The 51,013-nt window shown below is 35.0% G+C and overlaps 2 protein-coding genes across 4 annotated transcripts; both read left to right on the forward strand.

Moving 5' to 3' along the window:
• Window positions 1-244: 244 nt before the first annotated feature.
• Window positions 245-6,448, forward strand: Atac1 (Ada2a-containing complex component 1). Of its 3 annotated transcripts, none has more exons than XM_067132505.1 (10): window positions 245-357; window positions 1,990-2,178; window positions 2,430-2,546; window positions 2,727-2,843; window positions 3,134-3,246; window positions 3,533-3,609; window positions 3,950-4,065; window positions 4,496-4,642; window positions 5,100-5,228; window positions 5,749-6,448. In XM_067132505.1, the coding sequence occupies exons 2-10, from the start codon at window positions 2,002-2,004 to the stop codon at window positions 5,938-5,940; spliced, it is 1,185 nt and encodes a 394-aa protein (XP_066988606.1). In that variant the 5' UTR covers window positions 245-357; window positions 1,990-2,001; the 3' UTR covers window positions 5,941-6,448. The 3 variants fall into 3 exon arrangements, with proteins under 3 accessions (XP_066988606.1, XP_066988605.1, XP_066988607.1); XM_067132504.1 differs by lacking the exon at window positions 245-357 and adding an exon at window positions 760-997; XM_067132506.1 differs by lacking the exons at window positions 245-357; window positions 1,990-2,178 and adding an exon at window positions 760-997.
• A 2,085-nt stretch (window positions 6,449-8,533) lies between these two features.
• On the forward strand, window positions 8,534-14,170 carry Sirt4 (Sirtuin 4). The gene is made up of 6 exons (XM_067132507.1): window positions 8,534-8,902; window positions 9,557-9,930; window positions 10,905-11,109; window positions 11,907-12,049; window positions 12,890-13,071; window positions 13,963-14,170. The coding sequence occupies exons 2-6, from the start codon at window positions 9,673-9,675 to the stop codon at window positions 14,093-14,095; spliced, it is 921 nt and encodes a 306-aa protein (XP_066988608.1). The 5' UTR covers window positions 8,534-8,902; window positions 9,557-9,672; the 3' UTR covers window positions 14,096-14,170.
• Window positions 14,171-51,013: the final 36,843 nt, after the last annotated feature.

Genomic DNA, 51,013 nt, shown 5'->3' on the forward strand with positions numbered 1-51,013 from the left:
TTCTGGACATTGACCTTCGCCTCTTTGCAAGACCTTCTACAAAATAAAAGTTACTCTACAAGCTCTAAACACATTACATGTACCCTACGTGCTCTTAACCATACAAAAAGTAACATGACTTGGTAAGTGATGGTTTTTACCACAAAAATAAAAAGCACTTTTCCTATGCATACTAATCAGGTACTTTTATATACGGGTATTCATCGGCATGAAAAGGCCTTGGTTTAGACTATGTTATAGGGCAGACAATACCAAATATGCGAGAAATAATGTCACGGACTCACAGGCTAATCCACGCTGGATCCGCGTCCACCATGATGCATCTCTTCCATCTATTGCAATGAATTAAATTACCAAGTAAGTTGTAGCACATTTTCTTGGCTTTATAACAGTAAAAGCCCCATGACCATTACGAATGACCAACAGTGAACTACCTAGGCCTACCGGTGGCTTACTGGCATGTATAGACCTCGAGTAGTTTTAACTGATTGATTGATTATGAAATTTAGATCTTGAAGACCAAGCGCCGGATCGAGTAGTTTTAGGTTCCACTAACTCCATCCTGGCTAATAAACATTTTAAAATAAGCCTGACCTAAGCTACGAAAAATTAAATTAACATTTATTACTTACTCGGGCCACAAGTTAGGCTTAATTTAGTAAATAACGTCTGCAAATTCACTATACCAGCCATTTCTGACGAGTACTATTAGTAGTAATAGTAAATGAATGATTTTGTAACGGCTCCCTCGAACGGTCTCATTTTCTTTTACTTTTCCATATTCCTATTAACAAACTCGGTCTTATTTTCCATTTAAAAGTTAAATCATGACTATTAATTCACCTTTATCTTCTTGGCATGCATGTAGCATGAAATTAAATGTGTTCTTAATATTACTGAATGATGGACAATGAAGGAAAACTAACATATTCCTATTTAGATGCAGTGGGCCATCGATGTCAAACGTCAAAATTCGTAACAAACAGACGACAAACAGGTAGGCCTACGTAATGATAAACACCTCAGAGTCATGCTATGCATTAATTGTTTTACATCGAGAGTTAGATAGAAAACTTATGTTTTACTTACATAGCCTACAGTAGGCCTCTCATCTGGCCTACTGTCCCCTGTGGGACCCGATCATTTAGGCTAGGCTATACGCTACGCCATTGGCTATTCAGAGACAAATAAAGAATCATATGGCTTAGGCCTATCCCATATTGATTGTCAAATCCTCATTATCATATCTTTCGGAAAGTAAGGTTCAATTATCTAATGACAGACCTAATGTCTAAATAAGGGGAGGCTGATAGTCTATCATCTCATACTATAATTCCTAGCCAACTACATGAGCTATATTTTTCAGATTTTTTTTTTTATGTATATCTGATCATCATTTTGGTGCAAACCACGTGCTTCTGTTTCCATAGCCCCAATGTTGAACAATTATGAAAGGACCCCAGTGGGAAGCTGATTTTTAAGGTGGGAGGGGGGGAGGTGAATAAAAATAACAAATTAATTATGTCAACATAAGCCATAAAATATTAACTTTGAAAACATATGGCATGGGCAGTTACTGGGATGCATCCTATCCTAGCCTACCCTAACCTAACCTAACCAAGGGCATCAGGGTCCTTACGTGTCTGGGGCTGAATTTCTCTTAACCCACTTAGAGTGGTGTAAAACATACTGTACTAAAAAAAAAAGGATGTCTCCTAACCTTTACCTGCCCTATCCTAAGTGAGGGTGCTGGGTCCTTAACTGGCTGGAACCCTGTACTGGGTTAAATCTGTAATGAGATCCCACTTTCCTTTGTGTTGTGCATATAACAGAGCCATAAATAAAGCTTATGTTACCTACCCAATTTATTGGTATAGTACTTTGGACAAAAGTCATATAGCCTAAACATAACCAAAGAGAGCTTAAGAGAGCTTTATTGTTTGCAGCCACTGATAGTGTCATATGCTTAACCAGATTCTTATTCCCCAGGTTTTATTTATCATGTCAGAGCCAGTACCTGAAGAAACCGAGGTTAGCCCAGCTTTAGTCCATGATGCTGCAGAGGGATCGGAGTACTATTTTGAAAGTGACCCTTTGGCACTGAGAGAAAATCAAGATTATCAACTGCTTATTAATGCCCTAGTTAAATTACAAGCCCAAAGAGCCAAAGCAGTGAAGGTAATATAATTATTTGAAGCAGTCTAGATTATTAATTTTGATTAGTCTGCAACGTAGCACTTTACAGGAATTGATTTCCCATTCAGTCACAGGATTAAATGATGTTCTTTTGTGGTTCATAAAGTCATAGTTTATGAGTTACTCATGTAAATGTTAAAGGAAAATCAGATGCCACCAATTCCCATACATGTTTTGATGCATTGCATATAACTGTCATATTTCATTCTATCATTCCCCTTTTATCCTCTTAGGATGTGGAACGTCTTTTGGAAGCACGGGAGGAGGCAATGAAGGACCCTTTAAAATTTGTTACAGCTTTAGAGAATGGAGACAATCTCAATCTTCCAGGACCTCAAGAAATTATCCAAGTACTTCAGACCATTTCATTTAATGATGACTGTTTGCAGTTAATGATGCACTCTAATGTGTAATTCAGTGAAAATAAAATAAAGAGATCTGTTTATGGGATATATAGAATATTTATAATTTCTTGTTTACATTTAGTTCGGAGAAGTTTGGCCACTTTTGATTTTCTGTTATTTCTTCAGATACCTCATATCGACTGGGAAAAATACAATGTCCATTCCTTAACGCAAGGGATGAGGCCGAAAACACGCAAGAGAATCCACAAAGAAAGTCAGTCACCTCATCAAGAAGTTACACAGGTAAGGTATTTTAAGCTTTTAATTATTTATTAATGTTGTATCCTCTACCTTAGTTTAGCATATAGTTTTATTTTACATATTAAAATACTCAAGATGTCACATGATTAAAAGTAAATGTTGTGCTTCCACCTAAAAAAATGTGTGTGGTGAAAGTCAGACACAAAGAATGAATCAGAAGCACTCCTGTAGTAGGGAAATACCGGTAATCATTTTGTGGGCGCCCCGTGCCAGCACAAGGCTAACTTAATCTGATGGCTGGTACATGTAACATAACATCCCCATTTTCACAGGAAACAAAGGATGCTCCAGTTGTAGATGGAAAAATATTAGTTCGTGGGCGTGCTTATGATGAAAGTAAACCACAGACATTCAATCAGTCATGGAGTGATGATGAGCAGCGAAAGTTAGTATTCATATTTGAGGTTTTGTTTTTCAGTTTTTGTTTTACTGGTACAAATTCTCCATCTTCCATGGTCTCTTTTACATAGATGGGCAAAGAAAAATGAGGAAATTATGAGATAAAGTAATTTTTCAGTGTGATACAGAAATTTTTCAAATGTGTCAGAGCAAAATGTAAAAAGCTTGTTAGCCAAGGAGATAAAAGTTAAGATTAACGGCAAGCACATATGAATTAAAATTTCATGTAAATAAAAAAATAATGTTTAATATGGAATAATTTGTCTTTTTAGATTAGAGGAGCTGCTGATTAAATATCCAGATGAACCGATATTATACCAACGTTGGTCCAAGATTTCAAAGGAACTTGGTAAGTATTATATTTTAATGTTGAATAACTATTGTTAACTAAAACTGAATTGTCAGTTACAAGAAGTTTTTTTTACAGTACAGTTGGATTCTTTAAATGTTCAGTAAGTAAAAGCTATATATTGATGACCTTAGGATAACTATCAATCATAGCAATACACCTATAGAGTATCCTAAATAGTAATGATGAAAAAACATTTTTTATTTTTTCTGTAGTAATTATTATAACCTTACCTGCATTTATGTTTTCATTGCAGTAAGCTTTATCACAACTCTTTTTAAATGTCATACCTAGGTTTAAAAATATATCATGTCAGTATCCACAACCCATTTGTTACTAGGTACTAGGACGCCACTGCAGGTTCAGAGCAGAGTACAGAAATTTTTCATTGCACTCAAGATGCAAGGGTTACCTGTACCTGGTAGAAACCCAAGGAAAGCCGTTCTTAGAAGACCTGTAAGTGATGATATATTCATTCATTTTTTAATGATCTTGTACCTAATCCCTCAAACTATCAAACTGCTTCCAGGATGATGAAAAAGGGAAAAATATTGCCATGTTAGAAGACATCTTGTATTGTGATAATTAATTAAAGCAAATTTGGGTCTATTGTAATTCTAACTGGTCTATTTCTATGAAAGCTTTTAAAACTTTAAAAGCATTTGTTTGTTCATTATGAAACAATATTCTTAGTATTTAACTGATTTAATGTCAGTATTATTATTCACTGTAGTACAGTTGGTGAAACTAGCTAAGAAGACAATTACCTTGTACAGCAAGCTCTCACAGGAAAAGAAATGAGCATTAGTTACCTCTTAAAACAAAACTACCTTTTGGTTGTACAAATTTTCTTTTATAGCGCATCTAACATTTAATTTCCTTTCAGTATGGTACAAAAAGACGTGGAAGAATATCTTATTCACATGGTAGTGGGAAGGTATCATCATTTATGACAGCATTTGACATGTATGAGGAGAAGCCTGATGTGGGCACATCAGCAATGAACCAGCCGGAATCTGCCACAGAAGTATCTGTGAGTTTTATATTTTAATGCAATAATAAATTTTTGATGTTTAGTTTGGGCTATTCTGTATATAAAACATTTTCTGTAACCAATGAAATTGTTAGTTCTATTTAGGAGTATATTAACTATTGGACATTGTTTATAAGTTTGGCTTTTGCAGAAATCTACAGTAATCTATAATTTGACATTATAGTATTTACTATCAACAAATACAGTATATTTCATTGCATGAAAGGATCTGTTTCTCTCTGTTATATATGTGTACTTTGTATTGTACTTATCATTTTATTCAGATGCTTATAATTATGCACTTAAGGCATACATGGCCTTGTATTCATTTTGTTCTCTTCAGTTTATTTAAGCATATTATCCATATTGCTAGAGTTATAGGTTAAGTACAGCCATTCAGCATAAGAGTAAAATTGACATAATGTTCAAAATGTAACAATGACTTCTTTTCTTTTAGGATGAGGAAGATATAGCAGAAGAGTTAAGGAACAGTGAAGAATATCAAGAGCTTCTCAAACTAAAACAAGTTAAAGCCCTTAAGGAACAGGAGATGAACACAGGAATTATAACTCACATTGGTTTTTCTGTAAGTATACCTGTGTAATGATAAATCCATATGACTGAAAACATTTGTACTTAACTGGGTATAACTTAGTCTGTGTCTTAGTTTTTTAAAAGCTACTTTCTCTCCCAAGTGTCAAGTTTAGCTCCAGGCCCAATTCGTATCTTTATATTCTTCTTATATATTTTAACGGTCAGATATTTTTCATTCTAAATTTGAAATTGATAATGACACATAGCTGAGAGTGAACTAGAGACAAATTATAGTTGTGGCAACTTCATCCGTAAAGAAAATTTGTCATACTGTCAAGTCTGCTTAAAAACACTTGACCAGGGACAATTCAGTTTTCAGGAAGCAGTGATGCATACGTAAATTTTATGTAAACTCCTCTCTGTTTGTGAAATGCTATCACAATTGGTTTAACTTTTGTTTATAGAAAGTGAATGCTTCCTTACACCCTGGTACAGTAATTTATGTTACATACATACAGTATGAGGTCAGTATGCAGTAAACATGTCTGTAATTCTGTATCTTATTTTTTTAGTGCGACAGGTGTGGCACAGACCCTATTATTGGTACTCGATGGCACTGCTTGGAATGTCCAGCTTCAACAAGTCTAGATCTTTGTGAAAAATGTGTGAAAGGCAGTTTTTCTACAGAGACTCACCAAACTGCACATGTTTTACAGCCAGTTAAAGCTCTATGTATAAGAGACACTATGGCAGGGTCCATTTAAATTAAACTTTAGTGATTTGTACTGTTAAAATGTATGCAAAATAAAAGTTTCATGTGACGTAAATATACCGTCTAACAATCTTTTTCATTTCCAGCTTATCAAGGTTTTTTTTCTGAAATTTGTAGTGCACCATTTGATTACTTTATTAAAACTGGCATCTCATTAAAGTATGGTGTTGGTGCCAGAAATAAATAATTTGGATAATGAAGAAAAAATTCTTGATAGAAATTTTCCCAGAAGCATTCAGTTAGTCCACAAAGCTGGTCAACGATACCAGAAATACATAATTTGTAGTAGGAAGAAATATGCTTTCCAAGAAAATTTCCAGGAAACTTTCACCTAATGTTGTTCGCTGATGCCAGAAATGAATAATTTGGATTCTGAAGACAAAAATCTTGATAAAAGTTTTCCAAGAAACAGTCACTTAAACCATAAAGGTTTTCTGATGCTTCCATCAAATATATTGTAATATGAAACTGATATAAAATAAAATAATTCAAAACTAAAAGTGACTTTTTATATAAACACATCACTTTGCTATAACTCTAAATGTGTGCAATCACATTTTCTAGAGACCATCAAAAGTAGAAAAAGAGTTCCCACCTTGTATATACACCTGACCTCCCGAGTATACTCCAAGATAGTAAAATCATACCAAATGTCTGAACTACTCCCAAAAACAGCATGGTTGGGAGAAGGGGCTGTGAAAATTTTCACATAAAGAGATGGGTTTGTACACAATATTAGTATTAAAGAATTGTATTTATTTGATCTTGGCCTTGACTAGAATAGCATGAGTAGCTTTTTACATCAGTCCTACAATGTAAGGTACAATCTTAAGGACCAAAGTGACCATAGGCATTAAAAGCCTAGTGATCCAGAAGATTTTAGGACTAACAAAGGGTCATGAAAATGGACAGGGACCTTCTAGGGCTATGTTTTGTACCGTTCAAGACTCAATTTGACCTGAAAAGAAAGTAAACTCGCCTCATTTATACAGCATGGAAACAAATACCTTAGATTCCTCCACTAAAGATCATGATTAAAAGGTTATGAGGATGAAAAGGAAGACTGAGAGGAGCTCACAAAGAGAGAGAGAGAGAGAAAGAGATGCACAGAAAATTTGGCATCCAGCAATGATAGGACTAACAGAGAAGGGAGTCAAAGGACAGTGAGTTCTCTGAAATACTTTTACAATAGTAATAGGACGCACAACTAACATTAACGTTTGTAGCCATACAGACTTGAAAGGCAGTAAAGTGAATACCAATGACTGTTGACTTTACAATCCAGTGTCTGCGATTCAGTAGTGTCCTGATAAGCATTCAATATGGCTTTCCCAAGCCAATAAAATAATGGAGTTTTTAGATACTTCTGACTTATGCACTCTGGTGGCTAAAAACAACTGTATCCCTCCTTCTAAAGGTATAGTGTTCCGATGATAATTCTCACAGGCCTCAGAGAAGATCTTAATCCCTAGTTTTTCCGCAATGAGAGGATAACAGAAGAAGGAGCAAACCCGGTTTTGTCAATAAAACCAGATACTGGTGTCATTATAAAAATGAAAAGCACAGGTTATAATCCTAGTCAAGGCAGGTGCTCTTATCATATATAATTAATTACCTTTGGTTGAAAGTCGTTTATAAAGTTGTTATGGGAATCGGGAATAAATAAATAATTGTATATATATGTATATATATATATATATATATATATATATATATATATATATATATATATATATATATATATATATATATATATATATATATATATATATATATATATATATAGAGAGAGAGAGAGAGAGAGAGAGAGAGAGAGAGAGAGAGAGAGAGAGAGAGAGAGAGAGAGAGATGGCATCAATACTTCATAGGTGAATTGGGTGAATTGTGCCACATTAAAAGGTCCCGTACATGTGGTATACAGTTTTCATATCCACTTTTCATATTCTGTTTCACAGCACTGTTTTACATAACAGACAACTGCAATTTAAATAGCAATGATAAGCAGTAAATTAAAAAAAAAAATTTAACATAACTTACTGTATATGTGACATGTCTATTTAAAAGACTCGTGATTATGGAACCATCTACAGAACAATAAACCTGCCTAAGGCTTTTTAATGTCAGTATTAATCATTCACGAAAAATAATAACAGCATTTAGCCTTAACTAGCAGTTAGTATACAATGGAAAGCTCAGGGGAAGACCAAGTCAATTGCATTATGGAAGCAACATGCTCAACAGAAATTAAGACTGGCTGTCAGGGTGTCTTGATCAATTAAGCATAAAGTTCCATGAAAATGTGAAAAATGTATGAAGCTATAATTTGTCCTTAAGATAAATTACATACTCCTCGATTTGTGCCTCCTAACCAGTAATTCTGGTTGCTTGCTAATTTCTCGTTTTCATAAGTAAGATGGCGGAAACTTAGCTCACATTAACCCGTAAATGTTGTCTTTATTAAATCCATCTCTATGATTTACATGGACCCAAAGTCTGTTATGAACCAATAAACGCCTACCTTTCTTTACGTCCAATAGGATGGCACCTTTCAAAGCCTTTAGGCTCCTCTTCCAAAACAAAACTGCGTTCTTCTTCTTGATATTTATGTAACGACAGTGTTCTTCTTTTACGTAATCTCGAACCGAGTTTGACGGCATATCGATGACGACGTGAAAGTGCTGAAAGCTATTTGTTAAGAGTTACTAGCAATTGTTACCTACCGTAAATGTGCAGAAGCATTGCGTGAACAATATCATCCTGTAATTTACTTCAGCTTAAAAGCAGAGCAAAGACTTAGGGTATTTGAACCGGGATACATCGTAACCTAACCTAGGGAGCCCCTCAACATGACACTGTGTTTAGCAGAGTGTTTAGCAGAACGGCGAGTTTGAAACTATTCTGCAATATTACCTTAGAACGGGAGTGGAAGCTGTTTTTCGACAGTTAATATTGCGGTCAGTAAAAACTTGACAGAATTTTCACATGTACTCTAGTGCATATTATTTTGCCTAGTTGAAGGTGGTGTAAGGTTTAAAAAAATCATACAGTACATGGCAGCATATGGTTCAAAATGTGCATGTGCAATTGTTAAACTGGCTGCTGCCTCATTTCAAATGTAAATTAAATAAACCTCTTGAGTTCTCTTCCATTTAGGCTACTCCCTTGCCATTTTGCTGATTTATTTATGCTAGCGAGATGTTATGTGTTTATGGATGTAACATTTATATATTTCATAATTTAAGACATGAAAATTTATTCTAATGGGTAATCCCCCATTTCTCCTGGAGCACAATTTTTAAAGTAATTAGTATTTTTCCCAAGTACAGTACTGTATACAATATACAAATCAAAGCTTTTTATCGTAATCCCATCTCAACTGTCCCACTTAGTCCCTGATGCCAAAGAAAAAGTGCTGGCTTACGGTAAGTGGGTGGGCGATGTCCCCTACTAACCCACTTACTTCCATTTAACTACCTTATTAGCCTACCAAGTCTCTGGTTTCTATACCTATGAAAAATACAGAATACTCTAAAAATTTGATACATAAGTAATGCAGATGTATACAAATATCTCTGTCAATTAATATAAATAATGTTTTTGTTTTTCAGAGTAGCAGATATTGAGTTTATGAAGATACAATGGCTCTGTCTGGGTAGAACATAATTCAAGTGAGCTGCTAGCATTATTTATCTTCCTTGTAAATTACCAATACAATTCCTGAACAATGCAAAAAGTGACCACTAATTTGCTATCTGTCTATGAAAGACCAGTCCACAGACTACTATCACATTATGCTTTTGTACCAAAGTATGATCCTTGCAATACTTTGGAGGTGAATAAGTTGCAAGAATTTATTGATGATACAAAAAATCTATTTGTATTAACTGGTGCAGGTATATCAACTGAAAGTGGTATACCAGACTATCGTTCTGAAGGTGTTGGACTATATGCAACAAGCTCCAAAAGGCCTGTTCAGTTCAAGGTTAGTAATAATCAAGTTTATTATTAAAATACTTTGGAAATAGTATTGGTATCCTGAAGTGAAAATTCAAAAATTCAATTACTGTACAATGTAGACATTAAATGTTGGTTATTATGCTGTGTGTGGGGTACAACACTGAATGGTAGGAAAACCAAGACTTTATTGAGTAGCCATTCTGATAATATTCACCATTGCGTTATTTCCTATATTTAAGTAACTTTGTACTGGGTGACTCTAAGTATTACGTAGCACGGGGAGTACGTTGTCCGAGTTGCTTTTGACTCTAAGCTTTCTATTTTTACAGCAATTAAAAATAAGTTTATCATTTCTGTATTTTTAACAATGATGATTACTGTATTATTTAAATCATCATTAGAAGAGACAAACTGTATGGTAATCTTCCTTGAACTGCATCTCATTAGAGTTCGTTAGTTATCTCCTTTAGTGACTATACCTTTATGAATAAGTACTAACCTGCAACTTAGTTTTAATGGGCATTACCATTCAAGTTTAAGAGTTTCTGTAATACTGCTTTTAAAATGTAATGTACCATTATCTTCATTTCAGTGACATTTCTCAAATGCTGTATGCACTGGTTACTTTAAAATATTAGATGGTGAATATGACAGATTTACAGTGTTGGTTAGTCTTATCTGCATATCCCAAACCCTGTCCTAACCCTTGCCAAGTTATAGGCATCACATCAGTGGGACATTGATGTGTGAGTGATCCCCGCTTCTAAATATGTGTGCATAAAATTTGCTTGAGCATCCTACACATAATAAATGTTCATATTCAACCTAAGGTTACTGCCTAATGCAATGGTAAAGTTAGTTAATCCTAAGTTTTTGGGCCTTACGACTATATTTTTTATGACAAAAATATTTGAATGAGATTTTAAGATTTAGAAAGGGGTGTTAATTCCCACTAATAATAAAAATGTTATTGATGAAGGTAATGCTTAATTTTTTCAGGTATTTATGGGATCTGCATCTGCTCGGCAGAGTTACTGGGCTAGAAACTATGTTGGGTGGCCTCGATTTTCATCTTTCCATGCAAATATAGCACATACAACACTTGCTGAGTGGGAGAAAAGTGGGAAGATAAAATGTTTGGTAACACAAAATGTAGACAGATTGCATCACAAGGCTGGGAGCACCAAAGTTTATGAGTTGCATGGTAAGAAGTTAATGCTTCTTCTTTTTAGTAGGTCTTTTAATTACCTTTTAAATTAAATGCAGAACCACACACAAATAAGTTGTGCTATATGCAATATGCTTTTTGTAGTGAATTCTTTGTTTGTAAACTAATTCATATTTTACAAATCTTATCCTTAATGCTATATGCAATATGCTCTTTGTAGTGAATTCTTTTTTTGTAAACTAATTCATATTGTACAAATCTTATCCTTAATAATCACTTAACTGCAATAAATTTGTTTATATTATAAGTAATGGCTATTAGAAATCTTCAATACCTATGTGCATGCAGGGATCCATTTGACTGTGATTAAACACTCGGTACAGTTACTATCACTCAACTATTGCTTCTGTATTTCAAGAAATTGTTTGTCAATTTTACTTCTGTCCCTTTCATCTCTTGTATATTAATAAAGTATAAATTCAGCACAAAGAAATAGTGCAATAAAAGTTACCAAGGTGATACTGTACCCTGACTAGTTTCAGAGTTTGACCATACCTTCTTATATAAATCTCAATATATACGGTAGTATTTAATTGCCATTAATAAAACAGAAGATTATTGGTGAGCTTATTGGTGATGTTTGCATATACTGCAATGCTTCCATACTAAGTGCTCCTTTTCTAGGTGATGGAGGTGGTTGCACACCTTTTGATAGATTTTTTGATAATGTTTAGTTTTGAGATTTCTGGTCAAGTTTCACATGACTGATTATCTTTAAACATTTTGGACCATACAGCAGTAACATGACCCATTCTTTATTTCTTTGCAAACAGGGACAGCATTTAATGTTATTTGTATGTCCTGTTCCAAAATGATAACTCGCCACAGCTTCCAGAATCATATTAGAAAATTAAATCCTCATCTGTCCATTCATTCTGATGATATTCGACCCGACGGTGATGTTGAATTAGCAAAGGTAAGACTGACTGTTAATGTGTTATATTTTCTTTTGTTTTTCTAATTATAGTATTTCTAGAAGGGAATTTATAATTTTATTACTTTTATGCAGAGTAAATAGTTTTAGAGAGATTCAGATCTGTTCAGTTACTAAATGTTTACAATTTGACTGAGCTATTGTAAATGCAAGAGTCAGTGTGCTCAACTCAGCAATCACTAATACAGTATTGAGTTTGTGAAAACAAAAGCAGTTATTAGGTTCATTCTACATTTTAAAAAGGGCAACACTCCTCAGATTTTTAAGCATTGCATTTAATATGGTACCAAAAAATGTTCGTGAGACATAAATACATACTGTACTCCAAGTTTGGGGGCAGCACACACACAAACACACATAGCTCATAGGTTAAACTTGTATATTTGACCCTGACTGTATGCAGGGCACCATGAATTTCCTTGACCTTCTTTGGTGGGAAAAACTTAATCTTTTATGACAGAAAATTTGGTAGTGTAATTTCATCTACAATATAATTCAGAATTTGCTTTAAGTCAGCCTGAAAGCTACCCCTTAAAGCTAAATTTAATTTAAAATTTTAATGAAGAAGGGAACTGTTGTTACATAAGCAGTTACTTGACATTGCCAACAAGAAAGGCAAACTAGAAAAATTAATCTTCACTAAGCATTTTATAAATAATTTCTTGATTTGATTAGCCTGTGCTGCTTCAAAATAATGCAAATGGATTATAATCTGAAACTAAAAAGATATGTTTTGCAAGAAAAACTTTGCAGTGCAAATGAGTTTCTAGTTATTATGTTCACACAACTGCACTGTAGTTTAACTCATTCACTTTATTCCAGGAAGATGTTGAGAAGTTTACTGTACCATCCTGTGGCCAGTGTGGAGGGATTATGAAGCCGTACATTGTCTTTTTTGGTGATAACGTTCCCGCAGAACGTGTCAAAAATATTCGAGAGGAGTTGGCAACTTGTGATGGTCTCCTGGTACTAGGATCATCTCTCTATGTATATTCTGGTTATAGGTAATGTTTAAACATTTGCTTTTGACTTCCTGTTATATAAAGTATATTTTAAAAATAACTTACCCTTGATGTTTTGTTTGGGTTAGTACTATACAGTTATTTAAATCTCAAAGCACCCAGTTTCCTGTTAAATAATGGATGCTGATATTTATCTACGTTGATGGTACTACAAGCTCAAAGGAATCTTCACCTGTCTTTAAGACAATTCCATGAAAATAATGCCAAGTGTCTTCTAATTATAATTTATGATTGGAGAACTTTCCAGGGGAAAAGGTGCAAAAAATGTTAAAATTCGAACACTGTTAGTTTGGCTTTATGTAATAAAAAAAAATGAACAGCAAAATTTTGAGACACACTAGGTAAAGAGGAAGAGATTACACCAAATATTTGAGGATCCGACAAGTCATTTGGCAAGATAATAACACAAACAATTAGATAGGCATTATGAAAGCAGATGGTACTAGAAAGTCACATTGAGCTATTTCAAGAGTTAAGGCAGTGGTGGTTATAGCAAAAGAATTTGAGATAAATTGTTCTCATCATGGATCACCACTAAATCCTTTGCTGTTTATCATAGTACTGTAACAGTAACTGAGGAAGCTATAAAGGAGTGTAGAGAGGGAGGCATTCTGGATATGTTATAAGAATAAGTGAGGAAAATTTGACATTAACACATTAATGATAACTGTGATATCATTTCACTGAGTGTATGACGAAATTCTAGCTCTTTTAAGTAGTTATTTTATGCAGTGTGACGCAGTGTCATAGAAATAGCTACTTTGTAATAAAATTTTTTCTTTCCTGTTGATATTTGATGAAGCTAAGTTGAGAGTAGGTTAGAGCTTGAATAACAATTTTCAGAAATAGTAATGCATAATTTTTTCCCCACAGATTCATCCTACAGGCAGTCGAAGCTGGCATAAAATGCTGTGCTGTAAATATAGGCACCACTCGAGCAGACAAACATCTAGCTTTTCGGATAAGTGGTCGATGTGGTGAAATTCTGCCAAAAATAGTCGTTTAAGAAACTAATTTATACTTGAACAAATTCGTTATGTTCTTCGGTGATAAAATATTAATAAATGGGATGGTGCAATTATCAGCTGTGTTTTTATGATAGATAAAACTACATGACACCAATGTTCGAGATCCAAGTGGATGCATAGGTAAGGAGAAGGAAAATTATTGCAGGCAATCAATAGATACCATGCAGCATTTTCAGTGAAATTTGACCTCATGCATAGGCAACAGGGAATATAAAAAATATAAGAGACAGCATCGATTTGAAAGAAATTATATTTAAAAACCAATTGGAATCTAAGTGCAAATTTAAAGGTAGAAACTGTTAACATTATATTTTGAATACATGGGTAATACTGTTACTTATGACAATGCACCCCTTTGAATAAGGTTTTCTGCAAGAGATAAAAATGTAATTCAAGGCTAAGTGGATTATGAACGCTGAATTTAATGTTTGGAGTATATACTATTTCCATATTCAAGATTATTTTCTAAAATTCTTTACAAAATGCAAGTGAATTAACTGGAAGCCCCAAGGAACAGTTTGCCTAATTATATGCAACTTTTCTTTTTCTCCATTTTGTGGATCTTGCCATTAACTAAGCTTGCAACTGAATCATGAGCTATATAAGAAGTGCAATTACACTAAGTGCCTCAGCCACAAGAAATGATTCACAGACAACAAAGCATAATTAATATCTTTACCTGGCGAGAGAGAGAGAGAGAGAGAGAGAGAGAGAGAGAGAGAGAGAGAGAGAGAGAGAGAGAGAGAGAGAGACTCAATGTTTCTAGAGCCTGAGATAACAAGTCATATTTATAATTCAAATTTTTACAATTAGCCTAATATGTGTTTCCTATTTACCAAGTCTAATGCTTCTAGAGAGAGAGAGAGAGAGAGAGAGAGAGAGAGAGAGAGAGAGAGAGAGAGAGAGAGAGAGAGAGAGAGCTGGCTGTAATTTTATGGAGATGCCAGTTTACATAATTAGAGATATGCCTTTACGTGCTCTCTCTCTCTCTCTCTCTCTCTCTCTCTCTCTCTCTCTCTCTCTTGTAAGAAATGAAAAAACTTAAAGCAAAGAAAAACATTTCCAAACGTTCAAAAGACAAGAGGAAGTTTTGTACAAAGTAAAACACAAAGTTTGGTCGTATGTGTTCCAGCTAGAGAATCACTAACGGCTAAAATATTCCTCTTTCTCGCCTCTGTTAACAAAACCAATTAATTTTGGGAACTAAGAACCACAAGTAATTACACGAGAGACTTAAGAAGAAGGACTTTACGACCGCAGGCGATTTTTGCCTTTCCGCAGTAATGCCTTAGGGCTGAGTTTTATTTCTTTGGAATTTCAAGACTCCACCAACGAAACATCTTTCTATGTAAATTGGTTCATAAACATTCTAAGGAGATGTTTCCTAGGGGCAAAATAACCACAGGAAGGGTAATTAGCCCTTAAAAAGCCCATGCAATATTCGCGTTAAGAAAAAGTAGTGTTATTTGAGCCCTACCGTTGTCTTGTTTATAATGACTTATGTAATATATTACTTTATAAGCGAGTGTTCGGGTCACAACAAATATCAACAAGTCAGTTTACACATTTTTATACTTATTTGTCGCTCTATAACCGAACCAATATCATTTTTATTTAAATTAGAACAGAAAGACTAAAACCTGAAAAATGTAAGCAATTTCAAAAAATAATTATAAAGTCCATGACTTACTATAATTACTATAAATACCGCGCTTCCATAAATGACCGAGAAGTTATCGTACCTTAACTATTTAGTTGCCACATATGAATATATGAACATTTCCACTTTACAAGCCCAATAAATCTTCGTGATTGAATTATCCCACGGACGCTATTTTAATGAATTTCAGGGCAGTCACGGCTTAGTAATAAAAAAAATATATAAAAAAGGTACAAAATAAAAGAGTAGGCTTTCACATAAATCATCAAAAGCAGAATTACATGTACAAAGGTCGTTTGTTTTTTTTTTTCTGAAAGGCAATTTTTTTTTATAGCTGTCGTAATGAATACTCCCCAATTCATGGCCGTCAGAAGATAAATATATATGCATATAAATTCAAGAGAAAGTGCTGTGTGAAATTTCTCATAATAATAATAATAATAATAATAATAATAATAATAATAATAATAATAATAATAATAATAATAATAATATCTCGGATGACCTTTCAACAAACTTCAGTGAACAATGGCCGTCTGGATGCCGTTGAGTTAATATTCCGGTTTCTTAATCTCTCCAAACGGCCATTCTGTTTAATAATAATAATTACAACAGCAGCAACAACAACAACAACAACAACAACAACAACAATAATAATAATAATCACGAACTAGCTACATCGACAAATCAAAAAGTTACCGAATGTTTTGGAAGCATACGACGACACTGAACCCAAAAAGGACCTGACCTGACTTGAGGCTTAAGCAGAACTTGTACTGAAATATCATAAAGCGTTTGTTTCAGTTTTATTTCAGATGGAAATAAATAATTTGAGTGATCAAGAAAGAGGACAGGTAGTGGTTTCTGATCTGAAATGGATAAGATCGATGGTAAATAATATTAACACTTTAATGAAGAGATATACAATAACTGTGATGGTACACCACAAATCTACTATAAATACATGAAGCTGGTCAGTTTGTTTTTTTAAGTACTATTATATCATGCGATGCAAAAATGAATGTACTGGAATCCTTGCAAGCTATCGAAGGGAAACACATTATCGCTGATGTTATATGAAATATTGATTGATAGGCTCAAGAGATTGACATGACCGTCCATTATTTTACTTACTGAAGTGAAAAGAAATAATTGTAGATAAAGAGACAATTGGAAGAGAAGAACAATAGTCTGACAGTCCTGAAGAACATGAAGAATAGTAGTCTGATAGTCCTGAAGAACAGAAGAGCAACCACAACTATAGAATGTCGCTAAATTCCTCTCTTTGAACGTCGACAGGGAACCTAGACAGTTCTCCAGTGTCTCAAACTCAAGAACCAACATCTTCCATACATTCTCTAACGCCATCTTCTTTGACATCTGGACGGAAACCCAAAAGCGCTGGGTCTCTAAACAGGATCACTAACCTCTCAGAAACTTTGTACTGAGAATTTTCCTTCCAATTTCTCTTAATCATTTCATTGCTGATCGGCAGCTGGGGCTCTCATCAGCACAACGACCAGCAGCAGAAGACAGCTGGTCACTGGATTAAGGTGAGGTGTTCCCTAAAGGTCTATGTACGTGATTAATTAACAAAGCAGGGCCGGAAGTAAGACAGGGCTGGTAGGGGCTTCGGAGGCAGAATTTTCAGGGCACCTGCGCCTAAGAGGGCGGAAGGAATTTAAGACGGTTGTTGTCTAAATGTACAATTACGTAATTGTTTATGAACATTATCCTCTAAACTTACTCAGATGTTAACAGAGAGGTAGTGTAATTAAACACAAACTATGTATATATATATATACAGTATACATATATGTATATTATATATATGCATGTATGTACGTATACAGGCATACATACGTATACATATATATATATATATATATATATATATATATATATATATATATATATATATATATATATATATATATATATATATATATATATTATATATATATTATTCATATCAGTGTATTCTAACAAGGTATGAATCTGGAAAGAAAAAGGGACAATGATCTCTGCCAAATAACCGCTGAAATCGTGGAGAGAGAGAGAGAGAGAGAGAGAGAGAGAGAACGCTTTAAAGTACCACCTCCGATCAGTCACACAACTCCATCCAACCCTGTCATCAATTTTCCCCTCTTAATTCTCTTTCAATTTCCTCTCGTCGTTCTTTTCCTGTTCTTGCTCTCCCCTTTTATTCGCGTCCCTTTTCATCCCTCGCGAACTTGTCAAGTTTTTAACAAATTTCCCCCCTTCTCTTCTCTTTCTCTTCCCTCATCCGCTATTTGTTCTGTTTATCCACTTCTCTCCGCCTCCATGTCGATCTCTGGGTTGCCGAAGATCAAAAGGCAATTTCAAGCTAAAACCTACAACGTTTACATTTCTTCTTCTTCAGAATCAAGTTAAATACTTGAAAGCGTTTTTGTAGGTGTTTATCTACAGATGGGACATCTCAATGGGACATCTCAATGAAACGTGAGCTTATTTTTGGTCATCACTTGTTATTGTTGTCTGAGATTATTTACTAATAAAAGCAGTTCCACTTATAAGATCGAAGATACTTTATTTTTCTGTAAATGAAAACGATTGGGAAGGCAATTTGTCTGTCCGTCCGCACTTTTTCTGTCCGCCCTCAGATCTTAAAAACTACTGAGGCTAGAGGGCTGCAAATTGGTGTGTTACTCATCAACCCTCCAATCATCAAACATACCATTGCAGTTTCCTAGTTCCCAGTAGTTTTGATGATTTAAGGTTGTTAACCATGATTTGCGTCTGCATCGCAGGTGCTAATAACATAGGCCAACAACGATCGTGTCAAACTTTCATGCGCTACACTAGAGTCTTTGCCGTGACTGAGAGTTTCATACAGCATTGAGCATACGTACAGGAGTCTGGATGCGCCAAAGAGACTGGCATGTTTCACTTGTTTGTTATATGAATTAATGTGATGGAATCCCATCAAATTTCATTTGCAAGTATAAAATAAATTTCTATTAATAGATTGTCATCGTTATTACACACCCAGCAACTCCTAAAAAGCATTGAATTCATATTTAAAGTATAGCTAAATTAAATAAATAAAATTGTTATTTATTTGAGCAAGTTTTGGCAAAGTGGCAGTAAAAGCATGAACAGGAAGCAGGCATTACATTCATTCTCATAATGTTCCAGAGATCGCATCGTTGTTTCATTCATCTCAAATCCTGCTATGAAAAGGAGAAGAGGCATGCCATATATATAGCTATACCATCCTTAGTTCAATCCCTTCTGTGCCCCTATGGTTTTCAGATATCCTGGGCACGGTCAATCTTGACCCTTGACCTTCCCATTCCTGAACGCACTGCACTTTCGCCATGTCTGATGAAGTGCCAAAAAACTTGCTTTCCCTCAGAAAAATTAACTGTCATATGTTTTTATTAAGCAAAAAAAAAAAATCTTACCAGAAACATTTTCAGAATACATCAATTTGCATTAATAACAACAGATTTACTGATTTGCCTACACACATACACACAAAATATATACATTATATATATATATATATATATATATATATATATATATATATATATATATATATAATATATATATATATATATATATATATATATATATATATATATATATATATAAAGTGCATATGTGTGTGGGTGTACGAAATTTAGTATTTCCTGTACTTTTTATATGTCAAGCGACGTGTAGTGAAGGCAAACTTTCAAATTGTCGAGATGAATTCCAACGATTTCAAATGTATAAAATGAAAATTAATATAAAACATTAAGCTGCAGCATTTAACAGATAATAAGCCAAGTAACATAAAATTAATACTAATTTACCAATTAATTTATTTTTTTGCAAAATTTCTTTTTTTCTTTGGTAACTCGCTATGTTCACACCATACAAGCGCTGGCTCTATGTTGGACCATGATAAGTGTGTGTGTATGAGAGAGAGAGAGAGAGAGAGAGAGAGAGAGAGAGAGAGAGAGAGAGAGAGAGAGAGAAATCATTACTTTCTCGAAAACCGTTTTCTTTGTTGGAATCTTTGCCCCCGCGCCTAATGTTATCTGCTCATTTCAGCCTGGTCCATTTACCCCCGGGGTTTGTTCAAGACACTACCCCATATATAAAGACCACCCGGGACTCACCCCCTCTCCTAAGACCACCTCCTCACCCCAATCCCCTCCCCAGCCCCTTCCTGAAGTCATTTCAAATCGTGAATGGAGCAGGAATTCCAAAAGAGGATCCAACGCAGTAAGAAGATTACATCTAATGAAGTAATTTCCAACTCTTCTTCAGGGTTTAATGGGGCCTCCTGTTGTACAAATAATCCTTTAGCCTTCTTCTTCTGGCCTTTCATAACGGTCTACTTCTTCTTCTTCTTCTTCTTCTTCTTCTTCTTCTTCTTCTTCTTCTTCTTCTTCTTCTTCTTCTTCTTCTTCTTGAAATTTAGGTGTAGGAAGAGTGGTCTTCGGTTTACGCTCTTCATATTCTTTCTTTATTTCGTGGTGTCTCTATTTCCCGGTTAATTTTCATTCTTGCATGTATTTCATCTTTTCTTGTCCGTTAATCTTTTAAATTTAATTTTAATATTGCCTTTACCCCCTCGCTCCCCACACACACACACACGTTTAATATATTATATATATACAGTGACAAGCGTCTCCAAAAAGCGCGAAGAATTTGAGGAGTTAAGAGGCATTGTGGCTATTACAACTACAATATATATATATAGTATATACATATATATATATATATATATATATATATATATATATATATATATATATATATTTATATATACTTTTACCACCAATTCGTCTTTATATTATTCTTTATTTTTCTCAGCACATTGCACGCTTCCTTGCATTTTTAATTATTAAGCATTATCCAGCAAATACAAAAGAGGACTGTTTCAGTTCAAGCAAATACACCAGAATTTGCCTTGTACACATATTCAATGTCCTGGACCTAAAAACAATTATTCTGGGAGTTCTGGTAAGAATTAACTTCATCCTCATAGTTTCCACCATGCACTAATTTTACTTAGCCTTTGGAATGGAATATTGAGTTTAGGCCAAAGGCCAAGCGCTGGGACCTATGAGGTCATTCAGCGCTGGAAGGGAAATTGCGAGTAGAAAGGTTTGCAAGGTGTAACAGGAGGAAAACCTCGCAATTGCACTATGAAACAATTGTTAGGATAGGGTGGACAGCAAGACGGAAGAAACATAATATGAATGGAGGTACAGTAAAAGGAATGAAAGGGGTTGCAGCTAGGGGCCGAAGGGCCGCTGCGAAGAACCTTTGGGAATGCCTACAATGCACTCCATGAGGTGCACTGACGGCACTACCCCTGTACGGTGTTACTTAACTTCTGGTTAAGAGATTCAGCAACTACAGGTTTATACTCAAAAGATGGGATAGATACCAAAAGAGTAGCATCATTTGTATAGGTAACAAGCTGATTTCTAACAAACTAAATATCGATCACTTGAAAATAAAAGCTATGGATCTAGAACACTACCCTGGGGAACGACATAGATCAAATTCCTTTTAAAAATCAATTATAGTTACGGTATTAAGAAATGCTACGCCAAATCCGGTCCATCTAAGTATTAGAAGAAAAATCTCATGATGATTGATAGTCCAAAAATGAGTTGTCTGTGTATGTATATATATATATATATATATATATATATATATATATATATATATATATATATATATAGAGCTCTCTATACCATATATATACATACATATATATATATATATATATATATATATATATATATATATATATATATATATATATATATCTTTATATATCATCACAACTGTTTTCTGGGACAACCAGTCTTTACAGATTGGCTCACAAGGCCTGCCTCTCTCTCTCTACTCTCTCTCTCTCTCACCTGGAGGAGGAGGAGGGGTGGGTAGGAGGAAAAGGAGGTCTTCTAATTTGGCGTTATCGCTCGATTTCTTAATTAACGAGTGTCATTCAGGAAGACGGCCAAGATTGAATTCGATTAGCGGGGGCAATGGATGGCCTCATTAACGTCAAGCTCACTCTCACCTTTCGCGACTCTTGAATCGACGATACAGCTGTTCGGGGAGTTCTTACATGTGCCCCTGCAGGTGCCTATACACGTGCGTATACACGTGAGCTAATTGGCTGACAGGCGCGCAAAACACACCTACCGTTCAGGGCCTCAAATGAACACTTCTTTGCGTAATGGAGACTCGAACGGACATGCGCAACGATGGCTAATTTCGATAATGAATCAGTTTGAGAACATGAATCTAAACATCTCTCCTCTGTATCAAGTTTAACTTCGATTATGAGTAAATTTACAAAATTTAATCTCTCGTCATTAACAAGTTTCCATAGCAGAAACTGATTCAACTGAATAAAATGGAGTTTTTGCGGTTAGATTCCTGCAACAAAATTTCAGAAAGCCAATTCTTTATATTATTATTATTAGATGAAATCTATCCACATGGAATAAGCACACCAAAGGGGCCACTGACTTGAAATTCAAGCTTCCAAAGAATGTTGGTTTCAACCTCCCACCGCAGTCCCGACACTGCAGCAGTAACTGATCGTGATACAGAGCCAGTGATTTCTCATCGCCCTAGGGGAGGCGCGAACCCGCGACATCTGAGTGGCCTGCCACGACACTAACCACTATACCAGCGGATCAGCTAAACCTACAAAAATCACGAAGAGGGGAAAAAAGTAAGCTACGTAATTGTTGCTAACAATCCCTGAGTAAATATATCGCTTGGATAACGAGGCATTTCCAATGACAACCACATAAATGCACCATGAAAAAGGAAGTTTGAACTTAACGTTACACAATTTATGGTCATGCGCTGTACCAGCTGCAAGGGCCTGCAATTGTTCCAACGCGTTGCAGTTATACTAGCTTTGCAATCATTTCACTCAACTCCGTAGGGAGGTAGTGCTGTCAGTGCACCTCATGGGGTACAATGTAGGCATTACTTAAGGGTCTTTACTGGCATCCTTCGGCCTAGCTGCAACTACTTTCATTCCTTTACTGTACCTCCATTCCTTATTCACTCTTGTCTTCCTCCGCCACCCTCTTAACAATTGATTCATAGTGCAACTGTGGGGTTTTTCACTCCTGGTTACACCTTTCAAACTTTACTGTCAATTTCCGTTTCAGCGCTGAATGGCCTTAGTTGCCCCAGTGCTTGGCATGTATGCCTAAAATCTATAAATCAATCAATCACTTCACTCAAGTCGGCTTTTGGGCCGACTTTAAATCTCCAATGCTAATATATTATTTAGGCGTCAACCACATGTTTGCAGGAAACCTATGTCCCTTATTCTCTACCATAGCAATGAAATATGAACTTTTTCTAGCGTTGAATTTTTAAAGATCGTGGACAGCAGTCAATCATCAGAGCTGAACCTTTTCCTGACAGATCTAGGCTCTGCACTAGGACAAAACCACTAGTTTCCTAGAGAACATTAAAAGGGACACTGGAAAACCTATAATAATTTTTACGTGTTTAACTGTTATATTTATTTTTACAGCGTGTGAATCGAAAAGCTTTAACCATATTCATACTTGACGTTTTATTTTGTAAATCCTATTTCAAAGAAAATATTGGAATCCAAAACGCTACTCACATACTTACAAGGTATCTAGTCCGTGCTTTGTTGATTTCCAGTCCAACAGACTACAACGAGAGAGAGAGAGAGAGAGAGAGAGAGAGAGAGAGAGAGAGAGAGAGAGAGAGAGAGAGAGAGAGAGAGAAAATCATACGCATCTTGGCAAAAAACTACCGGTTGTCAATGCAACCCTTACACTCGATAAGATGAATTGATGCAAGAAAAGAAAAATAAATAAATAAATAAGTTAATTAATTAATCATTTCAATAACGTGCCGAATATGAAAGGCAAGAGCCTAATTTAATTACACAGCACTACACACAACAAACATAAAAAGCTGCAATTTATTCACGAATGGGAATCAGCCGATACGCAGAGCGCTCTCAGGAATGAGATTAGCAAGCCTCGTGGGCAAATACCAAACGCATTGACAAATGAGACTGTCGTCGCCTCTACGGAACCAAAAATATCATCATATCTCATCATACATCATCATCTATCATCATCGCGCCGAAATTCAGAAGCGGCTTCAAATGACTCCCGCTCCGACAGAATCATTTGTCGTCGACAGCCACCGCCATTATCATCATCATCATCATCATCATCATCATCATCATCATCATCCAGACGGGAGAAAAGAAGCGAATAATGATGATTACGCTCCAGAGAGGAGAGAATGGAAATAAGCAACGGCCAACTTTGTGTTCATTATTTGTGTGATATGCGTGCGAGCAGAGGGCGGCCGGTGGGCGGAGAGGGTACCGCTTGAAGTAGACTAGCTGGGGATGAGGTGGTTGTGGGAATTGGGCTATGACCACCTGGGCTTTTAGACTGATTATGGTCATCGAAACTGAACATCTTCAAAAGGATATTGGCAAAAGACGGTTCCACAACCTTTGCATGAACCGAGGTCACAAAGCAGTATATATATATATATATATATATATATATATATATATATATATATATATATATATATATATATATATATATTCAGAGTACAGTTGAATCCCCAACAGTGTAGTTCATTTTCCTTGTAAAATCTGCAGGAGGTTACAGTGATAATACTGTATATTTCTCACACCATATGTTGATTCACACACACATTATATTATATTTATATATATATATATAATATATATATATATATATATATTTATCATTACAGAATTGTTCTATACACATTAACACACATATATTAACATAACTTTTCTGAATAAATATTATATAGATACGATCCATTTAAATAGATCCTGTTATATATATATATAAATATATACACATATATTAATATCATAAATTGTTCCTTTGCATTAATACAATTATTTATACTGTTTCTATGAATAAATATCTCTGCTAGATACGATCCAGTTTAAATAGGATATCCTGTTAATATATATATATATATATATGTATATATATATATACACACACAATACACATATAAACGCTATTAGTATCATTATTACTGAGGAGGAATGGCCTACTGGTGCTATGACAAAAACATACTTAGAAATAATTCCCTTGATTCATCATAACTATGAATTATCATATTATATTTGACAGTTTATAGTTCATCTTACCAACACAGTTAAAAACAAAGCTTTCATTTGTCTTATACTGTCGTGCTCACCCTACTTCTCTCTCTCTCTCTCTCTCTCTCTCTCTCTCTCTCTCTTACACACCCTTCCGAAATCTGGGCAACTGCAGATAGAAAGGAATTTCGGCCAAATGCCATCTTTCGAATCTCCTAAACCCTCCCGTAAAATGTGGCTGGGTAAGGTCCCGATGGTGTTACCAGAGTGCAAGCAGATCCTTTAGAGAGAGAGAGAGAGAGAGAGAGAGAGAGAGAGAGAGAGAGAGAGAGAGAGAGAGAGAGGTACGGATCCTGGTTCTCTCTCTCTCTGCTTTATATCTTTCTTTGTCGAAAGCTTGCGGTTTTCCGTGTTAATTGTTGTACATTTGCCTTCAGGATAAAGTAAAGAAAATGGTTAAAAATTTGGCTTCAGGATAAAGCAAAGAAAATTGTTTTGGATTTAGCTTCATAATAATGTAAAGAAAATTAAATTTTAGGAATTGGATTCCTAAAGAAAACATAACAGTTATCAGTCCGTCTCATAAATTTAACTGCGGAATGACATTTATCTTTGAACAATAGTATTTATCAAAACTAAGCTTTATCGAAAGAAAACTCCAGTACGGACACGACTCAGAATCATCCAAAGGCCCTTACGCTCTGAGATAAAAAAAAAAGTAAAAATGCGCCAGTTTCTTCGGCGCAATCGAGTTTTCTGTACAGCATATAATACTGTATGACACTCTCAGCCACGGCCCATGAAACTCTAAGTTGCGGCCCATGAAAGTTTCAGCCACGGTCCGGTGATGGCCTATGTTGTTGACACATAAGCGATCATGGTAACTGATCTTAAATAAATAAAAACTAGCAGAGGCTGAGGCCTGCGGTTGGTATGTTTGATGATTGGGTGAGTGGATGATCAACATACCCGATTTGCGGCCTCTAACCTCAGTAATTTAAGATTTGAGGAGCGGACAGGAAAAAGTGCGGATGGACAGACAAAGCCATCCACCAATAGTTTTCTTTTGCGGGAACTCTAAAAAAGCAAATAAAGCCTATGAGTGTAAAGTACAAAAAGTGAATCTGCGCCAAGAGAAGCCTCGTTAGAATGGTGGAAGATCTGACAGAAATTTCCTCGTCTTTTTAGGAGGCCTAGATGAATGGAGAGTAGAGCGAGCGGGAGTCATATTTCCCCATTCCTCAGTTCCAGCGCGAGTTTCGAGTAACCCCCGACGCTTGTGTAAAATTCAACATTTTTCATGTTACTAACGTGAATTTACAGCCTGAATTCGTGACTGATAAGCCCTGTGTGGCCTTGAGAGAGAGAATGGGTGGGGGAGTGGGAAGATTTTGGGGAGGGGGTTAGGGTGAAAATTTCATAACTGGAAAATATTATGGGATAGAGAAGGAGAGGTTTAGTTCCTCGTAAAATATCAGATTGCTGGTAGCATCAAGCTCAGTGCTGATTTAAGTAATTCGTTTGCGATATATAAAGCTTTTATCTTTCCTTGTTTTACCAAACGACCTCGAGAACTAGAGCAAAGAAAGTCTTGTTTTGCAGAGAGTTGGCGGTTTGTCAGCACGGGCTCTTGCTCCCAAAGTAGCTTATATAGGTACACTCACACAGACAGTCATTCGTTCTCTCGTTCTCTCATGTATTTCCTAAGACTCAATGGCATGCAATGCAGTTCTGTCAATGCTTTTAAAGGAAAATGTAAGAAATATTAAATGAACACACAGTTTTACATGAAGTGGACACGGAACATTTAGGAATTCTTTCCAAACTCACCCTTCTCTTTCTTTCTTACAGGAGTTTATCTCTTTCTTTGGGGCAAAAAAAAAAAAAAAAAAAAACCTAATTTTTCTCACCAGTATGGGGCTGTATGAAGGCGCTGGGTTGTCCGTTTCACCGGAATTCTCTTAAAAAAAATTAGAACAATGTAATATCAGTGGTACAGTTTCAATAATTAATGTCCTTGGGAGACATCAATTTGTAAACCTTCCTCTTACTTCACCTGATTCCTTCAATATTCGGAGTTAACTAAAACACCTGATCTATAACGGTTTCGTTTAATCACGAACGTATGATAATATACGAATGAAGAAAATTAAGGGAACAAGTCATATGAACACGAATTATTACTACGCTTTTTATCGGTTTTACCAATACAAATATTCATCTCTTATCGTCCCCAAAAATCTGTACATAATGAAAGACAGCGACTGTTGTTATTTTAGTTTTATAATAATCATTTTACTGCATTACACCATCATAATTCTATTTTCATTCTACTACAAATATTATTATTACGTTTAATGCCAATATCGATATTAAAGTCGTATTATTATTACGTCTAACACCAATATCGAGATTAAAGTCGTATTGTTCTTACGTCTAATGCCAATATCGATATTAAAATCGTATTATTACGTCTAATACCAATATAGATATTAAAATCGTATCATTATTACGTCTGATACCAATATCAATATTAAAATTGCATTATTATTATTATATAATACCAATATCGATATTAAAATCATATTATTATCACGTCTAATACCAATATTGATATTAAAATCGTATTATTATTACGTCTGATACCGATATCGATATTGAAATCGTATTATTATCACGTCTAATACCAATATCGATATCGAAATCGTATTATTATTACGTCTAATACAATATCGATATTAAAACCGTATTATTATAACGTCCAATACCAATATCGATATTAAAACTGTATCGGACAAGGAGCTTCTCTTTTCACTGCATCATAAATACCATTTCAGTCATTATTGCTTACGATACCAAAGTTCTTATTCTAATTATATTACGGACAAGGACCCATTCGCAGGAAAGACCGAATATTAAGAGCAGCAACAGACTGCTTCAACGACCCCCGGCTTGTTAATTAACTGGAGATTATCTGATGCCACATCCCAGCCCTGATTGAAAGCCTCTCTCCGAAAAGCTACGGTCATTTTCCTTAACGTATCACTCTTCCGTATGTCCGGGCATTGACGAAAGTCGTTGCCGAACGATGCCCAAACAGCCGCGAGAATATGGGAGGAAAAACGCATGGATGCTGTACGATTCCTTTTGCGTCCATTCGCTGCTAAAAATGGAATGTGGTACAATTTCTGTGATGCTGTCCTGGATGAGAATTTAGAGTCACTTTTGGTCGTCTGAATTAAAAAGGTATTGGATGAAATGACTGGGAAAGCTGAATTGAACTTATTTTTCCGAAATGGATCACGAATCAAGTGAAAGTTGACATAAAATGAATATGTGTTAGGGGTACAGTATTTTGATACACAGTGAAATGATTTTTACTGAAGAAATATTCTCTCCAAATGGTTATTATAAGAAGGTTCGTCATTCCTGCTTTACTGAAAACAAAGTATACTCTAAATAAATAAACGAAATAAAAAATAACTTCAAGTTTCTTTCAGGCTATCAAGACTATATTTCACTCTACACAGAAACAAACAAACATACGAAATCTGAACCTTATCTGCTCGATCAGGTTCACTTTCTCTATACATAACATGAAAGCAAAGTGTAATTACGCAAAATATTTGGAGACTTTTTGCGGGAAATGCTGAAAGAGAGAGAGAGAGAGAGAGAGAGAGAGAGAGAGAGAGAGAGAGAGAGAGAGAGAGAGAGAGAGAGATTTTACGCGACTTAGACAAAATTTTCAACAGCTTGCATAACTGATCTGAGTAAATTTTCGTATATCATATAATATAAATAACAATACTTTCCTAAACTATCCTTAGGAATAAACAAACGAAGAGTTGAAAGAAAACAAATAATAAATATTAACAGAAGCAAAAAAAGAGAGAAATACTTGAGTATGAAACTAAAACAGAACTATTTCCCCAACTCGGCGTTTGATATCCGAGGCTGCTTCGTTTCCCGAGAGATACGCGCATAGAGTTTTAATGAGACCTCTGGAGCCAAATTGGCATCTCTGTAAGTCTCCCGCTGCCTGAAAGCCGATGACGTCACGGCTGCCTCAAAGCCCATGACATCCCACTCGATAAACGGAAAAACTTTTTGGTCAATCCGACGAACTTTCCTTTTAACTTCCTCTTTTTTTTATAGGAATGAATGCACCGCGTTCCTCCCGAATTAGCGAGCAGGAAAACTATGATTACGAGGATGATGATAACTTTAGAAATGAATCGACGACATTGCTTCTGTGGAGAGAGAAGGTAGTATGTGATTAAGCGCGGTACTTATTGCAAAGGCTTTCTGCTCATTTAGGGACAAAAATGGTCGAGTTTTTCGTAATCTCCTGAGCTGAATTGCCAAATGCATTTTCTTGGCATGTAATTGCCGAGCTGTTATTGCCTCTCCTTACAAGATATTCATAAACACACGCACGTGACATTGTATTATTTGTTTTTTTGTTCACGCAACGGAATTTATCCCATCTATATTTATAATATAAATTTATCTGTAAGAGAAGAACTAGAGTTTAGTGACTCAACCCTTTATATTTTGATGTTCGTTTGCTTAAATAGAGAATTAAAAGTAATGCAATGTCTCACGTAATTCTGTCAAAAATTCCTGTTCTCGTGATTAAAGCGAACCTAATGACACAGCTCTTTTGATGTTGTCAAATAAAGCGACAATTAATAAGCAAAATAGAAATGAATACGTAAATATTTCCACTCATAATGATTTACATAGGCAATTAAAAAAATTTATTCTTTATTCCAGATTACAAGAAGATTAATATAAGCGTAATTACCTCCACAGAGGTTTTTTTTTTTTTTTTTGTTTTTGTTTACCTGTTTATTTATTTATTTTTTTTTTGACCACTGGTGGGCCTCGTGCCTGGCTACAAGTAATTAAATTCTGGGAGGTACAGGAATGCACCTTTAAGGTTATACACCCCCCAGAAAATACGGGTACGTTTTTGGGTCGTGTTTGTTTGTTTGTCTAACAGTTGGCAAGATTACTCGATATTTGCGTGTGAATTAAAAAAAAAATTTTATACCCAATGGTGGTCTTTGTGACTGACGACAACATGAGAATGACTTATTTTGAGAAACTTTACCCAAGAGGAATAATTAGGCAAGATTCGAGCTCTCTTAAGGAGAGAAGAAGTTACAAACCAGTAAAAAATGCGCCGAAGTTTCTTCGGCTAATCAGCTTTCTGTACAGCCGCTACAGCGTATAATCAAGGCCACCGAAAATAGATCTATTTTCGGTGAATGCTCCGTATAATCTGTATGAGCCACAGCCCATGAAACTTAACTACGGCCTGGTGGCGCTTCATATCCCTATAGTTACCAGAGTACGATTATGGCTAACTTAAACTTAAATAAAATAAAACTACTGAGGCTACAGGGCTGCAATTTGGTATGTTTGATGATTGGAGTGTGGATGATCAACATCCAAATTTGCAGCCCTCTAGCCTCCGTAGCTTTTAAGATCTGAGAGCGGACAGAAAAAGTGCGGACGGGCAGACAAAGCCGGCACAACAGTTTTCTTTTACAAAAAACTAAAACCAGATAATTTTCACCAACCCTTACACCAAGGTACAAGTAAGATGTTTTATATCATCGAATCACTGATAAATTTCTATTCCAGATACTTTCTCTCAAGAAAGTGCTTCAACAACCTACAGAAGTGAGCTAGAAGACCTACTTTTACCACAAGTTACAGTAGAATAATTACAGATGAATATCTCAGTCCTTTGAGCTAGAAAATCTGCTTTTACCACAAATTGTAGTAGGATAATGTCTGACGAATATCACAGTCCTTTGCACTTATTAGTTTCACAAATCTACAAACATTTTCAGTTTAATGATGACTGGAAAGACAAAGTCAGGTAACCCAGACTTCTCGTTAATAATAGTAATTGGTTTTCTTTAATAATTTTTAATTCATATAAAAATACATTCACTGACAACACATAACAACTACAACAATTTCGATGAAACGCCAGTATCCTTTTTTTTTTTTTTTTTGAAAGTCATGTCTTATTACCTACGTGCCTCCGAGACAAACTTTTGGTCCTAGTGACAAATTAACCTCCGTTCAAAGTGACAAAATTGGCTGACACAGGAATCATCCCTCTAACTTTCCTTAATTTTCCCGAATCACGAAAGTTAAATATGAATTGTTAAAGTCATTAAATGAAAGTTAAACATGAATTGATAAAGTCATAAAAGGAATTAACGTCTGACAATGGATCCCTACCATTCTCCGATTCCTGTCACCTGTCTTTGGCCTTAGCCAGTTCATAGTTTCGTCAGGAGTGCTGGCTTGATTGACTGACTTACGTCAAACTGGCGTCGCAACTACTATAGTTACGGAACCGTGAATATATTTTAGAAGCAACCGCAGACACGTGCTTCGTTATTTATTTTATTGAATTTTTTATACCGTAACCTGAAGTCAATTCGCGCTGCTTCGAACGAACATATATATTTACATACTAACTCAGTTTAAGTAAACACAAGTTTAAATACTGACTTATTTACCCGGTCCTGTTTCATTACTGCTATAATGCAGACACATGTCACTGGGGAAATTGCAATTAAAACCCGGGCACAAATTACAGCAAACAGGAACGACAGTCATTGATTACAGATGCCATTACAATGATTAAAACTCTGCGCATGCGCAGGTATTGATCAACAGTCGAGTACTCGACATTTTCAATTAAGTTCTTGTGTTTACTTTTGGATTTGACCCCTTGTCGAATATTGGAGTGGTAATAATTAACCCTTGTGCGTCTATCGTTCACGAGCTGACAGGAACTCTCTCTCTCTCTCTCTCTCTCTCTCTCTCTCTCTCTCTCTCTCTCTCTCTCTCTCACACATACCTGTGTACCCTCGTATTCAATTAATATTCTCCGTAGACGAACTATGGGCAGGTTTGTGCCTAAATATATTGCACAGGGACAGACCTGTTTAATATTACGTAAAATATTCAACTATCTGTACTCTTTTATAGGTTACATTATGATAAAACATAACAGTTTTTTACCAGTTATTTATGCAAGGCATTCCAAATTATATAATTATTCTTTTATTAATCTGTTTATTAGTTTATCTCCTTTTTAGCTTAATTTAATTTAACTTTATTCTCTGCCAACAATTTTTCCGTTTTTGTCACATCTGAGTAATCTTGTAATTGTCTGTCAGGTGAACAGCCCGAGGACATATTATAGCTAGATTAAACGATGACAAATAAGCTAATCTCAAGAAGCGTATATGACTCGGGAACACAGGGAATGCCAGAGAATTCTGCGTTCCCGAAGGAATGGCAAGAAAGACTCATCCAACTGAATAACATCAAAGTACCATAAAAGCTAAAAATGGTGGTGAAATAAGCGAGGTTCGAAGTGGCAGGTTCCTTCCCTAGAGACGAAACTTACAGCCCAGATTTCTGAACTGATTTCTGATGAATATTTCTAATTCCTAACGAATATTTCTGAATACATTTCTGAACTGATTCATGACGAATATTACACGATATTTCTGACTCAGAGCCCATTGTATAAACGACAATAATATTAAATAAATAAATAAATAAACAGTGGGCCTAGCGACACACTGGCCCACATGTCATAGGCGTGAGACCTTTCCCCACTGGCTGTCGGACTAAGAAACAGGAGATCAGCGCCTGCCCTATGAGCCCACAGAGGCCCAGGAGGACTTAATATATATATATATATATATATATATATATATATATATATATATATATATATTATATATTCTTTATATATATATTTTATATATATATTTGATTAATATTGTTGGGATTTATAGAATGGGCTCTGAGTCAGAAATATCGAGTAATATTCGTCAGGAATAAGTAACATTCACAAGGAATCAGTAATGATAATATGACAATCACTCACAATTCGTGACAATCTGTAATATCGATAATGTGGACATCTATCAACTGCGATATGACAAACTTCTGATAATGATTACCACATAATCATCAATGACGCTGTTCTGAAAAGCATCACTTATAAATACAGTGACAGAATACACAGAGAATTACCTACACTCTCTCATTTCAGGTAACTGGGAACATTTGCCACAGAGGAGATGCTCGGAAACTAAAGGTGAATTAGGAAACGTTTTGCAAACTTCAAAATCCTGCATATCTCTCTCTCTCTCTCTCTCTCTCTCTCTCTCTCTCTCTCTCTCTATATATATATATATATATATATATATATATATATATATATTGTATATATAGTTTTTATTCTATAAAGAAAATGGAAAACTAACGCTAAATAATCTTACGACAGAATGAAATGGTCGTTGTGAAGAACTCGCTTGACCACCTCCCCTCTGCCCCATCTCCCACTCCACCCTTGTTTTTGTGCTCGAAAATACAGCTAATCACCATCTGATTAGAAGGGTAATTAACGTGTGTTCATGTAGCATTTTGATTTTAAATGCTACGTCAACAAATGTTAATTACCCTTCTAATCAGAGGGTGATTAACTGCAATTCGAGAACAAAAACGATGGTGGGTCGGCGCGGGGGTGGAGGGAGGGGGATGGATGGTGGGGTGGTGGTTGTGGGGGGGGGAGGTGGTCAAGCTAATACACAACAACAGTTTCATTTTGTGTAAGATCACTTAGCGTTTTACGTTTTCCCTTTCCTCTATAGAATAAACTTTTTTCCCAGGGTTTTGCTTATCAAATAGGCTCAGTATCTTATCAACATTATAATTAGTTTTGTTTCTTCATTATTTCATTAACTGGTCACAAGATTTTATTCTGGCTCTTTTATTATTTTTTATCGTGTTAAAAGATAACCTCTGATGATACGTCATCTTGGAGAGAATGGATTCAGTTTGACAGATATGATATATATGAGTTCAAGTACTTTCTCTGTAGCGATTACAAGATATATAAGATATATATATATATATATATATATATATATATATATATATATATATATATATATATATATATTATATATATATACAGTATATATGTTTATATATATATATATATATATATATATATATATATATATATATACATACATACTGTATAATTACCACATTGTGACTGTAGACGCATCACACAAGAGCATAAACGAACAAATATGAATTAGGTACCAGGCATATCTCAAACAAATACAATAAAACATAGAATGTTATGCAAAAACAAATGAAAGCCCAAAGATATATATATATATATATATATATATATATATATATATATATATATATATATATATATATATATATATACATATAGAGTCCACATCGAAGATAAACTCACATGACTACAAAAGAATCTCGAAGGAGGGAAAGTCTTCGAATACCCGTGAAAAAGGACGAACCTGAATAATGAAGAAATGGGCTCAAAATAGGAAAAATAAGACCACAAACACACAGAAAGGCAAACGAATAAGGAATAAGCAGGTAATAAACAAAGAAACCAAAGAAGGAGAGAGATAAAACACAGAAACAGGCAAGAAAACACAGAGAAACAGGGAGGACTTTAACGAAAGCAAAAATAATCACAAACACAAAAAAAGAGGTATCTGAAAAACAAATAGACAAGTAATAAGCAAAGATATCAAAGAGGGAAAGAAAGACCAAACGCAGAAACAGCAAACATACAGAAACAAGGCCTTTAAAGAAAGCAAAAAATACGATCACAAAAAAAAAAAAAAAGGCGACTGAAAACGTACCAAAAGTAATAAACAAAGAAATGAAAGAAGGAAAGAAAAGAAAGACAAACAAACAAACAAACGGAAACCGAAAAGAAAACCCAGAGAAACAGGGAGGAGGAGGAGGAGGAGGAGGAGGAGGAGGAGGAGGAGGAGGAGGAGGAGGCCTTTCAAGAAAGCCTCCTTCTCTTAAGGGCGGACAACGAGGTTGAGGAATGTCCTACGCCTTACCTCAAGGGAGTATTAAGTCCTGTCTGAACACCCTGGCGAATATTCCGAAGGAGGAGGAGAAGGAGGAGGGATAGGAGGCGTCCTTTGAGCAGATATGGCTCCCAAGGGGCGAGTACGGATTGCCCAAAGACGCGTCTCTGGATTTCCCGCAAGAGGAGATGTGTGTGTGTGTGTGTGAGTTTACAGGGTAACAAAGTTATTTTATGTTCTAGATTTCTTTAAATATTTTGGGTGGATTTGGCGTTAAGAGGTTAGAATCTGTCTCTGTGGATGTTAGCAATGTATGTTTTTGATAACTGTGATAAGCAAATTGCGCTTACGTATGTGTTTGTATATATGTATGCATATGTATATATATATTATGCAAATATATTTACATTTATAAACATACGTGTATATATATGTATTTATAAATATACGTATATATACATCTATATATACATACATATAAGTATTAAGCTACAAATGTCGTTTAATATCCAATTCTCTCGGCTTACACACACCACACACACACACATTATTTCCGAGGCAGAGCGAATAGGATATTAAACGACATTTGTAGCTTAATGCTTGTATATAAATCAGGGTAATGTGATAAAAAATCATATATATATAAATATATATATATATATATAATATACTACATATATATTTCATATATATATATATATAAATATATATAAGCAAATAAATACACAGATATATATATACAGGAAACCAATTACATATTTTTACAGAACCCAGATTTTTGGGAGAGCGCAAAAGGAAATCACGCACAGAAAAGGGAACAAAAGCGCTGCAGTCACGCCTGACTAAATCGGGACAAAACCAAAGCAACAAAGATTAAAAAACAAAACGAATAAAAAAAAAAATGATCAGCTTTATCTGCCTTCCTTTTATGCCTCCTCCAACCGTAAAGGGTCAGGAGTCTGTGGGGTGTGTGTGTGTGTGTGTGTGTGTGTTCCAACATAAGATATGTATATATATATATATATATGTATATACTGTATATACACGTGTATATATATATATATATATATATATATATATATATATATATATATATATATATATATATATATATATAAAAATATATATATATTCAGCATAGGTCTTTTCCCCTTCAATGGGGTGGGTTTGGGATGGGTTAACCTTCCAGTTGTAAGTTAGTCTTTTGGGCAACCCATTTGTGATGCACAACACCCTACTAACAACCACGTACACAATTCAATGCTTAGATTAATAAAGTTATAATTGATTTTTAATGACGGTTTGGCCTAATGTTGGTTCATGGGGAAGATTTACAACTGGGTCCCCTTAACGACAAGACGAGAATGCTACTGAATACATCACTTAAGCAAAACGCTTTGGCAACCTCTCAACCACTGCAAGGTGTGAGGGAAAGCTCTCTAGTGGTGAATTACACCCTCCCGCCCTCCTCTTCCACCTCCTTCAACTCTCAATCCCAGGAAACAAAAGACTGTCCCGCAAGAAACAAAAGCGATGTGTGGCGGTCCACGAAAAAGAGCCCTTTTCGAAAATAATGCCTACAACGTCTCCGAATGTATGACGGAACAATGGGCCGAGAGTGTGTTCCTTCTGTTGCATTTCTTAAAAACGTTCTTGGGAATTTTCCACAATTCAAGGAAGGGGGACTGGACTACAATTCTTTTCTCGTTTCTATGTTTTCACGGAAAGAAATGAAGTTTTTAAGCTTTCAAGCGTCTATTGTTCCTGCAAGGACTCACTCAACAATCCTGTCCATTCGTGGTGCTTCCGGTTCATAAAAATCTTGATATGTATATATATATATATATATATATATATATATATATATATATATATATATATATATATTCTACTTTTTCCCAGCTGCTGTCTTCACTGCGTTACTGGACTGCGTAAATGAGTGGGTCCTGGTTTCTTCGGAGTTGGCCCTCAAGCATTTCCTTTTCCCGTTTTCTTTTAAAAATGTTGCTTCCCATTTTCTTTTAAGTTCTTCCTTTCCCGTTTACTTTTAATTTTTCCTGTTTTCTTTTCGCTTTTCCCTTTTCCGTTTTCTTTTCACCTTTTCCTTTTCGGTTTTCTGTTCGCTTTTTCCTTTCCCGTTTTCTTTTCACTTTATCATTTCCCGTTTTCTTTCCCCTTTGTCCCTTCCCGTTTTCCTTTCACTTTCTCCTTCCCCGTTTTCTTTTCCCTTTATCATTTCCCGCTTTCTTTTTCTTTTGCCAGTCCCATCATTTTCAGCAGAAAAACATCCAGATCTTAACAATAAATGTGAATAACGTTCTTCATGGATTTTCTGTAGAATTAAATGTCTATCTCTAAAATATCACTATAACACGAAAACACTATTTTTGATAAGGAAACAATAAAGAAATATTGTGATCAGTTGACATCAAACACTTACTACAAATTATTTACAACACTTACAACTATTAGCATTCATAAAAAAGTAAAACATCACCTCCAATATGTCTCAAAAAATAATATTCATAAGGGCAAAAAAACATTCAGGCATCTCCAGAGAGAGAGAGAGAGAGAGAGAGAGAGAGAGAGAGAGAGAGAGAGAGAGAGAGAGAGAGAGAGAGAGGGAATAAAAGCTGGCTTTACCTGAAAACAAAAACACGGTGTAACAATTAACAGGACAAAAACAGAGCAGTGAAAAGCGTAGACCTCTCAATTAGTTGGTTGTCAATTCTCGAAAACAGTGGGAAAAGTTCACTGGTCTGTGTGGAACTTACTCGCATGCTGCATTATTTTGTTGCCTCGGAATGAGTTGAATTTTATTCTGTGCCCAGAAGGAATTTAGTGATATATATATATATATATATATATATATATATATATATATATATATATATATATATATATATATATATATATATATATATATTCCTAGAAATAAATTGAGTTTTAGTCTATATCCAGAAGGAATTTCAAGAATATATATATATATATATATATATATATATATATATATATATATATATATATATATATATATATATATATATATATATATGTTCTTCTGATATATATATATATTGTTCTGTGACTTTTTGAAATAAAAATAAATAAAACAAATAAACAAAATAATTAAAAATAATTTTTTAAAAATAAACAAATGATTTTAATTGACTGAATGATTGATTTATGAACATATGGCTATAAATCTGTCTTTTCAAAATATACATAAAATAAAATATATAAAACACCTTTAAAAAATAAATAAAGGATTTTTAATTGATTGATTGATTCATAAATTTGGCAACAGCACCAAGCTGTGGGGTACTTTCAGCCATTCAGTGCCCTAGACAGTAAAAACAGGGGGTTAGAGTGGTTGTACAGCAAGCTGGAAGAAAGAGAATATGAACGAAGGTAAAGTAAAAGGCTAAAAAGTGGGTGTAGCTAGGGGCCAAAGGAAAGGTGTAAACATCCTTTAGTAATGCCTACAGTGCCCCACGAAAGGTTCACTGATGGCACTAACAGCCCCGCCCCCCGAAACAATTTTTTTAGGAGCACTGACCTACATAAAATTGAAGCCGTCCCAGGCAGAACTATTTTCAGAAAATAGATAAAAAGAAAACGGGAAAGGAAAAAGTGAAAAGAAAACGGGAAAGGAAAAAGTGAAAAGAAAACGGAAAGGGAAGTGAAAAAAACGGGAAAAGGAAAGGTGAACAGAAAACGGAGAAGGAAAAAGTGAAAAGAAAACGGGAAATGTAAAAAAAATATAAAAACAGGAAAGGAAAAAGTGAAAAGAAAGTGGGAAGCGAAAATAGAGGAATAAAATGATCCCTGCAAGGAACACCAAAGTAAAGATCACTAAAGAAAAAGGATAAAAGGAATAAACACAAAATACGAAAATCAATAGATAAGAAGAAAAGAGAATCTTTCATGGCTCTTGGAGAGAGAGAGAGAGAGAGAGAGAGAGAGAGAGAGAGAGAGAGAGAGAGAGAGAGAGAGAGAGAGAGAGAGAGAGGGCCTTTCCCAAGGGGAAAGTTGTTGGGCATTTTCTGTCACTACAACCGACACCTGGGTCAAGAACCCGGGTAAGATTGTTTGTGACGGGTCTTATCAAGAGATGGATGTCTCCCCTTTCTTCTGTTTTCAATTTTCCCCCTTTATCAGTCTCTACAGTATTCCTTGGGAGGTTCCTTACATTTTTAATACATTGGAAAATGCATCCAAAATTACCTAAGTCTTTTTAGCTTAAATGATTTTTCATTTACTGTCTAAAGTTCGAATTTTCTTTTATTATTTAAAATTTATATTTTCGCATTTCCCATATCGACGTTTACATCCGCATCTCCATAGAAATTGCTTTTAAATATCCCAAAAATAAGTAAATGTTTAAGTCCACGTACTTATTTAAGTACATAAAATGTACTTAGATACATGTTCACTCCCAAAATCTTGTAACCTTCCCTAAAATTACTTGAAAAACAAGATTGAGAAAAAGTCTCTGATTTTAGTGTTCTGGCCACCTTCAATTCACAATGGACACGAAAGGTTTCTCAACAAGAATTTGGCGACTGGTTTCTTGAAATCAAATAAAAATGAACTTCAACTCCTCCTTGTCATCTTTTGTCAAGTGAGGTGAAAGGTAAACTGTGGTCATTATATTCTGTCTTTTCGTTAGTGGCCATTGGGATTTGGACGATAGTTTCTGGTCTTTCATATTTCATATAATAAAAATATATATATATATATATCTCTCTCTCTCTCTGTATATATATATATATATATATATATATATATATATATATATATATATATATATATATATCAACTGGCAGATGATAAGAATGGTAATCTATTAAGACAAATTAAGATATATTTTTTGCTTTTGCCTTGAAAACTATACTATCAACACAATATGTGGTTCTTCATCTTTTTTATGACTATCATTATCCCGTTACAAGAACTCCATCACCTCTATATTTCATCATTATACCATCATGAAACTCTGGTCAATCTCCACGACATCTCAACAAAATGTAGATTATCCCAAGGTCTACCCAATCGGGTGGAGTCACCTCCCACCTGGGGTAACTACGTAGGCGATGACGTATCTTAGAGGTACCCACTAATTACGGCAATTCAGCTGCTGACGCAATAAGGAGGTAGACAAAGCTCCGCCTACAGGGGGGATATGGGGGGAAGTGAGCAGACCTTCTCTTTCTCTTCGCCTTGGATTATCGTGTAACCCCTCCCACCACAAAAACGCCAAATTAGACATCTCGAGTGATATGTAGTTCCCCTTAAAGTAACTAATAAAGTAATTACAGTAATGGTGTATAAACTACCTCCCGAATTTCCATGTAATGAGATTTTAATGAGCAACAGATGATCGCAAATGTGAGGGAATATTTCCAACATGAACTATAATCCACTACAACACAGAATGCTTCAGAATGTAATAATAGTACATTAGATGCTCATGAATGAAATAATAATACATTAGACTATTTAAATAGTTTACGACTATCACCATAATAGCTGTTACGGGCTAAGTAACTACCAAGTTAATCATTGTAAATCACGAAAAAGATAAATAAAAGTAATTTACTAAACCTATTTTTTCATGTGAAATAAAATTTCAAAAGTATGGAAGTCAACATTTCATGGAGAAAATTGAACTTATTTATTGATTAAGTTCAATAAGTAAATAAATTCTTTGAATGAGCGAAAAATAAATAAGTTCACTATTGCATTTAGCCGCCTTTATCCCAATGCACTGTGTGAGCAACTAATTTTCTAACCACCTAAAATAAAATAAAAAAAAAATAAGGCTGTAACGAAAATATCCACCATCAAACAAAGTATTATACAATTCCACCATCTCTCTCTCTCTCTCTCTCATTTTTTAGATACCCCAAGGGAGGCAAAACCTGCAGAGTAATAATTACATTCGCTTGTTCCTAACCTTCAGTGAAGCTTCCACTGGTGCTAAGTTTGTTTATTTTTAGAAGTCCTTGGCAACCTGAATGTTACTTCAAAATTCAAATTCAAATTAAAAATTCAAATTCAAAAGTAAAATCCAAATTCAGAATTAAAATTCAAAATTCAAATTCAAATGATTTATTGACAAATATTGCATAATTCAAAATGCAATAAACGAGCTGGATCTTCATATAATATTTCGCTTTCGGTTTGTCTAATTTTTATCATTCATTTTTAAGTGAAATGAGAGATTTAATCATTATTATATCATGAGACTTGAAATATCATTACCTCTGCCACTAACAATTTCGGTCCTTCACAAATAATTTTGGCCCGTCACTAATAAATCAGCCCTTCGCTGATAATAACTTCGGTACTTCACTAATTAATTTGGGCCCTCACTAATAATTCGGGACCTTCACCAATAATTTCGGTCCTTCACTAATATTTTATGTTACTGCACTGACAATTTCGGTCCTTCACTAATAACTTCTGTCTTCACCAATAATTTCGGGCCTTCACTAATAATTTAGGACCTTCGTTAACAATTTAGGAATTTAGGACCTTCACTAATAATTCTGGGCCTTCACTGATAACTTCGGACCTTCCCCCGTAATTTCGGACCTTGCCCCATAATTTCGGACCTTCACTATTAATTCCACTCATTCACTAATAATTTTTTCTCCTTCACTATTAAATTTGAGCTCCACTAATAATTTTGTCATTCACTAAAAATTTCGATCCTTCACTAATAATTTCGGACCTTCACTGATAATTTCGGTCTTTCAACAATAATTTCGGGTGTTGATGACCATCAGGGCACGTGAGGGAAAGACCCACCTGATGGACATTTCCAAAATAATATTCCTCTGACATTTCATCGCCTCTGATAACAAGGCGCTTGACGTCCAATTTACCTGGACGCTGGTAAGAGTCCCACGCTCGCTAATTACAGGTGAGGTGAGAGCGAGAGAGGAGTGAGGAGTGAGAGGTGAGGAGAGAGGAAAGCGAGGGGTGGGGAGAGAGAGGTGATAAGAGAGGGGAGAGGGGAGTGGGAGTGAGAAGGAGTGAGGAATAATAATAAAGATAAATCTAGAATATTAATAACATCTAGTAAATATAAATACCGATAACAGATAATAATATAATAATAAAGATAACAAAAACATGAATTAAATCAAACAGATATTATCAATAAAAAATGAATTAATCAAACAGCTGTCCAAATAATAATAATAATAATAATAATAATAATAATAATAATAATAATAATAATAATAATAATAAACCCAGAATCCATCTACTGGTAAAAACGAAGGGGTCCAAGAAAAGATACGTTGAACTCTACGGATTCACAACACCATATTTCAGTAACCTGCTCTTTTTGGAATGAAAATTCTGCTGTAGAAACGCTGTTTAAATCCACCGACATATGGACACTGGCCAATTACCGGCCAATATTGACGTGCAAGAAAGGAGAATTATAAGAAAAATTGAAAAAGCACAATATAAAATCAATTCGCACAACGCAGCCACGCTTTTCAACAGAATAATAATAATAAAAATAATAATATTACTACTACTGCTACTAATAATAATAATGTTACAATCGTCACTAATATCTAGCAAATGTCAGTAACGATAGCTGATAATATCACCAGCAAAGGGGAATCAATCATACAGTTATCAATAATAATAATAATAATAATAATAATAATAATAATAATAATAATAATGTTAAAATCGTCAATAATATTTGGTAAATTTCAATAATGACAGCTGATATTATCAATAGCACAGTGGAATTTTAAATTAAAATTGCTGATTAGACAAGCATCATAACTGATAATCACGATTTTCTTTTTAAAATCTGACCGCAGTAACAATACAGATTCCTTGAGATGCATCAGTAATCCGCAATGATGTCCTGCCAAGATTCACCCATCATCTGTCATTTTCAGAGGCTTCTAAATCAACGGCCAAACAGGATGTGAGGCGATGTTATAATGATGTTGATTCCAATGCCACGGCTACATATGTTGTTAATTTTGTTAATTAACCTGCTAATCAAAGGGGAAGGTGAAGGACTTTTTTTTTAAACTGAAGGAGAGATTAAAATGACAACATCCGATTCAAATCCAGTATCGATTTCTGTCATGCTTGCAAGGCCCCCTTTGGGTCAGCTCTCCACTAAAACTGTGCTTCGCTTTCTCAAAGGAGCTTAAGCATCGTTTTCCAGTTACTCGTCTTCTTGCAAATTAACACTATTAGGATAAAAAAAATCCCCTATCTTTATCATAGTGGTAACTATAGAAGGAAAATTCAGGAAATGATAATGCCATATTCATGATTAAAACTTTTGAATTCTGGATGATATATTTGTAAGGAACAATTCCACGATATTATCTTTATACACCCACGTAGAAAAATCACCTACGGCGTACCGAAACACCTATACATAACTGTCCCATACAGCAGCACATATCAAAGAAACATATAAAGGGAAGCACGCAAGCACACCAATTAGACAAGGCGTATTGCTCGCGAGAAAAGCGCGCGCGATTTCCCTCCCAATCCTCCAAACGTCTCCAAATGCATGACGGGACAATGGACTTTACGTGTTCCTCCATTGTTGCACTTCACAAAAATAATTTCGGGAACTTCATCTTCCCAGGAAGGGGGGCGGGTTTCGGACCCAAATTCTCTCTCATTTTCGCGTTGTCGCAAAAAATAAAAATAAATAATAAAAAAATGAGTAAAGCATGAGAACCTCCATTGTTCTGGGATGAGAATTCTTAACGGAACAAGTTTCTTCGCTGGTAATGCTTCCGTAACATGAAAGTCGCGATGCGAGAAATACTGAAATACTCTTCTAGATTCAAGGTTTACTTTCTAAAGTTAGTTTTCAATCTTTCTTCCTTTGTTCCTCTCCTTCCTCTCTTTATTTACCTTGCTGCCCGTCGCAGTGAATACAGAAGAGGTAAACAAACAATTAAACAAGACAAACAGTGTAAAACAAAGTTTAGATTTTAACAGAGACTAAAAAGGTTTTCGCTGGAACCTTATCGTTTTAGAGACATTTTCTTTCATTTTACATATACAGTATATATATATATATATATATATATATATATATATATATATATATATATATATATATATATATATATATATATATATATATATAAACACACATATAGATATGTACACACACACACACACATATATATATATATATATATATATATATATATATATATATATATATATATATATATATATAATAACAGAAATAAGACATGAAACAGTTTTCATTGGCTGAACTGTAAAACGAATACGACACATCACATTCTGAAATGAAAGTAGGTTACAGTGTATTTCAGAAATACAAACTATAAGTAATTCTCCTTTTCACTACTTCACGAAAGGCGGAATGTGTAAAACACAACGAATTTTCTTTTGCTAAGCAGCGATAAATAATTTTCTCTCCATATTGCCGCTTATAACCCAAAGAGCTTGGAAACATTGCTGTTTAATTCTGCTTATTCTGCCTTCAAAGCCAATTACTGAATAATCATGATGAAGTTTGCTGTTGCCATGCATAAGCAACTACCATGCCACGTAATGCATTGTCAATGTTTGTTTCATCATTTATGCATTTGAACAGAATTATTATTATTATTATTATTATTATTATTATTATTATTATTATTATTATTATTATTATTATTATTATTATTATTATTATTATTCAGAAGATGAGTCCTATTCATATGGAACAAGCTCACCACAGGTGCCATTGACTCGAAATTCAAGCTTCCAAAGAATATGGTGCTCATTAGGAAGTAAAAGAAGAGAGAGATCACTAATTAAAAAGAAAAATAATAATAAATTAATAGATACATAAATATGTATTAAAATGCAAGGAGAATAGTTTTAGGGTATTAATGTATTACATCTTTGCTTGAACTTCTGAAACTGAACTTCTTTATGAACTTCTGAAACTGAACTTCTGAAACTGAACTTCTTTATGAACTTCTGAAACTGAACTTCTTTATGAACTTCTGAAACTGAGCTTCTTTATGAACTTCTGAAACTGAACTTCTTTATGAACTTCTGAAACTGAACTTCTTTATGAACTTCTGAAACTGAACTTCTTTATGAACTTCTAAAACTGAACTTCTGAAACTGAGCTTCTTTATGAACTTCTGAAACTGAACTTCTTTATGAACTTCCGAAACTGAACTTCTTTATGCATGCATAAGCAACTGCCGCGCCACTTAAGGCATTGTCAATGCTTGTTTTATCATTTATGCATTTGAGCATAACAAAATTAAATCAATAAAAACGAAACGAAGGAAAAACATCCATCAACAAAACTCGTATACGCGCATTAGCTCTAATGACGAGGTCATAAAACATCTCCATGAAAAAAAAAAAAAAAAAAAAAAAATTAGTTTTTTCTCTCGGTAATCAGAAAATGATGTTGATATACTCAGCAACGCAGTGGAGGTTCAATTGACATCCTTCTTGGTGGAAAACGCATTTATCATCATTGCTTAATTACATACGACATCAAACGTTTCGACACTCTATCAGGCTTCACCGATCTCACAGTCAAGTATAGTTTTTAGTTGTCTGTCCGTCCGCACTTTTTTCTGTCCTCCCTCATATCTCAAGAACTATTGAGGCTAGAGGGCTGCAAATTGGTATGTTGATCATCCACCCTCCAATCATCAAACATACCAAATTGCAGCCCTCTGGCCTCTGTAGTTTTTATTTTACTGAAGGTCCAAGTTAGCCATAATCGTGCTTCTGGCAACGATATTGGATAGGCCACCACAGGGCCGTTGTTAGAGTTTCGTGGGCCGCGACTCATACAGCATTATACCGAGGCCACCGAAAGATAGATCTGTTTTCGGTGGGTTTTATTATACGCTGTAGCGGCCGTACAGAAAACTCGATCGCGCCGAAGAAACTTCGCGCACTTTTTACTTTTTAATAATTTTTGTCAGGGCAGTGTTCTCGCTCCAGCATCTTTCCAGCAAATATAAAAATGAGAGAGAGAGAGAGAGAGAGAGAGAGAGAGAGAGAGAGAGAGAGAGAGAGAGAGAGACGCCATGCTGTCTGCCAAGAGAGGAGGAGGAGGAGAAGGAGGAGGTTATGAACTTTGATTATGGGAATGTCAGAACAAATTTCCCTTGAGAAGCAAAGATACATATCAGGATTCGTATGAGTAATTCTCCTGAAAACGAGAAAAAGACACTGAACTACATTCGTACAAAGGATCCCTAAGGACCCCAAAGGATTTATAGGACTGTAGGACTCATATCACTTGGTCACTTCATTATGAAATTGTGTATGAGGGAATTTTGCGAAGTTTGATTTAATACGTAGAAAATGCACACACAAAAAAACTGAGATTTATGAATGCTTATATATTACCATCAGCGGGGGCATTTGATTTGAGGTTTGAAACACGTATTAAACAGAACTTTTCCCATATATACACTGATATTCTTGGCGAAGGATGAGACGATTACCAATCAACACAATGACCCTATGCAAATTATTCGTATAAAATTATGAAACTCCGGTTTTATATTACAGCTTAATGTATAGGCAATTATTTCATTTGGATGGGTTGTTTAAATACTCATTTTTATCCTAAAATAAAAACCTTCATTTTTAAACAAACGCTACTAGAAATTTGAGCCGAAATATCCGTGCAAAAAAACGTCCGAGAATTCAATGATATTTTAGGTAAATTTGTATGCGCGTAAATTATGATGCATATACTTCTAATTATACATGCACTCAGAATAAAACATAAAGACGTTTTCATACATATTCTGGTTTACTCCTTCGTGTTATATGCATACCAGAGTACTTGAAACCAACAAAACTGATTAAATCTTAAATCATGAAAACCTGAAACATACAAATTTTACCAATATGAACTCTGCAGGAAAATCCGATTTCTGTAAAACGCTTTTTCATGTTGCAGATTATTTAAATTCTTGCAACATCCTGAAATTCAGTTCCGTTGCAGCGAACGCTCCCCTTATTAAGTATCAACCGTGGTTCCCACACCGCCCGGGCCATGTTTAAGAATGAGCTTTCGGAAAAACGCCTATGGGAGTTAAAGACTGCGTAAAGTTCAACGGGTTTCCACGGGGTTACCAGCTTTAGGTGACAAAGCTGCTCTTGATATATCGTAGAAAAGATCTAGCATCGCTTGCAACAGCGGTTCCCACCCTATGGGTAATTACCCACATGGGTAATTTGGATAATCTGTGTAGGTAATGGAAGGCTACTATATGATTTATAATTTGTATCTTAAAATTTAGAAATTGAACAAAAACATGAGTATGATTTTGGAAATAACCCTTATTAGTTTATTTTATTACAGATTCATAGACTCTATACTACTGTAATTACGCTTGATGATGTGGGTAACACAAACTTGAAGAAATCAGTAAATGGGTGACGTAATGAAAAAAGGTCGGGAACCACTGACTCACAGGAATGGTTTCTTTCGAAAGTATTCGGGGGACTTTTCTGTTTTCTCCCATTTACTTTCACGGAGTGAAAGCACGTAGGATCTGCCTTATAGATATAGGAGCCAGAAATTGAATGGAAATTCGAAGGAAGGCATACCATGACCTAAGGAAATAATGACAATTACTTCTTAGTCATGCCCAATATGTAAAGATCTCCACAATGATATTTTCTGTCTAATAAATTCATTTAAGTCGTATGAAAACACTTAATTTCAGTTCATATTTTCCATGTAAGTTTTCCCCCTAGTAAATAATATAAATTGAGATCATTATAAACTGTATTTATTTTGTGATTTTGGTGAGAGAGAGAGAGAGAGAGAGAGAGAGAGAGAGAGAGAGGAGAGAGAGAGTGTTCAATATTCTGTCGTGTCTTCGACCAAAACGTCCACTAACATTCTAAGGACATATTCATTTTTAAAACTTTATTTTACCTTTGTTATAAAGTCAGCTAAGCAGAAAACGCAATAGAGAAGAAAAAACTTTGAAACGAAAGCCCAATGACATTATTCATTAATATGTACACAAAGAAAGGATTTCTATCATAACAAAAAGGTACACATCATTCACCCTTATTCAAAATATATTTTGACCTCTAACATTCTGAAAGAGTTCTCTGCCTCTCTCTCTCTCTCTCTCTCTCTCTCTCTCTCTCTCTCTCTCTCTCTCTCCCACTTCCCTTCTTACAGTACACCGCGAGCACCGAATAAATTCCGTGAGAAACGACAAAAGTTTCCTTATCAAGAGGTTGTTTATGCCGGAGGGGTTGGTAGGAGGAGACCAGGGAAGCTACCTTATCATGCATGTTACACAGGTCCTTCAGCCAAGGGCGTCGTGGAGATATGTTAAAGGTGGGAGCGAAAACGAGCATAAAAAATGACGGCCGTCATTTTTCGCGCGGGGACAGAGAAGAGAAGATTTTTTTTTCTTTGGAAGTGATATTAGGGCAAAAATGTTTCGTACGTATGAGAGAAAATGTATTGAGTAGTAAACCTCTTTAAATGCTGTAAATTTATTTTCACTTGTAAGACTTCATTTCTTGTTGGGTTACCAAGGGTATTATTACTGCAGTCTTTATAATTCACAAAATAATTATTATACGACACTACCGTTGAATACTTTCATTTACACAATATCATACAATATCACTACTGGCATTGTTACCTATAGTGGCATTCGAACTACTGTCATTATTACTTATAGTGGCATTATTATTATTACAAGTCCAATAACAAGACCGACAGAGGGCATCAGCTTTCCCGAATGGTTAATTAACTGGAGATTATCTGTTACAACATCCCAACCTGGATTGAAATCCCCCCCTCTCTCTCTCTCTCTCTCTCTCTCTCTCTCTCTCTCTACGGCTAGATTCAATTTGATATATTTCACTTTTCCGTGCAGTAGTCGGGTTATTATCAAGTACAATTCAAAGGAATTGCTTGAATATATATACATATATATATATATACACACATAAATATGTATATTAATATATGCATATACTATATAAATATAATATATATATATATATTTTATATATATATATATATATATATATATATATATATATATATATATATATATATATATATATATATATATATATACTGAAAACTGTATAGCTTATTTACACCATCTCAAGCTTTGTTAACCATTATGAAGACAAATTCTGATTTTCATAATTTTTTTTTAACGTAAAGTTCAAGAGAAAACTTAACATCACTATATACTTTAAGCAAAAATTCCGTTTCATTTCCTGTGTCTTGAGTAATAGAGAAAATGACATAAATAGACTAACTGAACGCAGTTCTATTTGACATTAGAATAAACACTTTCTCTTCTTGAAGCTTATTACCTTTTGGCTAATTCGCCGCCTTAGTTTCCTAAATGAAACTGTAATAAAACTCAGCTCTTCAAAAGAATGAAAAAAGAAAAATGACTCCACAACTTCACTAACCCTTTATTACTTCTAGCATTTTTCTATTCGGCAGAAAATCTCTTCAGTCATCTCGACATTTCTGCTTGCTATTCCATTAATAACTAACAGCTTTCTCTTTCCAGCCTGCTATTCCATCAGTAGGTAATAGCTATCTCATTCCAGCCTGTTATTCCATCAACAGCTAATAGCTATCTCATTCCAGCCTGCTGTTCCATCAATAGTTAATAGCTTTCTCATTCCAGCCTGCTATTCCATCAATAGTTAATAGCTTTCTCATTCCAGCCTGCTCCTCCATCAATAGCTAATAGCTTTCTCTTCCCAGCCTGCTGTTCCATCAGTAGCTAACAGCTTTCTCTTACCAGCCTCCTATTCCATCAATAGCTAATAGCTTCTCTTTCCAGCTGCTATTCCATCAATAGGTAAACACCTTTCTCTTTCCAGCCTGCTATTCCATCAATAGCTAATAGTTTTCTCTTTCCAGCCTGCTATTCTGTCAACAGCTAATAGCTTTCTCATTCCAGCTTGCTATTCCGTCAATAGCTAATAGCTTTCTTATTCCAGCCTGCTATTCCGTCAATAGCTAATAGCTTTCTCTTCCCAGCCTCCTATTCCATCAATAGCTACTAGCTTTCTCATTCCAGCCTGCTATTCCATCAATAGCTAATAGCTTTCTTTTTCCCGTACTTAAGAAGTCTTTCCTTCATGAATCTCTCACGTTCTTAACGACATCTGAGTTCTTCCACTAACCTCTTCATTCTTTTGGTAATCTCTCCATTATTTTAATAATCCCTTCGTTACCCCCGCTTAATCTTTCCAGCCTTCCAGTAGTCCATGGATTTCCAGTCTATTTCCAGATCTCGAGTCGCACAAAACAGCCATATGTCTTCGTAAAACTTAATGATGATGAAGCGTCTCAATTCCTTGAGATCTTCGCTCTCTCCCAAGACGAGGATTGAGAATAATAGTTATCACTATCACTGAAGTACTCTCGCCAGTTCGTTTAAGTTCTTTCCCGGAAAGAAAATGGTTCCAGACTTTTTAGTTTCCTGTAAAAGAAAACTATTGTGCCGGCTTTGTCTGCCTGTCCACACTTTTTCTGCCTGCCTTCAGAACTTAAAAACTGCTGAGGCTAGAGGGCTGCAAATTGGTATGTTGATTATCTACTCCACAATCATTAAACATACCAAATTGCAGCCCTCTAGCCTCAGTAGTTTTTATTTTATTTAAGGTTAAGGTTAGCCGTGGATCGTTCGTCTGGCAGCGCTTTCGAGAGGCGAGCGACGCATTTTTACTCGACCGCATCTGGGGAGTACCTGAGCGTTGCGAGGTCGTAGCTGATAGTTTTATACAGCGTTATACGTTGTACAGAACACTCGATAGCGCCGAAGTTCGCTTGTTGCTCTTTCTCCAGTGACGGAAACCTTTTGTTTATATATATATATATATATATATATATATATATATATATATATATATATATATATATGTATATATAGTATACATACAGTACATACATATATATAAATATGCCTGTCCATACTCACCGCATAAGTGACTCATGATTCATACTCTAGTTGTCTGACCATCAGAGAAAGTGACTCTCTCTCTCTCTCTCTCTCTCTCTCTCTCTCTCTCTCTCTCTCTCTCTCTCTCT

This window comes from Macrobrachium rosenbergii, chromosome 31 (assembly GCF_040412425.1).
Source record: "Macrobrachium rosenbergii isolate ZJJX-2024 chromosome 31, ASM4041242v1, whole genome shotgun sequence".
Classification (NCBI taxonomy): Eukaryota; Metazoa; Arthropoda; class Malacostraca; order Decapoda; family Palaemonidae; genus Macrobrachium; species Macrobrachium rosenbergii.

Bases quoted from the DNA above. Each gene is read 5' to 3' on its own strand.
- Sirt4 (XM_067132507.1), top strand. From the start codon at position 9,673: ATGCAAAAAGTGACCACTAATTTGCTATCTGTCTATGAAAGACCAGTC. The intron at 9,931-10,904 runs GTTAGTAATAAT...TAATTTTTTCAG, and splicing joins AAAGGCCTGTTCAGTTCAAG to GTATTTATGGGATCTGCATC. The intron at 13,072-13,962 runs GTAATGTTTAAA...TTTTCCCCACAG, and splicing joins TATGTATATTCTGGTTATAG to ATTCATCCTACAGGCAGTCG.
- Atac1 (XM_067132505.1), top strand. From the start codon at position 2,002: ATGTCAGAGCCAGTACCTGAAGAAACCGAGGTTAGCCCAGCTTTAGTC. The intron at 2,547-2,726 runs GTACTTCAGACC...TTATTTCTTCAG, and splicing joins GACCTCAAGAAATTATCCAA to ATACCTCATATCGACTGGGA. The intron at 3,610-3,949 runs GTAAGTATTATA...ATTTGTTACTAG, and splicing joins CAAGATTTCAAAGGAACTTG to GTACTAGGACGCCACTGCAG.